The following is a 72089-nucleotide window of genomic DNA, read 5'->3' on the forward strand; positions in this document are numbered from 1 at the left end:
GAACAAGTAAGTTACTGTTATTTGTCTTTAAAAACAATTCTGAATGTTTTCTAGAACTTTATCTCTTTCTCTGGTTACGGTATTGAGGGGGAAGGTAAAAGTTACCAGATTTTTGAACCATGTAAAAAATATCTATAGTTATTATGTTGTAGAACTTACATAAAGTTGAAGCTCTCCAGAGCAATCCTGACATTTAACTTGAAAAATGTGGGCAGTTCAGGAGAAAATTATTGATTAATCATAAATGTAAAAGCATATAATAAAGAAATGCAGGGAGAGCCTTTATACTTTGTTAATAGTAATTGCAGAACTTGATTTAAATCAATAACTCTGATTACAGAGTATTTCTTATAAAATAGTGACTGAAATGAATGGTCTAGTCATGTTCTGATTTGTTTCTATTCATATATAACTTTTATAAATCTGCATATAGAGTGGTAAAGCTGTTGACACTCTCTGTTAAATCTGTCTTAAATGTATCTTCAAAGTATAAACTACACTGCATGCTATAATCCTATTTACTCTCTGAAATTTATAACACGATTTTTTTTATCTTCCTCTCTCCTTCCCTCCCCATTCTTAATCTCTCATTGCAAACAGAAGTCAAGTAGCAAACAGCACCGCAGCAACTGGGCTTATTACAACCTGTTTTTATAAGGATTTATCAACACAGAGTTATTTAAGGAGGATCCTGTATTGTTATCAGAAACTAAAAGGATAAGGGTAACAATTTGGAAAGAGCAACTACTCTTTCTTAAATAAGTCTATATAATTAACAGATAGGAAGAGGTCAATGACCTAGGAGTAACAATCAACTCAGGATTTTACTTTTCATTATGTTATTCATGAACACCCGGAGCACTACACTATAATGCACAAATGGATACTGACATGGATCCTGCCAACCTTGCTCTACACATCATGTTTTCACATTATCTGTCTAGTGGGCACTCTATCTTTAGCTTGCAATGACATGACTCCAGAGCAAATGGCTACAAATGTGAACTGCTCCAGTCCCGAGCGACATACCAGAAGTTATGATTACATGGAAGGAGGGGATATAAGAGTGAGAAGACTTTTCTGTCGAACACAGTGGTATCTGAGGATTGATAAACGAGGCAAAGTAAAAGGGACCCAAGAGATGAAGAACAATTACAGTAAGTAATGTCCTTTATTTAAAGCACTGTTTATAGCCCTTGACAATGTGTTAAAGGATAAATTTTCAGGTGATAAGCTTTCTCAGTTTCCTTTACTTGTGAAATAATAATTAAATGCAATATTGCTTTCTAATTTCTGTAAATTGGGATTGTGTGAATCATGTTCCTAAAAATATATCTTGGAACAGGGCAAGTTTACTAATACTATAGTTGAAACTTATAAATAAGTCAACTGTAAAACACATACTCCATGTCCTTAAAATGCTCTTAAGTAAAGCAAGATGTAAATAGTATTATTCACATTGAAATGTGATTTTTTGCCCTCGCAAAGCTTTTTAAGAGCTTTCCCATACTTCTATGTAAATGCTTACCAAAGTACGAATCACCAGTTTGAGGAAGAGAGAATTTATTTATTTTAATAGTTTCCTTTGAAAGAATATTTCCATGATGCAAAATACTTAATCTGTGTTCAAAAATGCATTTTTGTTCAATTGTGTATAATTGCAAAACTGAAGGGAATCTGTGGCATCCTCATGCATTCATGTCATAATGAGTTAGTGTTAGATTGCTTACGTATCCACCTAGGCATAAAAATAGTTTCTTTCTAACATTTTCTTTATGTAAATCTACTGTGTCATATAAGCTATATGTTGTTTTAAGAGAAACAGAAATGTCAGTAAATAAAAGTTGAAAGAGATGTTATTTTCATCATTTATAATTGAAAAGCCTTACATTTTCCCTAAGAATCAGTTGTTATTTTCATATTAAAATGTCAGGATTGAATTTTTTTTCAGGATTGAACTTTTATGATTAATAACCAATTTCAATAAAATATTGAAAATATTGTAAAACATACTTCAACATTTACCTTATGGATTTAAAATTCCTCACTGAAAATTAGCTTTGGTAATATTATTAGGACTTGGAAAATGTTAATATTATATGTGTTAGGTGTGTTAAAGTCAGTTGAAAAAAATAGTGCATGGGGATAGTGGTGTGATCATGTGCCTAGCACAGTGCCAGACTCATAGTAATTACTTAAAACTTTTGTTTCCTGTTTACTAAATGTCTTTTAGACTTCTAAACTAATCAATAAATAAATGAGCATTTGGGAGAATTATGCTTACAATATGAAAACAAGAGGATCTTTAACTATAATTGATACAGAATGTTAAGGCCATTTTGATGGGCTGTGAACAATTATGGTTTTGTTATTATTATTGCTATTAACCAAGGTATCATGTTAATTCTAGAAGATTGTTCTGATTATACTGAAGTTTAGTTAAGGAAATGACTATTCAGAGGAAGTTTTATGGATATTCGTTTCTATGTGAGCAATAAAATTTGGCTTATCATCAGTTTATTTAAAAAATATTGAGATTTATGATGGATAATAGAATCTGGTAGAAAGCCAGAGCTCAGATGGAAGTTATAACACATGGTTCCTGTGCCCTTCTGTGAATGACTTTTCAGTTTTTCTAATTTCATCTGTAAAACATGGGATATGTTCTCCAACATACCTTCTAGTTCTTATAACCTAGTCTGTCCTCAACCACAGAGCATATTGCATGAATGTAAAGAAATGTAAGTAGCTATTGTATAACTATCACTCACAATGAATGAAAGTGAATATTATCTCAATGACAAGATTTGTTGCCAGATCTAATTTCAAATGGTAGTAATAAACTGTAGAATTCTTCTATACTCTAATTCTTTTTGAATGTTTTACCAAATAATGAAAAAGTGAACAGTTGGATATAAAATTTAGCGAAAAATGAATAATATGTATGATTACTTGGCATCAAAAATATATTCAATTAGAATGTATTTATACATGTAAATTTTATTTTGTGTTAAAATTTCTTTAAATACACATATATGTACATATATATGTGTACATACACACATACCCAAAATACTAGAAGTATTCTATAGTTTGAAATACAATTTGGTAACTTTGAGTATCATAATGCTATTTTGGTAAGTCATTTCTCCTCTAACACTAGTTCAACAGTAAAAAGAAAGGAAAAAAGTCATCCTATGTCATTATAAATTAGAATGTCACAATATCAATGTATTAAAAAGACATGACTTACATTATGTAAATAATATTCACCTTCAAGCTTTTTACAAGTCTATATATGTGGTATACTTTTTTGAGATGATAAATTCTCCTGGAAAGAGAAATCTTCATCAGAATTCTTTAAGCAAACTAAATCATTGTCAAATCGCCCTGCTATCTAATTGAAAAAGGAGTCAATAAGGTTTCTTCAAAATTAAGTAGGCTAAGATAATTTTGTCTATAGGAAATACTAAGATACAGAATGAGATAATTCAATGAAGAATCTGTGGAGAATAATTTACAGAAGATAATTCTGATAGCTCTTTCCTATTATTTAAGAGGCAGCCTTACTCATTTTAAGAGTGAATGTCTATACATGAACATGCAAGTTCACAAGGTGCAATTGAAGCTATTCTATTAGGAAAGATAGATACAAAGGAAATGCCTAGGAGAATTTGTTTAAAATAACTCAAGAGGATGAGAAACTTGAAATTCCAAAATTTGGATTGTTTACCACCTTCAATAATTAATGAATGAATGAATAAATGAACAAAAGATTTTCCTTTCTTGTTTTTGTTGAAATGAGAATTAAAGATAATTGGATTGTCTACTAGATTCTGATGTAGCAGACTTGTGTAACTAGTGAATATCAGAATTAAATTTTAAATATCATTCTTCATGTTTTTATGCCTTAAAAATTTTAACAGGTGTTGAACTTCTTTAGGGGTCCATGATATAGATTTTAATATCTTAGATAAAAACCCTTTTATATGAAAAGTAAGATGCCAGCTATATAAAACATTAATTGTTCTTTGTTACCATAAGAAAGTCCCAATCCATTCTCAAAAGATTTCTTTGAATGAAAGGGAAATGACTTGAGATGTTAATAGCACTTAGAGGGATGCTTAGTTCTACAAACAGAAGCATAGCTCCCACATAAAACTATTTTGGTGGGGTTCTGAGAATTGAATCCAGGGACTTGTGTGCACTAGGCAAGTGTTTTACCACTAAGCCATATCATCAGTCCTTAGGAATGTGATATTGGTAAATATGGATTGGTATTAGCAGGAGAGGGGAAAGATCTGGTTGTATGTTCTTGCTTCTAGAAGAAGTTAGGCTGGGATAGGTGGAGGAAGGGTGGGGAGGTGAAGAGGGAAGTGTTTGGAGAAGTAGATGTGATTACTATGTCTCATATCTTTAAGGAACTTGAAAAATTACTAAAGCTGCCCTGAATTGTGAAAATCTCATTGACTTCAGTCTTACTTTAGTTATAGTGTCATCTTATCAAATAATTCAAATTTAGTTTACAATGAACACACTGCAGAAAGCATGTACCAAGGAACTGACCAGAAATAAGACTTATATTTATAGACACATGAGCAAGAATTAATTATGTAGATGGGGGAACTCATGAAAGGCTAAGAAAAGTTGGACCTTATTTCTGACTCTTGAGGGAGAACATCTGTTACCAAAGAACTGGTCCTAAGGAATTGCACACTGCTCCTAACCAGGAGGCAAAACCTTTTTCTCTCTACTTGTTCTTTCTGGTGCTTCCACATTTAGCCTTTGGGTAGATTTATCAGTGATAAAATTGGAACCTAACTTGAGCAAATAGTAAGTATACTAAAAGCATAAAATGTCCCTTCAAAAAGTACATTTGTGTTCTCTACAGAGGACAAAATTGATAACATCATAAAGGAACTGGAAAGAATAGTCAATACTTCCACTTCTGATGAGACAGATACAGAGGGTGAATCTAGATATTTATTGGGCCATCAGCAGACAGAGTCAATCACTCCACACCTGACAAAAATAACACTGCTGTTTTAGTTGGGAATTGAAGTGCTGTATGAGAGATGGCAGCAGTGTGCTGGGTGCCCATCAACTGCCCTGAAAGACAGATGTGGAACAGAGAACCCAATCCTTCAAGATAATCTTCTTGCTTTTGATATCTAATTAATAAAAAATTTTGTTCCTTTCACAATAGTAAATAGAAAAAAATCCTTAATTGTCATAAACCCCACTGATCCAAGAGAAATCATGTCTTCCATGGATATCATTGAGCATTGTTAGCTCCATCGAAAGAAAAGGGTTAGCCATTCTGAAAACTGGCCAATGATTTGGCAATATTCTCTTTTGGATTGTTAGACTGTGATGGGATATGGCCTAACAATTGGCGAAAAGCAAATAAACACAGTATTATTGGATTTGACTTTGGCCACAAAAGCTTCAGCAACTTTAGTTGTCAACAATTCTTTGGATAGGCTCCTACTCAACAATAATTGCTGCTAGTAGCTGTCAAATATATACCTATCACTCTAAATATGGAAAAGATAAATTTGCTTGTGTTTCAAACAGAATTTAGCAAGTTGTCTAAAGAATAATAACTTACATCATCAAAATAAAAAACAATATAAAGATAATTTCTGCCTTTAAAAAATGATAATAAATGGGCTGGGATTTTGGCTGAGTGGTAGAGCACTTGCCTAGTATGTGTGAGGCACTGAGTTTGATTCTTAGCACCACATAAAAATAAATAAATAAAATTAAGGTATTGTGTTCATCTACAACTGAAAAATATTTTTTAAAATGATAATAAATGTATCTGTGGAGCTCTATGGAACATATCTATGAAAGACAATCCTAGAAATTATTGACAAGATTGAATCCTATAGAACTGATGACCTGAATTCCCATATATAACTTGTCAAGGCTCTAAATTATAGAAGATGGATAAATTGCTGGGAAGAAGATTTGGAAATATTAGCTGTTCTTTGAAACTGTACTATTACATCTTATATTTTGTTTTATAACCTTCCTTTTTTGGCTGTGATAAGTGCCTGGCATTTCCTAAATAATAATAACTTCATTTATTGCCATAGGCGTGTCTCTTAGCATCTCTTAAACCTTTATTTGAACTGACCATTTCTATATCATGGTTGTTTCTATATCAAACCAGAGCATCTGATCTCTGTGACTCAGCTGTGTAACAACTCTTTAGCTATAGTTTTTGTGCATTCTGAGGCCCAACTGAATTGGAGAGAATAGAAGAAGCCGGTTGTTAGATATATGGGAGGAGCTGCCTTTTGTAGATTTTTCTAATTCTCAAACTTGGCTAAATATAATCAGCTGGGGACCTTTAAAACAGTTTTGATGCGAGATTCCACCCACAAAGATTCTCATTAAATTGATACAGATACAGTCCGAGTATCAGGAATCTTAAACTCCCTAGATAACTTTGACATACAGCCAAGGCTGAAAACTACTGAACTAAGAGGATCACATTAATTACTGGGAAAACCATAGCTCAATTAAATCAGGATCTCATGAAGGCAGGGAGGACCCATGAATCAGACTTTGTTCTCCAGTGATTTTAATGTGCAGCTAAGCTTGCAAATCACTCATATAGGGACCAATAATTCTAATTCAGCCGGAACTCTCTCAGGGGTTCTGGGAATATTTTAGAAACCTTACAGGGCTTCAGAATTAACTTGCACTTTAGAGGATTTTGGAATAGACTTAATCTTGGAATCTCTGAATTGTGCACTGAGGGAGTTCTTCTGGGCTCTTTTGACCTCTCTGACAAATCTTAGTGGCTTCAACATTTGGTAAACTTGCTTAGAAATGCATGTGATGACAGCTCTGTAGCTACTATATAAGAAGCTTGCTTTAGCAGCAAGGAAGAATAGGTCCTGTGCTACAGTCTCATGATATGACTCTCTTCTGACATTTTTCACGGTACCTGGAATACAGGCATCAATGCCAGCTTTCTTGGTACATAAGTAAGCCACTTCTGACTATGAACCCAGATACCTCCAAGTTAGGCTTCTATCTCTCATAGCCACCCCACTTAGTTCAATGGCAGAGGTTTAAAGAAACAATTTCTAACCTAGAAAACCCATGGGGGAGAGAACCACAAGTTTAGAGGGTCTATCCATATTAGTGAAAAGGATACGATTATAGAACCTTGCTCTCTTTGTATGATTGGGATGCATAACACGAAGCAAAGTTTTCTTTATTTTCTTCTCTATCAATTTTTGGAAGCACTCCCATAACATCACTATTGGAATATGACAGTTTTCTCTATTTAAATTTCACATATGGCACATAGAAGAAAAGGCAGGATATGTGTATACTTAAGTAACTACAGAAGATGAAAGAACTTTTGTTAGATGAAATTAGGCTTCGATATGATCTACTCTCTTCTCCAAACCATATCCAAACTTCCTACACCCAAAAGAGGTTGAAAAAGAAAAATCCCCTGCCTCCCACATGATTTGAAATGCCATGTTGAAGAGTCACTAAGTATTTAACTCTTTCTTGACCAAGTTTCATATATGCTTTTGAGGTTAAATAAAGACTTAAGTAGAAAAGCCATATCAAATTCACTAACAAAGAATATGCCATTTAAGTTCCTTAGTTATGTCTATGATTGTGTTTGTTACAGTGAAAATGAAGAGAGGGAAATTATCCAGGACTCATTTTAGGTAGGCAGCATCATTCTTAAAGGGAGAAAGCTTGATATATATTGGGGAGGGTTGGATCTAGGGATTCTCCAGTTGCTCTAGTAAATTTTTTTACTGGAGTGGTTGGGAATACTTGATAGGTAGTGTCTATCTAAGAATAATTTAAAAAATCATATTTGTGAATAGGAGGGAAAAGAGAAAAATGGGAAAGGAAAAAAGACTTTATATAAAAATTAATGGACTCGAAGGCTGGGCATGTGGCTCAAGCGGTAGCACGCTCGCCTGGCATGCGTGCAGCCCGGGTTCGATCCTCAGCACCACATACAAACAAAGATGTTGTGTCCGCCAAAAACTAAAAAAAATATATATATATTAAAAAATTCTCTCTCTCTCTTTAAAAAAAATTAATGGATTGGAATCCTCTATAAACTTAATGTGAAGTATAAAGGATTCTGATTAGCTAGAGCTTTACTATTTTTTTTATTCACTTAAGGAATGAGGACAATGAAATGCATTGGATTGATAAGATAATAAAGGCAGATAAAATAAATCAAGATAAAAGAAACTTAACTAGAAATTTTAGTAATAGTGTACAAAGGGATTGAAATGTTAGTAGATTATCATAGCACTGAAATAAGAGGTTTGAATCTGTTAATTTTGTGCATAAAACTGTAATAATCTTTGCTTCTTTACCTGAACTATTCTGAAACTGAATTTATTTTTATGATTAATGTAATACAAGAGCAGTGAGAAATATTTCAACACAATATATTTCATGTTATATTATAATATCTCCCATTTTATCTATTTTAATTTTAAATGTAATTGTGGATAATTTTGAGAAAATTATATGCAGCCAAATTCAGAATCAACTGAGCCTGAATATTTTTTCTTAAGGCAGTATTTCCAAACTATATTTCTTAGAACTTTAATGTCCCTTGAGATATTAATGGTGTTTTCTTGAAGCACAGTGGCATGGAAACTGTGCTTCAGTCATGCCTCGCTGACTGGTAAATATTAAGTTAAATAACGTTGAACAGGTCTTTTAGCAGAGTTTCTGTGACCCTAAACTACAACTACACTAATGTGAATTGCAAAATTCTAGGAAAAGTGTAAACATGGTTTTCCAAACACATTTGATATCAGAACACTTCTCTTACTCCCCAGCTGCCAACCCCTGGTGTGGGTAGAACATTTAAATTTCATTAAATTACAATTTGAGAGCTATAGTCTTAGGGTCTATCTTTGGTGTAGTCAATAACTAAATCAAGCTGCCACTCCATTGTTTGATCCAAATAAAAATGCTAAAAATTGACCTGAACCAATATTTTAAGCTTAACTTAACTAAGCTTAACTAAAGAGTTATGCCAAAATCAGGAATTTTGAGTTTGGACTATCAAAGTGATATTTTGGGCATGGATGCTGGTTGAAAACCAGAGGTTTATAGTGGGAGTTAAGCCTGGTTCAAAGTCTTTTCTTAGTCTGTTCAGAACAGCTTCATAGGACCATTCTCCTAAAATGATGCCCAATAACTATTATTTGGGCAACCTGTAAACTGACAAAAACCTAAAAATGTCTCAGGATTCCAATAAAGTTGAAAAATTCTTATCATATCAACCATAATTTTTGTTTTACTTTTCAAAAAAACCAGTTTGAACGAAAGTTGTAGTTATTTCAACAGTAAAGAACAAATTTCATTTACTGCCCAAAATCTACTTAGAAATTTAATATTTAATATAACCTGATGGAACGATTGTTAATTTTTATTTCAACATTCTTTGAGAAGGTCACTCATTTGATAGTTTAAATAGAGACAAAACCAGTACTGTTCTTATCATCTTCTGTGCCTTTGTTGCTTTACTTTCCATATAGAATACATTTGCCTTGTCTGTGGTTCTTTCTGTTTGCATTTGGCACCACCACTAGAATGTCACTTCTGGAAAGATAAGCACCATAGCTTATTCTTTCTTCTATCTCTCCATGGTAGAACATGCAGCAATTAGCCCAAGAGCAGAGGTGGAAGAAGGCAGAAAGATTCATAGTCACTCAATATATTTCTCCTTTAGTCTATTATACATTTAAAATTAGTTAAAAATAGGAAATACATTTCTAAATTATCAAGAAAATTTAATGTGGATAAGAATTAAAAGTCTTACTGAAGTAAAAGAAAAAGATATCTCACTTCCCTCTTATTCTCTATCATTAAAAAAAAGGCCTCCAGTACCAATTTGATTTAATGTATTTCTAGGTAATTTCAAGGGACAAGTAGAAAAATTGTTTTATTTTAGAAGATGTTGTTGACACTGGAAGGATGATTGGCAGGAGGGCAAGGTGAAGACAAATCCTGGAAGAATTGTGGCCCTCCTCAATATCCATTCTTATTCCTACCTGATTGTCAACTAACCTATGCATATCAAAACATAAATGCAGAGCTGATTGTGGAGGCCCACACCTGTAATCCCAGTACTTTGGAAGGCTGAGGAAGGAGGATTTCAAGTTCAAGGCCATCCTCAGCAATTTAGTAAGACTCTGTCTCAAAAAATAAATAAATAAATAAATAAATAATAAATAAAAAGGGCCGGAGAAATGATTCAGCGGTTAAACACCCTTGGGATGATCAATCTCTGGTACCAAAACAAATGAATAAATAAGCAAACAACAAAACCACACAAACATGTGTACATATAAATGTGGAAAAATTCGTAATTGGTATTGGTCATAGGAATAGAATCTGCCTCCTAACAAAATTGATCCTGGACTTTATGATCAGCACTGAAAGGGAAAAGGGCATATATGTGGGGACAGAGAACTGGGGAAAAATAGAAAGTTGGTGAACCCACTCTCAATTTGTTTTAATGCCAGCAGCTCATATATCCTCATATATACCCCAACTAAACTGCGACTTCTCTAAAAAAACAGATGCACGATTTCTTCAGTGTGGCAAAAGGAGGATCAATGACTTTTTGTTGAATTAATGAAAGAATTGAAAAAGCGGTCATTAATCTTTCAAAGTTTTATATGATATCTTTTCTTTCAAGAGAAACTGCTTTTGAAGGCATAATTCAAGTTCTGCTAATTGGGATAATATAGATAGCTTTATTTTTTTCTTGAATAACTGCATATTTTTCTTTTTAGTGCCTTTTCAATCTTTGATAACCAACCTTTGGTAACTGTTCACAAATAATCACTTTCAAAACTGCATTATCATTATAGGGAATTTTTTACCCCATAACAGTTGCCAAGAAGTGAAAGAAATAATGGTTTTCAGACTTATGGTCAGTATTTAAGGACAAAATTATGGAGGTTATCTGTTACATTCTTTAAGATAAGGCAAATTTTTACTACCAAAAGTGTTAGACCACCTATCTTGACTACATAACTCTATCAGTAGCCAAACAGCTGCACAGAGTTTTACTCCCTCTAATTCATGATGCTGACAAAGAAATGAGGTGCTTTTCCATGTAGCTAAGACTACTGAACTGTTTCTGAGAAAGTAGGCTTACTCTCTTGTACAAATAATGCACTATAAAATTATGTTGGTTGTTTAATTGGAACTTGGAAAGATTCTGGCTAAATTTGATCTTCAAATTTTCTCTTAACTGCCTTGAAATTGATCAGATATTGAAAAAAATTATACATCCCAAAGGAAATGAGTATAATCTGTATCATGACTATTATGTAAACTTTAATATTTATGATGTTTTAAAGTACTATTTAATAGTTCATCAGGCACTCACATTAATATTAGCATTAAAATTAGTGAACTGTGTAGAAATAAATTTTGCTTATTACTCTTGACATAAATTTTCCAATTTAGTCCATGCAAAATTGTATAACATACAATTGGGAACATTTTTATTGAGTGCCTGAATATAAGTATATAGCTAAATAATGGTTAATCCTTTGAAAATACTTGCCAGTAGTAAAACTGGTATGGAATATTTTATTCCATAGTAATTATTTCTCAAAATACCTCCTGCTATAAGCTTATAATCACACTAATAATTTATTTCTTGGAAGGAAAACAGGCTTTCAGGAAATTTACCAGCTTAATAAGTTCACTAGTATATCAACTCTAGTTTAAAAATTAGACAAAGTCCTGTTTTGCCTCCTGTTTAGGTGTTATTTATTTTAATTAAAAAAGACTGGTGCTTAAAACTTGGTGATGATTCAGTTGATCAAATAAAAATCTTTTGAGTGCAATGATTGTTTTCCAGAAGTATTTGTATGGGTCATTAATTTACAGCATAGATGTTGAATAATAGGTTTGATGAATTCACTGGGTGATTAATATCATACATTAAAAACAAGAAGTTTATATAAAGAATACTGATTTAAACCTTTCAATATTTATAACTAAGACACACTTTTTTCTTTATTTCCCCCCAAGTTTTTATTGGTGCATTATTGTACATAATGGTGGAATTTGTTGTTACATATTTGTACATGCACACAGTATAACAATATAATTTGGCCAATATCACTTTCCAGCACTTCCCCCATCCCTCCCCTCTCTCATCCCCTGGTCCTTTGTCTCTATTGATCTCCCTTTGGTTTTCATGAGCTCCCCCATCCACACCTTTCTTTTTCTTTTTCCTCTCTAGCTTCCACATATGAGAGAAAGCATATGACCCTGATTTTCTGAGTTTGGTTTATTTCACTTAACACAATGGTCTCTATCTAGTTCTATGCATTTTCCTGTAAATGACACAATTTCATTTTTACTTAGGTTGAATAAAACTCTATTGTACATATATACCACATTTTATTTTCCAATCATCCATTGATGGACACCTAGTCTGGTTCCATAGTTTGGCTATTGTGAATTGTGCTATAAACATGAATATGCAGTATCATCATAGTATGATGACTAATTCTTTAGGATAAATATTGAGGAGTGGTGTAGTATGGTCATATAGTGCTTCCACCAGTATGAAAGTCTTTTGAGGAACTTCAGTACTTATTTCCACAGTGGTTGTACTCATTTGCAATCTCATCAACAGTGTAAAAGTATTCCTTTTCTTCACATCCTGTCCAGCACTTATTATTATTTGTATTCTTGATGACTGCCACTCTGACTGGTGTGAGATGAAATGCCATGTAGTTTTGAATTTATTTCCCTAATTGTTAATGATGCTGAACATTTTTTTTTATATTTGTTGGCCATTTCTATTTATTCTTTTGAGAAGTGTTACTAAGACACTTTGAAGGGGAAAAGTGAGGCATTTTAAAGCAATATCTTTCTTCAATGAAAACATAGTCATGAATATTATTTTAAAATAGCAACAAAAATTACTAGTACAAGTGGATTTTCTGTGTACCTGTAATTGTTCAAAACACTTCATATACACTATCTAATTTAATCTTCATAGAGTGCATGTAAAGTTAGCAGATTTATGCTCATTTTGCAGATGGGGAAACATTGGTTCATGGAGTTAAGTAATTTGCTCTAGGTTAGATAGGTAGTAGTTGTCAGAGTTGGATGTCAACCCAAGAAGATTTAATTCCAAAGCATACTTTTAGTTATCATCACATGTATCACTACACTGTCACTGGTGCTATTAAAACATCACATAATAATCTGTACCATGCATTGGGATAATTTGCAGCTGAATAAGTATAAACAGATAAAAGTTTTTTGTATTATGATCCAATAAGTACTTGGCACTATCTTTTTGTATTAAATAAATGCTTCACTCCAATTTTCCTTGTATAAAACATCTCCATCTGTCTCCCCCTGAGTTGGCATAGCAACCTTCAGTTTATTTTGCTTACAAATTGCTAAAGATGCTGCAGAAGTTATTTTGGTTGTGTTTTAGGCACATTTATGACATTTATGAAAATATTTGTACTTCTACCCATTAGTAATTATCTGTATAATTATTATAGAATGCATACATAGATGCAATTTAATTTCAGAGAATAAATCAGTGAATTTTAGGAGTACATCCAGATAGTTTCTTTCTCAAGGTCATGAACTTCAAATGGAACAAACACAAAACAATAAAACAAATAGCAGTGTGTTTGTTCCAACCAGCACTTCTGAAGGATAGGTTGAATAGTTTACTGGCAATTGGTTATTTCTCTTGTCCATTATTATTACTTTCTCTATTTATTTCTAATCCTTTTAGGACCATGCCCAATGAAAATAAAGAGGGAAAAGAAATAGAATAAAAATGATGAGTTAAGGCACAGACAGTCTATCTGGATTTCTATTTTGAGAATTTTCAAATATAGTTCTAGGTAAATCATATGATATATATTGCTTAAAGTTTCTGAATACTAGATATATGTATTATTTGAGACCTGCTTGATATTATTTATTCCAGTTTCTTAAAAATAACCTTAGAAAGTTTGTATTCTGAAATTTGCAGTGGCTCTTTCCAGTGATTAGAATAATATTTATTGAAATATTTAGTGAGTATATGCTGTGCTGTTTTGGAGATATAATATGGTAAATATCCACTATTGGAAAAATTTCAGCTCACTTGGGGATACCAACACCTATGAGTCAATTTTTAGTAAGAATGTAGTAAGTACTGGGATAAGATAAGTTGATGGTGTTAGGAGACCATAGTGGAAGGCAGTTAAGAGAATCTGTGACAGACGGGGCAAGATTCTTAAAGGCCATGGCATTTAAAGCAAAAAAAAAAAAAAAAAGCTGGCAGAAATAAATCAGCTAGAGGCAGGGGTACGAATGGTGAAGAAATTCAGAAGAAATGGCATCCCTTCCTGGTAAATAGTACATTAGGGGAAGCTGAGTGATGTACTGATAGGTATGTATGGGAATTAGTGTTTCTGGAGCATCAAGTTCAAGGTAGGAAGTAGGGAGAGATGAGACTGCAATGAAGTCTCCTATCTTGGAAAGTTGTATTCCACTTTAGGGAACATGGACTTTACTTATAGGTAATAAGGAGCTATTGAGGAATAGTGAAAGTAGTAACTAATCAAACAGTTATTTACATTATTCACAAAAATGACTTGTATAGTTAATATATGTTAATAATCCCACAATTTATTTTGTGATAAAAGTATAGCCTCGTTTCATATCAAAGCTTCTTAGCAGACCTATCCACAAGTAGCAAAATCAACAATATTAATGAATATCCATTAGTTTTCTCCCTTCATTCAGGTACAGAGTTTATGAATGGACTAGGTGGTTAACTGGAGAAAAGACAAGACAGAACAAGTAGGCTCAGTCTTAATTTATTACACCAATAGTACTATTTTAGTATAAGACTTTAATATATATTTCTATCCCCTAATAGTGGATTGAACAGATAGGAACATGAGATAATAATAATATTATTAATATTAATGATTAATATTAATGATAATAATGAGAAACATAATACTAGATATTATGTTTCTTGTGTTGACCTCTTCCATTAATTAACTGAATAACTGTGGCAAGTACTTAATCATCTTGGTTCTCAGGTTTTTTTTTGGTATTGAGGATTGATCTCAGGTACGCTTAATCGTTGGGGCACATCCCTAGCCCTTTTTTGTATTTTATTTAGAGACAGGATCTCACTGAGTTGCTTAGTGCCTTGCAGTTGCTGAGGCTGGCTTTGAACTCCCAATTCTCCTCTAAGCCTCCCAAGCCGCTGGGATTAAAAGCGTGTGCCACCGTGCCTGGCCAGGTTTTATTAGTATAAAATTAAGGGGATTAGATCACATTGTTTGAATTAATTTCACTTGTAAAATGTTGCCAGTGATTCTAAAGTTCTCTGAGACAGAGAAGGGGAGGATAGAGAAAGTGTGTTTTAGTTATCTATTTTTGCATAACAAATTACCTAAAATTTAGCAACTTAAAAGAATATTTATTATCTCACAGTTTCAGAGGATCAGAATCTGGGAGTAGTTTAGAGTACTCTGGCTTAGGTATTTCATGAGATTGCAGTCAAGTTATTAGCCAGGACTGAAGTCTTCCAAAGAATAGACTAGGGATGAAAGATCTGCTTCTATGAGCACTCCTGTGGTTGTCGGTGGGTCTTAGTTCCTAGCAGATTGCTGGCCAGAGCCTTCTACTTGGCCATATGGTATGCGGACCTCTCCACAGGCTTACTGAGTCTCCTTGTGATATGGCAATTGGCCTTCCCCAAACTGAGCAAAGAGAGAGACAAGAGACAGAGAGAGACTTCACAATGGAAGCTGAAATATGGGACACCTTCATTTCTGCCTTATTTTATTGGTCACACAGAAGCGCACTAAGTTGGTTGTGCGAAACAAACAACTTCATTCTGGAGTTGTAGAGCTCGAAAGAACCCTTGAGATCATCTAGACTAGAGATTTTGACATGAAGTTTGCCAATGGCCCTTAGTGAAACTGGTAAAAAAAATTATACATAAAATATTGGGGAAGGAATTTAGAGCTTTTACCAGAGTCTGAAAAGTATCTGTAGTTGTACTAAAAGTCTAAAAAGCACTAATATAGTCCATCATGCTTGTTTAATTGGTAAAGAAACTGAGTCACAAAGAAGATAACTTTTCAAAAATCACACCATGAATTAATAGCAGTAGTAGTTTGGACAACAACTGAAGCCTTCTGCTTTTCAGCTTAGCAGAATGCAGTGTTAGTATGGTTTATAACACCAAAAGCCTAATTGATTTTCTTCTGTTCATATATATTACTGCTATGCAGATTATTTCCCTTTTGGTCCCCCAAAATGTTAAAAAGTGTATATATCTTATATAAGTCCAGTCATGCATCACATAGCAATGCTCTGTTTAATGGCAGACCATGTATACCATGGTGATTCTAAAGATTACAATGGAACTCAAAAATTCCAACTGCAAAGTGATACCATGGCTACCAAGGTTGTAGTGCAACACATTGCTCATGTTTTGTGGTGGTACTGGTGTGAATAAGTCTACTGTACAAACTGTCCTATAAAAGTATAGCACATATAATTAAGTGTAGTTCAAAATACTTGACAATGATAATAAACAACTATATTACTGTTTTATGTATTTATAATACTGTATCATACTTTTTATTGTTATTTTAGAGTGTACTCTTTACACTTATAGAAAAAAGTTTACTGTGATTCAGTATGCTGTTATGCCAGCAGTGGCCTCAGATACCTTGTGTTTACTGAATTTCTTGATGGCATTAAGAAGTCACATTGAGTGACTGCCCTATGCCATTTAGGTTTATTCATATAATAATGAAATTTTCTACTTATACATTTCTCAGTATTCCCATTGTTAAATGATATATTACTGTGAAGGCATCTTTAGAGAGGGGTGAAGATTGCATCATAGTGTTTACAGTATTAAAATCCAGTGTTTATATATAGGAAAAAATCAGAAAAATAGATTGTAGTTGGTTATTCATGATTTAAGTCCAAATACTTAATTGAAATTGCAACCATATAATATTTCAGTTCCCTCACTAGTTATATAAAATTCACTAAAATGTACTTTTTGGTATGCAGTCAGATGAGTAAAAGTAAGATAAACTAAATTAGTGTTAAAGTATTAGGTTTCTCAATCCACATAATTTTACATAACTTATGAATTTTCTCCTTACTAGAATAGATATATTATTTTCCATTTTTATGTGTAATAAAATTATGGTATATTTTTAAATGCCAATGTTTAATTAAATGAGCTTATTTACTATTTTTAAAATAGAAATAATTAGTATATGACTGTTGGGCATACATAGGTTGACAACAATTTCACTGGAGAAGGTGTCACTCATTGATAAAAGTGGGAACTTTTTTTTTTTTTGGATTTGGAACCACTTATAGAAAATCTTAATTGAATGTCACATGGAATCAAGAGGCAATTCACTTTAGTTCATTGGGGTTTAAATTAAGAATGCAAATCAATTCAGTATTTATGGAGCACCTCTAATGTAGAGATAATAAAGGGTACAAAGATAAATATATGATTTTTTGATTTTTACCTTTAATGTGTTTCCATAGGAAATAACTTGGTAAATTCTGAAAGTTACTAATAAGTTTTATTTAAACAAAGGAGAGGTCACAAGAGTGAAAGAAAATACTTTCAAGTGCAAAAAAGGAGATGGAGGGGACAGAGTAGAAGAATTAGGGAAGTAAAATTTCCTGGAAAAGGTGTGTTTGTCCAAAATAGGGGATGGCTTTGGGTGAAGGATTTTGATAGAGAGCAGAAGTGTTTGTTTTCTACTTAAAAAGCAAAAAAAAAAAAAAAAAAAAGTATGAAAAAGGCACATATAGTCGGTTAAGAGGAATGGGTACTCTGTCCTGTCTAGCAGGGGAATATGGTGAAAGGAAAGTGGTAAAGCAAAATTAGTAACTTCAATTTATGAAAAGAGAAGACAAGAGGGCAAAAAGAGGGTAAAGGGGAGAGACAATTGAAGGATATTAAGAAATAAATACAGAAACATGCAAGTAGGGGGAGAAGTAGGTAAGGAATGATTAATGCTAAGGAGAAGGAAAAAATACACAGATATATCAAGAAAGCAGGAGAGATAAATGGCAGGAAGGATGTTCAGAAAGTTCTAAAGTCCAGAGATTTTGACAGGTATAACTAGAACACCACTAAGGTAAGGTGGTAGGATTTCATCCTGAATAAATGGACTACGACCCTACTAAGGTTACTCTTAAGCATTGAACTAAATCATGCTAAAAGTGAGATATGTAAGCCTGTGTTTTCCTACTCTGATGTAAGGCTTTCAAAAACTGATTCTTATTATAAATAACAATTTATGCAGAAAAAGTCCTATTATATAATGCAACAGCCCATTGTAAATGATCTTGCACTGTATTGTTATTTATTTTTCTAATTATAAATTGACATGTAATAATTGTACATATTTATGTGATACAATGTGATAATTAAAAATATCAATGAATGTTATGATTAAATCAGAGTAATTAGAATTTCCAAGATGAATATTTCTTTGTGTAGTGAACTCTGAAATATTTTCTCAAGTTCTTTATATGATATATAATAAATTATTATAAACTATAGCCTTTGTATTATGCTGTAGAACGCTAGAATTTATCCCTTCTATCTATTTCTTTCCTATTATCAGACCTCCCTCTGTTCTCCTCTTCCTTACCCTGCCTAACGTATAGTGATCACTATTTTACTCTACTTCTATGAAATCAATTTTTTTAGGTTCCACATATGAATGAGAACATACAGTATTTTCATTATGTTCCCTACTAATTCCATCCATGTTGCAGCAAATTGGCAGTATTTCATCCTTTCTTATGTCTGAATAGTATTCCATTCAGTATATAAATCACATTTTCTTTATTCATTCATTCATTGATAGATACCTCAGTTGATTTAATATCTTAGTTATTGTGAATAATGCCTTAATTCTTCCTAGTTATTACCAAAATGTTCCTTTTTTTCACTGAGATCTTCCCTGTCCTCTCACCTAGCACATTTACTTCTATTGTCTTTCTTATTTTTCTTCTTAGCATTCATCACTTTATTATAGTTGCTACCTTTATTTGTCTTATATGTAAACTGTTTCCCCAACTGAAAGAATAAGTCAGGGATTTTTGTCTGTTTTATTCACTGTAATATACTCAGCAATAAAAATGATAAGAATTCAAACAATTGAAAAGTCTGAGTCAGAAGTGGAGTCAGAGGTGTAGTTTAGCTCAGTTGCAGTGGATGGAATATTATGTGTCTTGATTAAAGCCATAGATTTCATTCATAGCAGAGCCTGGCCTGAATCTATCCATAGCTCTGGCATTCCAAATAAGTGCCCATTTACTATTACCATTCAGAGAACAACACATTTTGAAAAAGCCACGTGGAACAAAAGCTTTGGGAATAATTCAAAAGATATGCTTGGGAGAGTAACTTAGAAAATATAAAACACAGCTGTAATTTCACAAAATATCATTGCTAACTTCTCACAAGTTTAATGTTGTTTTATGACTTAACTCATTGAACCATGGCCAATATAATTTCCCTTATAATTGGTAAATATTCAAAAGCTCCTTCAGGAACTAGTGTAAGGAGGCCTTTTCTTTCCCTTCTTGTTTGAACAGATCTTTGTTTTGTGGAGTACTAGGATGAGTACTGCTGAGGCTGGAAGGTATTCCCATTTCTGGCTTATGGGAGCAAGGATCGCTGTCCACTGTTTGGAAGGGGTGATAGCTGGTTATGAACTGGTTTGAGACATTCATTCTGACATGGATCCTGTATGGAAGGTCCATTTCCATAGTCCTAAAGAAGCCAGAAGCACTGTGTCACATATTCAGCATATGATTAATAAACAATAAATAGAAATAATGGATGACATTTATGGAACTCTTCTTTGTGTGAGACACAAAGATAAGCAATTCATATATGATACCTAATTTAATTTGTAAATAATCCAGTAATGTAAGCATTGTTGTTTTTCTTTAACAAATGAGAAAGTAAATGCTCACAAGGATTAGGTAACTTTGAATAGACCTAGTGTCTGAATAAATGATTTGAATGAGACTTCCTGTATGAAGTTTAGAAGTTTAGTAATAAACTTTTAGGACTTCTGTTTTCAGGTTTTAGAGGTCTTTATGTTTAGTTTGTGGTGGTATTCCCTATAATTGAGGTGGTTGAGTAAGTGACTTTAAAAATAAATGAGGAATTTCTATAATTAATGTTTTATACACTGAGGAAAAAACTAGATACCCCTAGTATTATTTAAATAATGACTTAGCTAGTTCAATGAATAAATTTTACCATGAAGTGAGAATCAGTAAGCCAGAGTTCTGTGATTTGTATTGTGAACTTTACAAATAATTAAATTTTTCTCAGCCTCAATTCTTCATCAGAATATTAAATCAACTGATTTCTAGGAACTTTTTTGGTTCTAATATCTTAAGAATTACCAAAATGATTTTAATTCTTTCTTCCTTCCTTCCTTCCTTCCTTCCTTCCTTCCTTCCTTCCTTCCTTCCTTCCTTCCTTCCTTCCTTCCTTTCTTTCTTTCTATTATTTAAAATGTTGGCCTGACTAATAGATAAGGACTAGAGACTTGAGTCTCCAGTCAGTAGAAAATTACTTATTCTTTCTAGAACTACCTTAGACTATTACCAAGTCTAGGTTTCTTTGCCACTTAAAGTAATTTCCATCTACTGGCTCATATTGGGCTTGAAGCACTATTACTTATTTTTGTATAAAATATAACTATTATGAAATCAGTCTATACATAATCTAAAATAAGAGCATGACTAGGTAAATATTTTTTCACTCTGAACCTACAAATTATCCTCTATCAGGCAGTGATTTTAATATGTATAGGCAGTTATGTTTCCATTTAATTTTATCTTTGCTAGGCTAGGTAATGTAAATCTGCTCAATGATTACACTTAAGTATGAGTTCTTAACTTCTTAACCACCAGTCCTCTATGGTTATAATCTAAAATAGAGTACCCAGAACACAGTGCTCCAAACAGCAGCATAAGTCCAGGAACAGAAAGATTACTGCTTCGTTGGTAACACTATACTTATATTCAAGTTTGTCATTAATATAATGGAGCAGATGTTGGCTCATTTTAATCTTGTCTATTAAAAGTTCCAGACCTTTTTCAAATGAATTAGTGCCAAGCAGACCTCTTCTGCTTCTGTACTCGTACAATTGCTATTTTGAACCTGTATTTTCTTTCTTCAATTTTATTTTGTTGGCTTCTTCCCAATATTGCAGCCAATTATTTAAAAGTTACATGTGAAAAGTCAGCTATTCATAGATATTACTTAACTTTAGAGATATTGTCATTCTGTGAATTTCTAATGCCATAATTTTTGAGTTAGTTTATAAACTTTTGGAAATGCATGGAACGAACAATCCATAGACATAAGTAGGAGTTCATCATGCTCAATCACAAACTAGGCTGACACTGCCATCATACAAATGAAGTTGCATGGACCCATAAAGAGGAGATCAGCTATGCATGTGTCCAAGTTGTGTAAGTCCATTGCACTGAAACACATAAAGTTGTAGAAGAAATGTACCTTCTTAGAGGGAAATTAACTGTAAAGAAACATCATAATAGAATTAGAGTGAGAGAAAGAGAATTTATTGTATACGTCAAGACTAAGCTAACAGGAAACATTAACTAAAAATGACCAGTTTCTTTCCCTTACTCTGACCTTTTCAAATTTCTTGAATGTCATATCCCCTCCCTTTTTTCTTACCCCAGAGCTCTACTCTTAGCTAGCCATGGTACTAGAAATCAATTTTATAAGTTAATATTATAATGGCTATTAGCTCAATATGCAAAATTTCTTAGAACTAGTGACCTTTAGTTGTGTCCCCTGGAAATATGATGCTAAATGTAGAGCAATTAGTTTCCAAAGGCACAATTTCAGGGGCTACAGCAGGTAGGAGTATTGATACAAATCCTTAACAAAATACTTGAATTTGGTTTGAAAGCATTTTATTAAGAATTTTGCATTTATGTTCACCAAGGATTCTTTCTATAATTTGTGTGTGTGTGTGTGTGTGTGCATGTGTGCACACATATGTGTGTCCTTGCCAGTTTTGGGTAGCAGTATATACTGGCTTTGTAGAATGAGTTTGGAAGGCTACCTAATTTAAGACATGTTGGTGTTAATTCTTCTTCAAAAGTCTAGTAAAATCCAGTAGTGAATCCATCAGGCTTTTCTTTGTTGAGAGACTTTATATTATTGCTTCAAGATCTTGTGTCTTACAAATTAAAAAAAAATCATACACAAAGATCAAGTTGGTTTCATACCAGGAATTCAAGTTTAATTCAACATGTGTAAATCAATAAATGTAATAGATTACATAAATAGAATCAAGGAAAAAATTTACTCATCTCAACAGATGCAGAAAGAACCTGTGATAAAATTCAATGTCCCTTCATGATAGAAGTCCGGAAGACACTAGGTATAGAAGTATCATACCTCAACACAAAAGCTTATATATGACAATCCTATAGTCAACATCATATAGAATAGGGTAAAATGGAAAGCATTTCCTCTAAAATTAGAAATAAGAAGTGTTTCCACTCTCACCACTTTTATTCAATATAGTACTCAAAATTTTAGAGAAATCAGACAAGGGAAGGAGGGAGGGGCTGAAGGGAGGGAGGAAAGGATACTAATAGGAAAGGAAAAAGTCAAATTGTTGCTGTTAGCAGAGGATATGGTTCTAAACTTAGAAGACTCTAAATACTCCACACCAAAAGCCTGTTCAAACAAATATGCATATTTGCTGGAATATACATGTATGTATTGGATTATAATATCAAGAAGAAATTAAATACTGAAACCTTAACTTTACCAAAATTGTAGTCTATCTACACACACACACACACACACACACACACACACACACACACACATTTCCAAACTCAGTTATGATTCTTCTTTTATCTATACTGACTATGCAATACATTCATTTACATTGATCTTTGGTGTGAAGATGAAATAAAACAAAATCATAGACCTAATCTAAGTTTGTCCAAATCATTACTTTCAAAGCTTTGCTAAAGTTTTGGTACACCTAAATTTTATTTAGAATACTTTGCTAAGTTTTTAAAGCAATATTTACATAGCAATAAATATAGGTTAAGCAAATCCTTTGCTTAGAAGAAAAAAACAGGACATGTTTTGTACTCTCTTAGGCAATGGCTTTTTTTACATGTGGATCTTCCAACTGAAATTCATGAAATGAGAGCCCAGGATTTAAGATCCTTTCAGAAATTGAAGAAGTTGGGTTCTAGAACTAGAGAAAAATATAAGTATTTGGGAAAACCTTCTCTCCATATGATATCCTACTTTACTACTTGACATAGATTCAAAAATTGCTTAATAATATCAACCAAATTTTGAAACATTAGCTACCTAGTTCATTCACATTATGAAATTAATCTGTGAAAATTAAAACAAACCCTTGTTGATATTTATCTTTATAATTTTTTGTAAAAAGTATGTTTGGTAAAGTGTAAAGCTATTAGAGAAACTGAAATGTTTTCTGGCACTTTAAGAAAATATTTTATGTAAAATAATATGTTTATCAGTTGTTATTATTTTTAAGCAATTACCTTAAGGAAAGTTTTCCTGGTATTACCATTTTGAAAGTATAATAAAGAGATCTTAGTTTGGATTCAAATCCAAGATTTGACACAAATGCTATTAACCTTGGAAAATTAATCACTGTGAACCTTAGTTTCTTCACTATAGTGACAGGGATAATATATAATTTATAGGGTACAATATTATTAAGATAATGCATATGTGTGAAGTACATCACAGGATATAATACAACGTATTAATGTTAACTATTATATGCTTTACTATGGTAGGAACAAAATGATGATAAAATTAAATTTCTTTCAATATTTTAGATCTTCCTAAGATCTAAAAATTGTATTTAAATAGTATTCTATTGTATTTAAATAGTATTCCTACCCTAGGGCTCCAACTCATGAAACATTACTCTGATTAATAATTGTGCTGCTAATATAATAATGACTCTTCTGTTTCCTCTTAGAATTGTGGAAATGTGGTTTTTATAAGCCATCTTGAATAATATTCCTAAAATATGATAATGAAGTTAATGAAATGTTATAGCATGTTTGGTCCCCATTTATAATATCCATTATAATAAATGTTTTTCTTCTCACACATTTCTAGGCCATTGAATATATACCATGACTTTAATTATGACCCATATATTGATTATTCTGAAATGTAGCTACTAGATACTTCTGATCATCTCCAGGAAACTAAAATTCAGCATGTCCTCAAATAGACTCATATCTTTCTTCCCAGACTTGCTCTTATCTTGTATTCTTAACATGAATTGTGCCATTATCCACTCAGTTGACCACAGTGAAAGTCCTGCATTCCTACATCACTTTAAGCTCTGATTTTCATCACGAAGTTCTACTGTTTTATCACTTAAGTATTTTTCAAACTGGATCATCAAATTTCCTAGGAAGTTGCTGGGGAGGTAGTGTGGTATGATAGAAGATGTGTTAACAAGTATGTTTTAAGTGATTTTTATCACTAGTAAATATAATTTACAGCAATAAATGTAATGCTCATGAGCTTTAATTTCTTCACTTGTAAAATGAGCCCAAAATATTTAAATTATGTAATGAATATATAGGCAGCTATTAGTATGGGCTAATTAATTCCTTTCCCTTTTCTCTCCTTTTCCACTATCAATATTTCCCATTGACACTGCCTTAGTTAAGGCACTTATCATACCCTCCTACCTGAGTCATTGCAATAATCTTTTAAATGATCTATGTTTCTCCATTTTATCAGCTTCCAATTGGTCCTCCAGACTGTCATTATGTATTTTTCTAAAACCAAAATCTGATTATTACATTCCTAGTTATAATGCTCATTATTTAATGGTTTTCCAGAATCTAGAGGATAAAATTCAAATACCTAGTTCCAATATCTCTTGCTATCTCCTCTTCCTTTTATTTTAACATTCTAGATTTTATTCTATACCTTTTCACTATCTGTGCCTTAAATACAACAGGTTTTGACACATCTGCGTATTTCATTTCCATTGGCTAATCTCTCTCCCTTTCTTTGTTGAGCAACCATAGTGCATACTTTTTTTTTTTGACTTATATATGTATAGTTTATTGTATTTTAGTATTACCCTAATAAATTTTTTTTTTAAATTTGAATGGAAGAAATAAATATATTCCTCCAAAAAACCAAGTATATATTTAGAAAGCATAGGATAAGATGCTTAATATTATATGTTATTAAAGAATTACAAATTAGACACACCTATAAAAGTTTACAAAATTTCAAACTTGACAATATCAAGAGCTGGCAAAGATGCGAAATAAGAAGAACTCTCATACATTGCTGTTGGGAAAACAAAATTGGACAGCCACTCTGGAAGACAGTTCAGTGTACACTTAATATGGCCCACTAATTGTATTTCTCAGTGTTTATTCAATGGAATTGAAAGTTATGTCCACAAAAAACCCACATACAAATGTCAACAGCTTCTTCATTCATGATTGCCAAGAACAGGAAGCAGCTAAGAGTATGCACTCTCTCTCTTATAGTGCATACTTTTTAAAAATGTAGTGATTGCCATATTAGGGATTATAGAGTTGATATGTTATCCTCAGAAGTAAGGACTAAATAAATTGGCTTGGAATCCCTGAAATATATCACGGATCACTCAGAGATTCACCCTTAAGAGCACCTATCTCGTCTTTCCCATGTATTTGCTCTTCTTTTCCCCATTTCCAGAAACATGGCATATACAGATAAAATAGAGGAAGAAACAGTGATATTACCCTGTGTAAATATCTTCGTAATAATAATAATAATAGCCAATATTTGCCTAGTGATTGCTCTGTATTTAGAAAATATTTATCTATCAACATATCCTCACATAAATTCAGTTCTTTTGTGGAGTTTCCTATTAGGAAGAGAGAGTTTGTTATATTTAATTCATTTGAATTTTTAGTATACATAAAGCTTTTAAGATTGAGATTCCCCAAAACTGTTCTTCCAAAGCACTCTATGCAGCCCTTTAGTCTTACTACACTCCATCAGCCAATTCCAGTGATACGGATAATATAAAGCTAGATGGGACAACAGGGACCCTACCCCTATAGAGCAGTATTACTTAGAATGTAGCTTGGGTATCACCTGTACTGGAATCACTTATTTTACTTGTTATAAAGCATCCTCTCTAAGCCTCAACCCCTATCTACTGAATCAAAATTTCTGTTGTTAATGGTCTTTTCAGGTGATTTGTATGTATAGTACAGATTAGGTATCTCAGGTTTAGGTGGCATTCCTTTTCACCTGTGGCTCAGGTACTGTGCTTGGTGTTAAATATAAGGAGTAACAGAGTGGACAAGGCATCTCTAATGTAGAGTGTTCATATGTGTTATGAATTTATCTAGTGTGAAAAGCAAGGTCGACCTGTATTTGTACATTGTTTTTCATTTTAAATGTCTATTGATGAATACCATGTGCAAAAAATTGCATCAAAAGCCATCATTTTTTTTTTCAAAATAACTTTATGTATCCTCTTCAAGTAATGAAAATGTAATAAGTGTAATAAGGTCATGTTAAAAATAGTAAGTGTTAATCAAGGAAATGCAAATCAAAACTAAACTGAGATTTCATTTCACTCAAGTCATAATGGCAATTATCAATACAAATAATAATAAATGCTGGTGAGGATGTGGGGAGAAAGGTACATTTATATATCGTTGGTGGGACCACAAATTAGAATAAGTACTCCAGAAAACAGTATAGGTTCCTCAAAAAACTAGGAATGTAACCACCATTTGACACAGTTAACATATTCCTTGGTGTTTTTCTAAAAGATCTAAAATCAGCATACTATAGTGATACAGCCACATCAATGTTTACAGCAGCATAACTCACAATAGCCAAGATATTGAATAAGCCCAGGTACCTGTCTATAGATGAATGTATTAAGAAAAACTCACACACACACACACACACACACACACACACACAGTGGAGTTTTACTGAGCCATAAAGAAAAATGAAGTTATGGCATTTGCCGGTAAATGAATGGAACCAGTCATGCTAAAGGAAATAAGCCAGACTCAAAAAAATCAAGGGTCAAATGTTCTCTATCTCATATGTTGCTAAAACAAAGTAAAGAAAAAAAAGTGAGGGTAGGGGAGGGAAGTAGAATAGAAGAAGATTGAAGGGTAGGGGGAAGGGATGGTAAAGGGAAGGAAATTAAGGATGATTTTAACAAAATTACGCTATATACATGTATAAATACACCACCTGAATGTAGTCTACCTTTATATATAAAGCATAAAAATAAATTAATTAAAAATTGTAAGTGCTATTTATTATACATAGATGTTCAAATATAGCACTCTGAAAAAGATCAATTTTTTTTTTTACTGAATTGTGGTTAGGTTCATCATCAGTTATGAAAAAAAATTTAGAGAAAATGTTATAATGAAGCAGACATTATTATTACTGTGTGTAGATATGTGAATGCATGACCAATGTGATTCTGCAACCTGTATGCTCAGAAAAATGAGATATTATATCCCATCTGATTCAAATGTATGATATGTCAAGGTCATTTTACTGTCATGTGTAACTAATTAAAACAAATAAAAAAAGAAAATCAAGAATTAAAAAGATATATAAAAAACAAAGAAAAAACCAAAAAATTGTCCTACAAATGTGAAATAAATTTATTGCCAGCTTAAAAAAAAAGAAATATATTTTATCCTTCCATGTCAATTTCAGGACTGTTTTTTCCAGTTGAATTGTAGATTACTCTTGGTAATATGGCCATTTTGGCAACATTAATTATGCTTTTCCAAGAACATGGGAGGTATTTCCATTTTCTAAGAACTTCCTCAATTTCTTTCGTAAGTGTTCTATAATTTTAATTATAGAGGTCTTTTACCTTCTTTGTTAGATTTATTCTAAGTAGTGAAAGAAAGGAGGGATCTCATGAAAATAGAAGGGTGGACAGTGGAGTAGAATAAAGGGACTGAGGATGAAGGAGGAGGGATGGGAACAGGAGGAACTGTAAAATGAAATTGACCAAATTGTGTTATGTGTATGAGTGAATATATAAAAATAAATTTCATTTGTGTAACTATAAAGCACCAATTAAAAAAAACTATAAATGAATGGAAGGAAGACCATAGAATAGAGGAGGAGAGACTGGGGAAGGAGGGAGAGAACTAAAAAGGAGAAGCGCAGGGGAATGAAGTGAAAAAAATTATGTTATATTCATCTATGATTATGTCAAAAATGAATTCCACTATTACGTATAATACACTAATAAAACATAAAAGAAATATTTTTCTTATCAAATATCTTTTACTTCTCAGCAGATATTTTAAAATGGTAGCACTTGAGTATTTTTTTATGCTTTAAATACATATTCATTGTATTTTATTGCTTAAAGTAGGAAGCAATAGAAAACAGGCAAATAGGCTCTATTGGGCTGGGGCCATGGCTCAGTGGTAGAGCACTTGCCTAGCATGTGTGGGGCACTGGGTTTTATCCTAAGCACCACATAATAATAAAATAAAGATATTGTGCTCACCTATAACTAAAAGAAAAAAGAAAATAGGTTCTACTTTGGAAGCAGTTAATAGAAGGAAATTTTCAGTTCATTTCAAGTATGCTGTAACTGTTGGGTATTTTTGAACCATAGCTTTATTCTTTTTTTCCCAATTGGTATTCAGAAATATGTTCCTTTCGGTTTTCACTCTACAGTTCAAAATATGTTGAAAGCTGCTCCAGAATGGAAGCTGACTTAATGGGACCACATATTCGTGCCATTTATGCCTTTTATAACTACCCTTATGAAGCATTCTAAAAATTTAAAGTAAGCCTAGTCTATGCATTAAAGAATTCTATTTTTATAAAACACGTTTTACTGAGATTTTTTTTCCAGTTCTTATTCCAGATAAGATGCATTTCAGGATTATTTCTTCAGAATTCATTTTTTATTCCAGTTTCCTTTGAGACTTGAATTATAACCCCAATTCTCATAATGTGTTTGATAATCATAATAGAACCCTATGTGAAAGAAGTAAGAAGCAGAGAGTTATATTTAGAAGTTTAAAGAAATAATGGAAAGGGAAAGCAACTGGACACTATCTTACATGACAGCTTTTTTATGCCATTTAAAATTGCATGGATGGTGGAAGGAGACCTTCATTGTTACACAAAATACATGTATGAAGATGTGAGAAAAAAAAAAGAATAGCGTTATCCTAGATTAAGTAGAGAGAAGTGGAGGGAGGGGAGGGGAGGGGTTGGGGAGATAGGAAGGATAGTAGAATTAAACAGACATTATTGTTACTGTGTGTATATATGTAACTGCAGGACCAATGTGATTCTGCAACCTGTATACTAAGAAAAATGAGAAATTATATCCCATCTGATTCAAATGTAAAAAAATCACATCCATACTGAAAAAAATAAAAATAAAATACAGTCAAAATAAAATAAAATAAAATTATGTGATGACTAACAAAAAATAAAATAAAATTTCTTGACAGGGTTAAGAAAGGTTAATGTAAAATGTAATGGTATGTGTTAACATACTTTAAGTAAATTTTCTCAAATATTATACCTCCATTTATTTAATAGATACAGCATTTTTACTATGGGAAAGCATTCAACTATCTGTCTATCTATCTATCTATCTACACACACATACACAGAAGGAGAATGTTTTTTTGACTTCTCCCTCCTCAAGAAGTAAATGCTCTAACAGGGAGATAATGTAATTCACAAATAACTACAAAATGTTAAGTGTTCTTTTTTTAAAGAGTGGGAGATTTGGGGATTTCTGTAAAAGGCAAAATTTAGAGGAAGAATGAAAGCATTTGAACCTAGCTTTGAAAGATAACATCATGTCGACAGTTGAACATAGGGTGGGAGGTCATTTTCTAGGTTGAATGACCAAAATCTGTATAGTTGTGAGAATCACCAGTAGTCAAGTTTGCTGATAAGAAAAAGGACTAGAGAAAGATAGGTAACTATTTCTACTATGTGTTTGGCACTATGTTAAGTGTATTACAACTCAAACTAACTTAATTTTTAAAATGATACCTTTACTACCATATTATAAAGAGGAATACTCAGGATAGCCAAAGTTAGTTACCTTGCTCAAGATCACAATGCTAGGTAGTGAGTGAATCTAGATTTATAGTCAGGTCTCAAAGTCAGTTGACACTTCACTATGGTGCCAAAATAGAAAGTCTTCATAATTTAAAGCAAGCAATTTGGATTTTGTTTCATGGACAGTGGAGAACTATTAAAAATTTTAAAACAGTTTTTTTCTTTATAAATTTTATTTTATTTGTTTTTCTTAGTTATATATTACAGTAGAATCCATTTTGATAAAATTTTAAATATAGGATATATCTTATTCTAATTAGAACCCCATTCTTGTGGGTGGGCACTATGGTGGGGTTTGCTTAGGTATTTTCATAAGTGTACATAGGAATCTGACATAAAGTTGTGTTAGACTCATTCAACTATATTTTTTTATTCCTATCCCTCTCCCTTCCTTTTGTTCCCCTTTGTCTAAGAAGAACTTCTCTTCTTCCCTTCTCTCCATTTATTGTGGTTTAGCTCCCACATATCAGTGAAAACATTTGACCTTTGTTTTCTTAGGTTTGGCTTATTTCAGTTAGCATAATAGTCTCTAGATCCATCCATTTACTGGTAAATGTCATAAAGTAATTTTTCTTTCTTCCTTTCTTTTAAATTTTTTTAGGAAAGCAGGAGCAGCTTAATAGACAGATGAGAGTAGGGTGAGAGTATGGTAAGAGAGTGAGTTCAAATATACTATAATATTCCAAATGTGATAACAATGGTGTTGGTAATTGAAATGGAAAAATAAATGAGACCAATGTGTATACTACAATGTAGATGGAATTTATGGAAAGTGGCAATTGGATGTGGGAAATGAGAAATAAGAATTTTTTAAAATGCATTTAAATTTCAAAGCTGAATGGTTTGGAAAATGGTGCTGCCATTAACTAAAACAGAAAAATCAAGAGAAGTAAACTTTTTTGGTAAATTGTAACTACTTGAGTTCTTCTATTCTTAAAATATATAGTAATAATTTTATAAGAGTGAGTATAGGATCAAATTTCTCAATGATCAGAAACTTTTCCATTTCAATTTCTCAAGAGAGAAACCATACAATGCAGTCTTGGAAAATGAATCTATAAAATGAATGTGGTCTTTGAGCAGAACCTTTGATTCCCAAGGTACCAACAACAGTAGGTTTCCAATACTAATTCAGTATTTAGAAAATAGATGGTAAGCCTTGAAGTTTTATTGTATTATTTTTAAATTAAGAGAATTATGGAAGCACTATATTAGAGAAAAAAAGGAGTTTTGTAGTAGTCATCAATTAAATGGTATATTTTGGAAAAGACTGATAATAATATAAAAACCTACCAATTAAAATAATCTAGTTGTAGTGCTGATGTCAGAAGCCAATGTTTTAGACCTTTACTGGTGTTATTTATCTTTGGTTAGGTGGTACTTTCTTGATTGATACTGTTTTCTTTCATGAAGTTCTACTTCTCTACTTTAATTATGCTTATTTATAATATGGTATCCTTTAAAAAATTAAGTTAGTTTGAGTTGTAATACACTTAAACTCTAATTCTACTCATTTTATAGCAAGTGTTGTTGGGGAGATCAAATGAAATACAATATGTAAAATTTCTCTGAAAACTTAGTGAAAGGTACTAAGGTAAAATTTTAGCTTGGTAAGATGGATAAGTCAAGATGTTTATATTTACCAACATAAACAATTGATTCTCTGGGAAAAAGAATGACAATAATAGAAAGAGAACATTTCAATAGTCATAATCCACAAATAAGTTTTTACTTGGCTTTGAATCATCCTTAAAGGTCATTTAAACTCATAAACATTCACTTCCAGCATAGTAAAATTGTGTTTCTAATTAATTATCATTTAAAGGTTTCAATTTTATTTGGGTTATTTTTCATCCAAGATTTTCCTGTTCCCTTTTTCCCAATTTAAGATTCAACACACTTCATGCATTTTAAGATAATACTCACTAGAAGAAACTCTTTAAGAACAGAATGACTAAGTATTGCTTTTTAACATTGCCAAGCTCTTGTCTTTATAGAAACCTGAATGAACTTTATGTTCTCATATTTTTTGACTTTCATACAAATGAAATTGTAATACATTAAAAAACAAAATTCAAAAGCAACTTTATGATAATAAATTCATAAAAGCAATAAGATTAGAGTTGTAGATAGTTCCTCAGATTTTGTCTTTTAGAATGTATTTTATAAATTCAATTTATAGAAAAAATAAGCCTTGCAAATATTTCAAAGTATGTTTTTCTCTGTACCTGTATTTTGTCTGTTTTTCTATGTTGCCCCAAATCTACTCTTTAATTATAATTGGCTTATTTTTATTAGGCTATTTAGTAAAAAATACCACTGACTGTAAAAGTGTTGATCTCCTATAAAGGCCAATAAGACAATTACTTTGTCCTTAATTTATATATATATTTTAAAAACAACCTATTGTCATATAATTAATACTCAACAGAATCTCTTCCTACTTTAGTGAAATGAATACAAACATTATAGAATATCTTATGAGTTTCCCAGAAAGTTTCAATTTCCTCCAAAATCTTTGTCCAGGAGAGACTGTGTGTGTATATATATGACTGTTTCTCCTACCAGACTGCAGTTGGTGTGTAGATGAAAGCTTTCCTAGATAAAGGAGAGGGGTTTATACATGTTTGGCCATTTCCAACCATGGAGGATGAGGCTCCCAAAAGGTTCTCTCTATTAGGCACTCTCATGACAAAGAGCATAACCACTTGATGCCTGCAGCAAATGCAAAAACTCTCTTAGAATAAAAACAACTGTAATTAGTAAATTTAATCAGTGCATTTTCTGAACCTCTTGGTACATGTACTCAATATTCTTAGAGTTCTGTTTTATATCCTTACTTAGAGATAGAAGAGTGAAAAGTGATTTTTCTTTTCTTTCTTTTGAAAAAATGAACCTGCATTCAGCATTGCATTAAGTGCTTTTTCTTTCCCATCTGATAAAGGAATTACTGTCTTCTTTATCTTAATTAATGTATATTAAACTACTCTTATTTTCTTTTTTATCTATTTTTACTATTTTGCAAATTTTGCTCTTATGTAAAAATTGTAGAATTTTAGGGATAATTATAACTATTATTTGTATAGTAGCATATATTAATATTTTATGCTCTTTAAAATGATCTTATATAGTTTCAGGGGCCAAGGCCAGGCTATGCTTCATTGCATGAATCCTGTTTGAGACCTGTAGGTAGTAATGCGCTGGAGCTGGCTTACCTTGGCTCCTGAGAACCAATAGTGTGGATCTTTCCAATTTCATTTTCATCTCTCCCCAACACAATGTTGGTAGCTTGATATGGGCATGAAATTGACCATGGTAGAAATATTTATACTTTGGAAATTGGTGAGATTGACAAATGCTAAAAGTTAGACCTTTTCTTTTCTTCTGGAGAACACACTGTCAACTATTTCCTAGTCCATCCACTGCTTATGGATTTAAAATTCTGGGGACAGTACTGGGAATTGAACCCAGGACCTCATGCTTACTACACAAGCATTCTCCATTGAGATGCATCCCCAGCCTATTAATGAATTTTTCAGTCAAAACCTTCCTCCCTTGACGCTATACCTCACAACTACCTTATTTGTCTCTACCAAGAACAGATTTCAAACTTCAAGTTTTTGTTAATGCTGTGACACCTCATGAAAAGGAGGTAAATCCAGAGCATAACGCATCATCAAACAGGCAAGCCTTGGACTCTGGAGAAAGGAAAGTATATCCTTCCCTTGGTACACACAGATGGTACTCCTGATGCCTTAAAAAAGGGTTCCCTAAAACTCAGTCCCTCCAAATAGATAAATTACACACTTAATTACATAATACATGACTGATCTACACACAATGAAATGTTGAGATGCACTTATGGTAATTCTTATGGAAGATGAGGTTTGATTTTAGTGGAAAGAAATATAATTGTTTCAGGTGTATTAGTTGTCCACATATAATCTACAACTTCATGCAAAGTCTGGAAGGAATATATTGAAATTAACTCAAATTCTGTCTAAATCTGTAGCACCAGGATTTTTTCCCTCCTAATTATATTTTGACATTTCTTCTCAGTCCAAGTGATCATTACTAAATATTTGAGGTGGGAGTATTAGTGAATTCCAAAAATGTTCTAGCAGCAGCCAAGTCATAAAACAAATATTTTAACCCACACATATTGTATTCATTATGATCTGAAAAAATAGGACTCTTGATACCAGTCATGTATATAATTATTAAACAATATGAAACCCCTCTGGCACTTGTAAAAACTGCAGCTTCTCTGTTTTGGTAATGTGATTTTCTGCTCGGAGCAGAGAGACATATGAGTAGCCACAGCTGTGTGGTCTTTATGAGGAAAATATCCAAGAAGAGGTTTTTGTTTACTTGTTTGTTTATGTTTTTCAGATATTTTTTGTTTTGCTTTTAGTTTTTCTTTTTTTATTCTCCAAAGAATATCACTCAAGCTGAATTCTACTATTTAAAAATTCAGTGATAGTTGGCATCCATATGGACCACAAAGAAGGGGTGACATTTATCCAGTGAGTTAAATCTTCCACTGAACATAATGTCCTTCACCCCACCTCTTTCATGGTCTTAGTCCTTTTCCCCCTAGTCTATTTCTCCCTGATTCAAACATTGCCCTTTCTGATGGACTCTCAAGGGCTTCCTATCTTCAGAAGTCTTCCTTGATAGAACTGGTCAATCCTCTTCTTCCTTACTACTTTACCATTTAGTCTTCCTTGTCATTTTGGTTAACTTATTTGGTTTCTTATTCAAAGGACAAGTTAGTTTCTCAAATATAGAGAGCTTGCAACTTATTTTTTGTGTTGTCACACAATGTTTGTTAGACAATGAATAAGCACACAGACTGGTTCATTTTATATAGATTTGAAATGATTAAATGACATACTCCATGGTCATTATTAGAGCCATAAAGAGAGCAGTTGCTTATTTGACATCATGTCTGTCAATGAAGATTTTTTCTGAGCTGAGCAACTGCCTATGTTATGCTGTTACTTCTCCACACTTACTGCTAATACTGATTCTCTCTGTGGAAGAAACATGCACTCTTGCCTAATTTGGACATACGAGATTTATCCCTGCAGATATTGGACAGAATAGTTCGTACACCATACATTCAGATAGTGTGGGTATAGTATGTATATTCTCAAGACATCAAAAAAGTAATAAAGGCAATCCTGATTTTTTTCTAGGAAAAACTTGTATACTTGATTGAAATATTAAAGAGAAATTATGAAAAATTCAAGTTTAATTTTCTTATGCTAACTATTGTATTGACTTAATTTTGAACTACATAGCTGAAAGCTTACTATGTGCATATGGTTACTATGTTCCTGATTTATATAATAGTTATAACTCTGAAAGATTATTACTTTTCTTTGTGCCTTATTCACATAAGAATGCACTAAAAAGAATCCCATTATTTAATATTCCTTTTAAAAAACCTTTTCCAAAAATAGTATTTTGCAAGATGAATAATAAACTCCTAAGATATGTTTACTAAATTTACATGTTCTCAGATAAGATTTTTAATATAGGGGTGTTCCATAATCTTTTCTTTCCTCACACTGGCTAGAGATCCAGGCTTAAAAAAAAATATCTTTAGTTCAGACCCACAATTCAGTTTTTCAACACATGTAAATAGTTTACAAGTCTCCCATGATTCTACTTTAACTTTATATATCTTGCTTCATTGTACATGATCCACTTTCCATTGTACAAAATTGGAAAGTGTAGGGCAGATCACGACTTAACCAGGAGGAAAAAGGAAGCTAACCTTCCTTTGCTCAGTGATGATATTACTGCTGCTTTTCTTCTCTCCTGATAAATTTATTTTTCTTTAAGTTAAGATAAAATACAATTTTTCTTCTCCAGGTCCTAATTTAGGCAATATATATATATATATATATATATATATATATATATATATATATATATATATATATATATATATTTGCCTAAATATACACACACACACACACACACACACACACATATATATATATATATATATATAAATTTTGTTATGCTGGAACTGTGCCATAATGGATAATATAGCTTTATAAGATTCTCTAAATTGAGGTATTTGAAGATCTTGTGTCTTAAATCACTCAAAATAGGATTTAGTTTTGTATGAACCATTTATGCAAATATAACCTATTTGAGGAAACAAGTACTCTCACCCTCCATCTCTCCACCACCCCCACATCTCTATCTCTTCACTGGTTTTGCCTCTTTCCAAGCCATCTGTCACATTGCTACTAGAGGTATCTCTCTAAACCTTTCAGTGGCTCCCCATTTGGTTGAGAATCCAAACTCAAATAACCACATAAGGTTTTTCACAATGTCCTCCTGCCTATGTTTCTGTTTCTTCTCTCCTGGCAGTCCATCTTGTATATGCTCCAAGCACAGTGAACTATTCCACCAATGCCACAGTTTTAATGCTTTTCTCCTCTTTCTTACATTTTCTTCTGTCTGGTTTTCCCTGTTTCACTACTACACTGTAACAAAACAGAATGTTTGTGAAATAGAGGTTGAGGAAGCTGAAGATAGTTTCTATAAAGGGAAAATTATATCTATTTACTAAAGGTGTCTGAGTAAATAAACACATGGACGATTTTTTAGACTTTCAAAATTACTCGATAGACAAAGCTGATCCTTTTTATTGGGGAGGTGAGATAATTTTTAAATTTTTGCCTTGGATAAAGTGTGAACATTCTTTACACCTGAATACCTGTTGAGAACAATTTAATTAGTATCATTAGCTGATTACTTTGATGAGCCTAATGAGGAATAGGTTAGGAAGAGGATGGCTTTCTTAGGATGAAGGAGTGGGGAGGGTGGGTTATCAGAATCTCCACAGAATATGGATAGTTTGAAAAAGTTCCTGTGATTCTGACTCTTTTTTCTAGAAGGATGTTCTTTGACTGACAATACCTTTCCCATTGCCCCTTACTCTCAGTCTATCATTGAGAAGTATCAATTTTTAAGGAACAAATAAAGAATTTGAATTAATATTTTGAGTGAAAATGTATAACAGTGAGATTCCTCAGAAATCAATGAAATGATCTAAATCAGTTGACATTTTTAGTAATGATCTAAAAGTGAGAGTATGTAGTAAAAATTCCAAGTTTACAGATTACACCAACAACTTTAAATTATTGAACTAAACTAATAATGATAAAATGTAGGAAGACAGAACATTTATATACAGGTAGACAGAAAACTAGCAGATGAATTATAATGTAATAAATTTTGCAATAAAATTTAAATTATAAAAGGCACTGAATAATGGTTTTCTCATAAAAGAAATCACTTTGGATATTTCCTTAAAGATATTATCTTAATGTGCACTAGTAGTCAAAAAACTAGCAAAGCAATGAGCATTGTCAGGGAAAATGTTGAGACACAAAACAGAACACATTATAATACCTTTGAGTAAACGACATGGTATATCTACATCAGGAATACAGATTTTTCTTTTTATTGATCTATTTTAGTTATATATAACATTAGGATTCATTTTGGCATAATTATAAAAGCACAATATATAATTTGTTCTAATCCAGTCCTCAGTACTTCCCCTTTTCCTTTCCTCCTCCCTCCCCATTGTCATTATTGCTTAGCACTAATGAAGACTATATATTTAAATGAAAGTATCCTGGAATTAGAATGAATGATGTAGGACATATACTGTAGACAGAGGCTAAAAATAATTTGGGCTCATCTAGAGTAAGAAATATTTAAGATGAATGTTAAGATAGACTATATTCAATGTTTGTAGAATCATAACAATATGGATAAGGAGAACAGAAAGTTGTTAGTAAATTCATGAAATATTAGAACTAGTGTGCACTTCTTAATATCTTACTGTACAAGAAGCAAGACAGATAAGTAGATGTGCTATATTATATTGAAAACAGAAAACATATGGAAGCCATTCCCTATGTAAGAGTTGCATACTAAAAATACAAATAGATCTAGGAGATTTAGCCAAAACTAAAAAAGAAAAACCTATAATTGATGGAAAAACTAGAGATCTTTGGAGTTCTCTCAACCTTTTTCAGTTGGCATCATGAAAATCAAACTGAGGTAAACTATTGTTTAAATTAACAATGAAATTTTGTGCATTAATTAGACAAACTCCAAATATGTAATAAAAATTACATTCAGCAAATACTTCTGGTGAACCAATCTTTTAACTTTAGTCTTCTGACTCTCAATGCTATTAAGATAGTCATTAATTCTTTAATCCAAGAATAATTAATAACTTTCATTTGCTGATTTATAATCCGAGACACTAATTAGTATGGGGTTTATATATCATTCTATCTACTTTAGGATTTAATGAAAGCCTGCCAAATACAAATCCCTGTCCCAAGTACTAGGGATTTGCAGAACCATAAACTATAGTCCTGTCCCTGAGGCAATGTTTGGGAAATATAAAGCAGAGAATTGTATGTCATTATGGGAACTGGTGGGAAAAACAGGGAAAGTGTTTGGCATTTTTCTTGGGAGAGGAAGACAATGGGTGAATCAGTTTGTTTGAAGCAAAGGAAAAGTTGTAAAGGAACAATGGAAGACAATTATAAAAGTAGGCTGCAGTCAGAGTTTGGAGGGCTTTGAATTCTAAGTAGAAAAGATTTTGATTTGCTTTGCTTTTTAATAGAGTGCACATTGAAAATTTTGGAGCATAAGAGTAAACTTTAGAACATACTCTTTATGAATACATACAGAGTAAATACAAGCTAGAGAGGTTGAAGATGTGTTCTTGTTAAGAAACCATAATAATTGTTGAGGTACAAGATAATGAAGGCCTTGACTAATGTTGATAAAAATGGAAACAGGAGATAAATACTAGATAAATATTTGTAATACAGAAATAGAGGAAATGTAATAACTCCTTGTACGAACTTGAGGTGTCTTGAGTCCCCTTTTAATATCTTCCAGAACAAACTCAGATGTTTTTATTTCTTCCTCTTTTCTTTCACTTCCATTTCTGTGAAAAATGTAACTACTCTATATCAGATTTCATTATTAAGACTGCTAGCAAAGAACATCTACTTAAAAACTCCTGAGAGCTAATGGTCAAAATGGCTTTAAATCATGCTTTGATTTCTAATGCTTATGGGCCTGAAACCAAAGTGTTTAGAATGATATTATTTCGTGGGTGGCAGAATTTCCTTCCAGTTTAGAAGGAAAGAAGGAAGATTACATTATGTATCTACCAGATAGCACCATTTCACAGGGCACAGCAATAGTTAAAATGAATGAGGAGGTAGATATGAGATGATTTTCTAAGCTGGTGTGTCTATGAATTAAAGTGTAGCAAGATGCCGTGATTCCTACTGCTAGCAATAGGCAAAATGTTTAATGTAAATTTTCATAATGTCTTCCTTTTATGATTATTTTTTCCTCTTAGTTGTACTCTTGGTGCCTCATGCTCACTTCTTTTTAAGTCAAATCAAATTCTACACTCAGAAAAGATATAATCATCTATACCAGAAAATGAATTCAAGCCTATGTATTAACCTCTCTCTGGAATATCTGTAGTTTGAAATTTCTTTCTAATCCTATGTAATAAAAACTTGGTTTCTTATTGAAGATACCTTAGACTTTAGGAAAAGTCAGAAAGTGGGAGAGATTGTCTATGTGGTGGGAAGAGATTGCTTCAGTTATTTCTATTTCACATAAAAATATGATATTTTCCCATATATTCTGGGGTTATGATATCTACATCTATTATGACTGTTTTGGAGCCATTTACCACATAGTAATGTATTGTATTTAGCAAATGTAAATAGTCTAATGATTAGATGAATAGTTGTTTCCAAATAAAATTTGGAATTTCTAGTATTGTGAATAAAGTGTATTTTCTCCTGTATGAGTCAGGGAACATGCTTTCCTTGACCCAAAGGAGAAAATTGAACCCTTTGAGTTCCAGAGAGTCCATAAGTGATAAGGCTAATAAATTGGTATAGAAATATAATTCTGTATAGAAATATAATTCTGCTAGTAAATTGGTATAGAAATATAATTCTCTACAATACTATTCAGCTATGTGCCCAAGACACTCTATTACTGAATAAATATCACTTTATTTATTGCACAACCAAATAGTTTGCTTCTAATTCTAGCATAATTCTAATACTGCTGAAAGAAGCTGCTTCAAGTTAAATTCTTTAAAAGAAAACTGTTCCAAGTCAGGCATGGTGGCGCATGCCTGTAATCACAGTGAATTGGGAGGCTGAGGTAAGAGCCAGACTCAGCAACTTAATGAGGCCCTAAGCAACTTAATGAGACCCTGTCTCAAAATAAAGGAAATAAAAGGGCTTGGGATGTAGCTCTGTGGTAAAGTGCTCTTGGGTTCAAATCTGTGCCCCCCCCAAAAGAAAGCAGTTCCATTACTGTACCCTATACTGATATACTTTCTAAAGATTTTTCATATATATTCTTAATAAATCTCTGAATGAATGACATGGTTCTCTTTACTTAATCAGACAAGCATTACAAATGTTTTAAAATATAATTATAAAATAGATACAGGATTGATAAGAACTATAATTGATTTATTCCACAATGGTGATGATGATGTAGAATCAATTCTCTTGTTGCAGAACATTTCAGTTTTACTTGATATCAGTAATTATGCAATCATGTGGAACTGTTTTGAGTTTCATGCTGATTTGATGGAAATTAAATACTTTGGGTTTCAGTAATAATTTATCTACTTATATTTCTTTATTGTTGGCTTTGATTTGATTAGTTTTCTAACTTCTTTTAGTGTATTCCAAGGGTCTGTCTTAGATCAGTTACTTAACAGTTACAGGGCATGCTTTTTTAGAGCAAAATGATCCAAATTCCAGATTAACATTATCAGCCATATGTATCAATTTTGTTATCTTAAATAGTGGATCCTAGGATTCATGGGAAAAGGAAGAGAATCTAAAAGTAGGTTTTGTATCCAGCCTGCTAGAGGTTACTGCCTTCATAAAATCCTTTGTGTTACCCTCTCCAAGGGAAAAACAAGAAAAAAATGTAAGGAAGGTGAACTCCTTTCCCATTTTGAACTCTGAATCACTCCCTCTTTAATAATGGGAATGCTGAGAAAATACCAAACATTTTAAAAAATTTAAAAACACATATTATTACTGTATTTAAGAAATCAGATTAATTTCTGAAAGTTTTTTTGTGATATACAAACTTCTTATTTATTGATAAAAAATTCTGTGAATCCTGTGTTACCTTGTATAGCTAAAATTTCATTGAGTATTTAGATTAATATGTACATATCCATCTAATGGTCCTAACCTGACTTAGCCTAGCAGAAGAGATTTGTCTTATATGTTAAGCAGTTCTTCTGTTTAATTGATAGAACAAATTTATTCCAATCTAAGTGATCATAATTTAGGGTTTGTCTACCTGTTTCAGTGAAACTTCTGAGAAAGTCGGTTTCAATAATATGCACACGTTATTACAGATAACTTGCTAATATTTTGGGTTGAAACAAAACACTGATAGCTACATGTTCTTAAATTAATATATCCTATATAAATTATCCTATATGACATTTTGATAAAACTCACTTCTTGACAGAAGTCTTTTATGTAAGTTGTTTACAAAAAATGACTTATAAACATTCTTAAAAATGTAAGACTGAAATAAATATAAAATGGTATTTGAGTCATTTATTTCCTCATAAGCAATTTCTTTCAATGGATAAGGTGAGATGGTGCTATTTTGCTTTCAAATATATTTGCTTTAATGAATCATTTTTTGGTTATAGACAAATATCCCTAAGTATTTTCTATACACAAAACTGCTATTTCTTCCAGGGATACTTCTTAAGATTAAATTTAATTCTATTTCTATTTGAAGGGTATGGAGCATTAAAATTAGTTTAATCATCAGAATATTTTATATTCAATTTTAATAAATGATACTAGTATTAGCATTATTTCATTCTTAAATTTCAAACCAGCAAATCATTTGTTTGGCTTTTTAAAGCACAATTTTTATTTCCTTCAGAATAAGAAAAATGGGGGCTGGGGTTTTGACTCAATGGTAGAGTGCTTGCCTAGCATGTGTGAGGCACAGGATTCGATCCCCAACACCACATAAAAATAAATAAATAAAATAAAGGTATGGTGTTCATCTACAATGAAAAATATTTTTAAAAAAGGAATATAAAACAGCTTTATTTCTATAGTTAAGGACAAAATAGTGACTTATAGATTAACTTATTATGTGTCATTACATATTTAAATGCCCTGTTTATATGAAGAGGCACATGAAAAGTAGTTGAGGACCTCATTTGCAATAATGACTGGCATCAGTGAATAAAATATTCTTATCACCAAGATAGTGGCCACAACATATATGCCTTTAAAAGTAACTGGTAATATAATTTATATTAATATAATGTGATTCAGAAGCTATGGGATGAAATATATTGCAATTATCTTTCAGTCTTTTAAGAGAGTGACAATAACAATAAATTCAAATGAGAAATAATGACAAAGATAGAACTGAGAAACTGTATATCCACATCAAACCAAAGAAGTTTTACTTCCACAGTATAATTAGGAGTTGGGTAATTCCTTCTTATCCACAGATGAAGGCATTATGCAGAAATGGTAATTATACTTTAATACATTTCTTAGTGTAGTTCTTGCTACTAAAATTTAATCTCTGAATACAACCAAATGGGGAAATTCTGATTTTGTTCCATGTTTTGAAGACTTCAGTATTGTTCTCAAAGTATATACAATGATGAAATTCTAGAATGTGACTACAGGTTATCGATGAAAGAGGGAGGGGATCATATGTGAAGACACTTCAAGTAATATCTACAGATAATTCTTCAACAATGGGAATGCTGAGAAAATACCAAACATTTTTAAAAATTTAAAAACACATATTATTACTGTATTTAAGAAATCAGATTAATTTCTGAAAATTTTTTGATGCTATACAAACTTCTTATTTATTGATAAAAATTCTGTGAATCCTGTATTACCTTTTATAGTTAAAATTTCATTGTGTATTTAGATCACAAAGTGATTTGCTCATGCCAAATTTAATGAACAGAATACATAAAACCACCATCACTTCAAGCTTAGTATCGTCATAAAAACTCCATACATCATCATTCCCACTCTAGTGAAAATAGTACCTCACCCTAACTTTTCTTATCTGTTCACTCTCAAAATGACTGGGATTTGAAATGATCCTGGCTTCCTCAACTCCTATACCTTACTTAACCTGAACATCTATTGGGTCTGGAAGTTGAGGGAATGGGCATAGCAAGAGGAATGTATAAATATGGTAGAAATAATTTGAATCATCGCTGTCAAGTTTATGTTGAATATTTGTGTTCTCTCACACTTACTAAGGAAGTTAGATTTGATATCAAAGTGGTACATTCCAGTATTATGTACCACTTTGTAGAAGACTAACAAAGTATAGAAGTAGTAATGCGAGGAATCAGCCAGAAAGAATTGAAAAAAATGCTTCTGGGAATTCAACATTCCTCTTACACATTCCTCTTGCTATGCCCATTCCCTCAACTTCCAGACCCAATGCTGGGATAGCTCGCTGCTCTCCTGGATGTGAGGACATCAAGGAAACTATTGTGATTGACTTGGAATGTATTAGTTGTGTTTATTCTTGTGTCTGAGATGGTCTATGTTCATGTGCAATGTAAATATAGACTGTTTTTCTTGGCTAGATGTGAAAGTAAAAAGACTTGAGATATTTTCCCTATATTATAACTTGTTTAAGAAAATAAGTATTTTCAGTGGGAGCAGAAAAATTTATTCAGGGGGGAAGCCAAGAAGAAAAAAATTAAAGAGATTAGAGAATCCTAACCACCATTAAGATTATGGCAAATGGAATAAATTGATTGAGGAGAAAGAGAACAAATAGAGTACTGAACATAGTTAAGTTCTCAATAAATTGTTTTATTCACAAATGAACAGTTATATTCTAAACAAAATGGTGAATCTGATCTTTTTGAAAGAATCACAACAGCAACAGCATCTCATGCTTTTTTGTAACAAAAAAGAGCATTCAGAAAAATTAGCTGAAATTAGGTCATTTCCTGGTTAGGAAGCAAGTGAACATAGATTTGATATAGTTTACTAGGTGGGCTTGGACCTTCCACATATGTGCCTCAAGATGTAAAGAAGAATCAGTGAAGATTTATCAGCCTAATCAAATGCTGACACATGTAGGAATGAATGACAGCACTGGAAGAAACCTTGGGTCTCTAGTGACACTAAAGTTCTGAATTGGAAAATGAAAGACATGAAAACACAGGTGTTGTTTTCATTTTTCTTCGAATTTAATCTCATGACTTTAGAAATTTTAAAAAAAGAACCCATGAAAATAAATACCTCATTGCCTTTTTGTTTGGTAGCTTCAGATAACTGGGAAAAAATGGGCTATTGGATTTTTATGTGACTTTTAGGAAGAATGAGTCTTACAGGAAAATGAAATTGAGGTGAATTAGCTAAAATTTGATTTGGCTTAAACAAAATAGTGTTTCACCATCAAATAAACATCTGAAATATGGAAACTCTGCTAAAAAAAACCCCACAACGTTTGGGAGTTTTAAGGCTTATTCAATTTACCTTTCCACAGTCACTTCATTCTCACAATCCAAGACAGAATCCAAATTCTAGCAAGAGGATAGAATAAAGGAGGAAGAAATAGGTATGAAGAACTCCTGTAAAAAGCTAAATAGGTATAAAGAACTTGTTAAAGATTTCTGAAAGATGCCAAAGGACAATTCACTTATCTCCTATCCATCCTGTAGAACTTGGGATGGATAGGGATAAGCTGAGAGGGAGACTAGGAAATTTAGTGTTTATTTTCCACAGCTAGTTAAAATATCTATCACTATAGAAGAAGAGGTAAATGGAAATTGGGAAACAATGATTAATATACTTTGCTCAGAAATTTGGGGAGAAAAATGCTTGCATATGATTGATTAAATGAATAATATAATGAATGACACTGTGCTCTCATAAACTTGAAGACTTACAAACCAAAGATATGACAATGTGAGAACAGAAAGCTCATAATAAGAGGACCAATTTCAAAATGTGTAACTTTAAATGGGTATTAAAAAGACAGATATAATGATAAATAGTAGATAGAAGAGAGCTATGTGATGAGAGTTAAAGACATGTTTCAAATTTGTCAATGACAGTAAAAGAAAGGAATAGTATGTTGGATAGCATGTATTATTTCTTTATGATTTTCTTGCCAATTTACAAACAAGATTGAGGTAGCTAAATTAAAAGCTAAAAAATTGTGACAGACAGGAATACTGAATATTATAAAACCCTGAACTTTGGTGGAAAAATGAATTGCATGATGACAAGTTGTAAATGATGTGATTAATCCGCATAAATTAAGTCCTGGGTATTTTTCAACCTCAATACAAGCCATCAATGAGTTACTGCTTCTAAATAGTTAACATAATGTTAGGTAAATTAAGAATTTCAGTTTACCATTTCATAAACAGTTGTATATGGAAGAATTACAGGTTTCCAGGATACTTGGGGGATTATTTTGAATTAAGTCAAAATAGAATCTTTTTTTAGCCTGCATTTAAAAAAAAAATCAATTCTATATTTTTCTACTTTAGAAAAGAATGGTGTGTGTGCCTCCACAAACATTAAATATGGATGCCTGGTAACTGGAGAGATAAATTTGTTCATGACTTAGTTAACTCACCCTTTCATCATTTCATCAAGTCATGATGACTTTCACTATTATATAAATAGGTTGATTCATGTTCATATCCTGTTAAGTTCTGCTTAGCAGGCTAACAATAGAATGTACAAAAGACATTGAGTTAAATATAAGCTTATAAGAAACACAAATATCTAAGTTGACTTTTTATTTATTTTATTTTTATTGAGGTTTATTTGGCAATTCACAATTCATTTCTAGGTAAACTTCTTCAATCAGTAAAGTGCTTAGAATGGGGCTTGGCAATATGCATTCAATAAATATCTGTGAAAAACTCTCTACACCTGCAGTATTTTATTTGTGCAGAATTATTTACAAATTACAGAATAAAACCATTTTCTTATTTCATTATTCAGAAACTAAAAAAATTATATAAATAAGTTAGCTGTTTTATGCATAAAATGGAAGGATTCTAATAATCCTTTTAGAAAAGCATGATCTGTTACCTTTGATGCTATGATATTTACATTTCAGTGTATGTACATTTGATATACTTTTGATTCTATATATGCACATAAAGTAGTTTGAATTTATTTGTTTATGAATCATGGGTTTTGTATATCATTAAATTAAAAGAAATAAAAAGCTTTCATTTGTTAAAGAGGAGCAGTTAACACTTATGTTTATGTATAAAAATACAGTTTACCACATTTAAACAAACTTTATAATACAATCTTGAAAAATACCCTAATCCAAAACAAAATTATTTTTAACAGGCATGCATTTTAATATATATAAACTCTAAAATAATGAGTATAAAAATACTCATAAGGAAAAATATGAGATCATATTACTATAAACTAAGTCTGTAGTCTATATAAAGGAGAATCATGAAGAACATTGTGTCTCAGGCTTTCTTAGTTCAGTGATTGCTGAGATACTAATTTTTAGCAAATAATATAGCTGGTGAAGAGTCTGGAATTCATACCGTATAAATAATGGCCAAACAAACTATGAATGATGGTGAGTATAAACAATGTTTTCCCATTTCTGAAGGGCTATGTGGAAATGGTATTGATTTATTCTCTATAAATTTAGAGATAGAGCCATGAACAATTGGTTATACTTAAAATCAGAGCTACCTTAAGTGTAATAAGAATTGGTAACCTATAATAAATTGTTGTGATAAATAAATCAATGAGACAGAACAGTTGGTAAAAGATAAAAGAGAGGCATCATTATCACTAAAAAAAAGATGGATGGACATTGTAATAAATAATGTTGAAAAAATAAGATTTCTATTTGTATGATTAAAATATCAATTTAGGGTCTCATCTTACACTATACTTCAAATAAATTCCAGATGAAATTAAGAAAATTTTTGAAATTTAAACTAAAAAATCTGGAATAAAATATATTTTTGGACAATGGAATATGAAAAGGCTTAAGCACAAAAACTATAATAAATCATCAAAAATACATAGATATGGTTACACAAAATTACTCATTTTGAGCAGATTAATATACCAGGGTCATGTAGAATCAGTGAAACAGTGAGGATTCGGAATAGAATAAGTATATCAAGCCTGACAAAGGACACATAGAAGAAAGTTGTAATTTGGGGAAAACTCTTGGATTTGGAAGTTAAGAGATACCTTATGACCTTGACAAGAGAAAACCAATCAAGCAATTAGAAGTTAGAATACATTGAAAAAAAAAAAAAGGTGGGGAAAGGTGACACACACAAAAAGGAACCAGAGTAGTAGTCTTTTTGAAAAGATTTCAGAATTAAGTGCAGGAACATTTTATTTTTTGGCTTACATGCCTAGAACATAAAGCTTATAAAAATTCTAAAGGCTTAAAAATACATTTAAACTTTAAGATGTTGGCATTAAAATTTGAAAATAAAATAAAAATAAATATTCAAAATACTTAACATATAAAACATCTTCATTATTTATTACAATTAAGATTTTTCCTAACATTTGAAAACAATTTGATAGTACTGTTTTACTTTGTAAGAATTCTTGAGAATGCATAATAGCTATAGAAAATTTATAGCTAAGAGTAAGTTCATTGGTTTATTTTAGGCTAAATATTTTCAAAAAAATTACATAAAACTGTAATTATAATGTATGGATTGATAAAAATGGGTATATTTTAATATGATTAATCTGTGTAGGGTGCTCAGGAGATAACAATATCTGGGGTTTATGAAAATCGTAAAACAACCCTTATTATGGGGAAAAAAAAGAGGTTTCCTATAATCAAAGACAGTTTGTTTATCTATTCATCTATTGGACACCTTGGTTGCAATTGTAAATAAAGATGCTATAAACATTCATGTTCAGATTTTTGTGTGGACATCAGTTTTGTAGTCAATAATGTAAATACCTATGGGATGATTGCTGGGTTGTATAATAAATTTATGTTTATTTTGTAAGAAACTGCCAAAGTGTCTTCCAAAGTGGCTGCATGTTCCATTCCCACTAGCAATAAAAGATTGTTTGAGTTACTTCGCATCCTTGCAAGCATATAGTACTGTCAGATTTTTGGATTTTAGTTATCATAGCAGATTTATTTATCTATTTATTTATGTATTTATTTGTACTGGGAATTGAACTCAGGGGCACGCGACCACTGAGCAACACTCCCCCACTTTTTTTTTAAAGATGAGAAAATTTGAACTTTAATGTGGATGATAATTGTGATGGATTAGGAAGCATTAATACCGTTAAATCCATGAGTTCAAAATGCTTATTAAAATAAACAAATTGGCCACATATAATAGGAAATAGGAATCATTGTATTCTTTCTAAAGTTAGTAAATGAATGAAACACTTATCTTGGTTAACCAAATTGTGAGCATCACTTACTGATTCTCAAGCTCGGTCTACCTGTGCCATAGTACAATGTATTAATGCTCTTTATTTCAACTATTATTATGTATTCCATCCTGAAGATTCATAATTATTTCAAAATAGAACTCATTGTTCTGTTTCATATTGCTTACAGCTTCCTTTATCTCTGTTTTTTTAGAGTTTTTAAATTTATATATGAGAGTGGAATGCATTACAATTATTATTACACATATAGCTCACAATTTTTCATATCTCTGGTTGTATACAAAGTATATTCACACAAATTAGTGTCTTCATACATGTACATTGCATAATAATGACCATCACATTCCACCATCATTTCTAACCCATACCTCTTTCTCTCCACTCCAACCCCTCTGCTCTATCTAGAGTTTGTCTATTCCTCCCATGCTCCCCCTTCCTATCCCACTATGAATCAGCCTCCTTATATCAGAGAAAACATTCTGCATTTGGTCTTTTGGGATTGGCTACCTTCACCTAGCATTATCTTCTTTAACTTCATCCATTTACCTGCAAATGCTATGATTTTATTCTCTTTTATTGCTGAGTAATATTCCATTTTGTATGTATGCCACATTTTTTTATCCATTCATCTATTGAAGGGCATCTAGGTTGGTTCCACAGTTTAGCTATTGTGAATTGTCCTGCTATAAACATTGATGTGGCTGTGTCCCTGTAGTATGCTGTTTTTAAGTCCTTTGGGTATAGACCGAGGAGAGGGATAACTGGGTCAAATGGTGGTTACATTCCCAATTTTCCAAGAAATCTCCATACTGCTTTCCATATTGGCTGCACCAATTTGCAGTCCCACCAGCAGTGTATGAGTGCACTTTTTTCCCTCACATCCTCGCCAACACTTATTGTTGTTTGTATTCATAATAGCTGCCATTCTGACTGGAGTAAGATGAAATCTTAGAGTAGTTTTGATTTGCATTTCTCTAATTGCTAGAGACTACTGAGCCACACCCCAGCCCTTTTTTTGTATTTTGTTTAGAGACAAGGTTTCACTGAGTTGCTTAGAGACTTGCTGTTGCTGAGGCTAGCTTTGAACTCACAATTCTCCTGCCTCAGCCTCCACAGTCGTTGGGACTACTCATTTGTGCGGCCACACCAGGCTTATTATAGCAGTCTTATAGTGATATTTCATTGTCATTTTAATTTATAATTTCTACTAGCTTATGACATTGAGCATCTTTTCATATGCTTATTTACCATCTTTGGTAAAGATGTTTATTCAGATGCTTCACCCACTTTTCAACTATTTTTTTTAATTGTTGTATTTTAAGAGTTTTTTTTAATACTTTAAAGATACTGGATGCATTTTATATACATGAATATATGTAAATGTATTTTATGATATAAAATGAATTAAATCTTTAGCCTTAAATATAATATAAATATATGATGATTAAGATTTTCCACTCAACAATCCAGGCTTGAAAGAAATATTGTTTTGTTTGTTTGATTTTTTTGGTGGTGTTGTTGATACCAGCTCCTACTCTTAATGTGCCCAAAGAAGGTAAATTTGGTCAAGGACAAAATTAAAAGTTCTAATTAGCTTAATCTTCTAATTAACTCAACTTTTTACAGCTTTAAAGTAATGTTTAGTTATGTTACCATAGCCATATTAATAATGCTCCCTTGAGACCATTTATATAAAGCTTAAAAGGTTCAGTAAAAACATATAATTAATATTCTGGAATAGGGGGTGGATTTCTGTGTGATGAGGCATTAAAATAACTTTTCAAACAGGAACATTAAAGAATATTAAAATCATAATGCTATTTGTAATCAAGATAAAGAATTAGCATCAATTTCCAAAATACAAGATTAGGGGAATACCTAAAATTCTGGAAATAGATTTTGGAGAATATTTTTAAGTAATAACAACTTACCCCAATGCTCCTCAATTTTATTGCAAGTGTGATAAAGGTTTAAGTATTACATGGGCAAAGGGTTTAAATTAATTCATGAATGATTGAGCCACAGGGGGGTATATAGGGAAACATTTAGGGCATATTCACTAATTTTTAAGAATGATATCCTAAATAATGAATTTATACTATACATATTGTTGAGAAGACTTAAATGATCAATGTGCTTCATATATTGTCTCAATTTTAATTTTTTTTATTGTATGAGTTGATCTCTCCCTCTTCTGAACTCTACTATTGTTATTATAGTCATTATATTAACAATTTGATTCACTATGTAATATTCCTCACCTCATTGGGAATAAATGTCCTATGAATGCTCTTTATATAAACAATCTTCTCTTAAATAAAAAATAGAGATCCACAAGACAAACTCTCATTTCCATCTTACATAAAACAACAGATATATTATAGATTAAAAGACCAACCAGGCATAGTGGTACATGCCTGTAATCCCAGCAGCTAGAGAGGCTGAGACAGGTGGATCACAAGATCTTTATAAATTGTATATTGTGTTCCTAAATAGATGTACTCAGCCTTAGAAACTTCAAGGAGCTAAACAACTCAGTGAGACACTGTCTCTAAGTAAAATATAAAATAGGGCTGGATATGTGGCTCAGTGGCTAAGTGCTCCCAAGTTAAATCCCTGGGACCAAAAAAAAAAAAAAATCCCCCCAAACCAAGTGATAATTTATTTATGTTGGTAGCTAACTTACTGTCTGCCATTATATATTCTTAATATTGTATTTTCTGAGCAATTTACTGACTCCTGGACTGGGGGGTGTGTATGTATAATTCCATAATTTTGCATAGTTATTACTAAAACAGATATTTGTGGATATTAAAGAGAACATCATTTCCACTCTACCTAAACAAAAATGATTGTGTTAATTTTTTCATTTTTGAGTTTTCTGGAATAAAAGAGGAACATAGTACATGGGACAAAACAGACTAGAAAACCAGGGTTGATAGTGTATTGATTCTGCCAATACTGCTTTAATGCTTTACTCTTGATAATTAGATATGTTGATTTCCCAATGTGAAAGAATTTTTTAAAAAATATATCAGGTAATTAAGAGTATAGGAACCTAGCCTTTTAAAAGTTTATTTTTATCCCAATTAAAGGGAAAATCTTCATAAAGATTTTTTGTTTTTGTATCTTTAACTCTAATATATGGAGGGGGGCAAGATTAGCAAAGTTGATCACTTATGGTCAGTGCAATGTAGAAATAGTGGGCAATGGACAGGCAAGGTATAGAGCAAAAGCTTTTGAGGGTAGAGCAATACAAGCATATTATCATGACCTGAGCTAAAAGGGAAGGAGTCCACAAATTATGTTTGCAGCATATATATGAAACAGATGATAACACTTTATCATCAATAGTTACATTTGGTGAATATTTGTTCTGTAAAAACAAAAAAAGCCAGTAAACATTACAGACTGCATTTTCTAACTATGGTCAACCATGAAAGGTATTCTAAGGCTTTGTATCAGTATTCTCCTTTTTATCCGAATAAAACATAATATTGAGTAAAAAGAGGAATGGCAGGAGTAAAGGGACTTGAAGTAAAGGAAAACATTGACTTCATAAAATTTTACATGGGTAGATCTTTATAAACTGTGTTGTGTTCTTAAGTAGATGTACTCAATTTTGAAGGCATACGTTGAATCAAAGAATTTCCTGAGTATTCCTCATTGTATAAGTACAAATTTAACCTCCTGGGATTCTGAAGTATGATATATTATTTCCCTTTATTTTAATTTATTGAAAATGAAGAAGATTTAGAGTTTTCAGATAAAGGTCTCTAAGAAGGTAGTGCTTTTCTTTGAATTGAGCCTGACATAGAATTGGCTCTCAGTGAAGCTTTGTTGAATGTTGTGTGACTACATCAGCATCACATTCTGTAATGTTCTTGTAAGTGATTACTAAAATTTCTACAGCCTCTTCAAGCCTGTGTTCTAAAAAGCTTTCTTCTCTTTTAATTATATTAATATATGTGTTTTCTGTTTATATTAGGTGTTACCTTCTGGAGTTCAGAAACCAGAGCTGTTTTCTTAATTTGTATCCTAAAATTATGTTAGATTCTGTGCATTTGATGATGTAAATATATAAATCAATACCCATTATTTTGCATTTTCTTCACAGACCCCAGTTTCTAGATGAGCAGCTGTGAAACTCACAACTGGATGAGCTTTGACTAGAATATTGGGAAAAGGGCTTCTGTTTGCAGCATATATATGAAACAGATGACAAAAAGTAGTTAGCCACATTAACTTCTGTGTTATAAACAGCAATTTTATTATTCAGATAAAAAACTGAAGCAAAAATAATAAGTAAGAGGATGAAGTACAGTTAGTACTGAAAAATATTTTCTGTTAATTACATGGATATTTCAGAGAAAAGCTTTTGGGGAGAATTTACACAAATAATTTTCATTTAGAATATTCTTTCCATTCTGTTAGGCACAGTGAAGAGAAAGTCTCAGGACTGAATCCCTATGCAAAAAGTACAGGTTATGTAAAAGATTCACTAAACTTTTAATTTACATCATTATAATATTTTACTATATTAATTATGTCATCAAAAATAATGTTAAGGGAGACATATAAGAAACTAGGTTAATAATCTTATGTAAGTGCATATTGTATGAAAAGAACCTCAAAAAGATCTAAAAATTAGTTAATAAAGTTATAAAAGTTTATATGCACAGAATAAATAATTGTTATAATTAGTCTTTTCATATATCAAAAACATTTTAAACACTTTTTTAAAAGCAGTGGGCTTTGTTTGTTATCATTTATAATTGCTTCCCTTGGAATTGTATCCATTTTCTCTATATTCAAGAATTATTCTGCCATCATTAAAAGATGAATTTTAACCAAACAGAACAAAAATGTATGTTAGCTTATTATATACTTTTATAGTATTGCATTATGATTAAGAGCCAGACTGTCTGAGTTCAAAGTCTAGTTTTGCCTCTTTGTTTCCTGATCTGTGAAATGGGGTTAACAAGAGTACCTGCTTTTTCATCTATTGTGATGATTCCATGAGTTGATATTAAAGACCCTAGAATAATCCTTGGCATGTGATAGGAGTTAAAAAAAACAATAGTTTTTTTTTCCTTCCTATACTAAGTTAGAAAAGTAGTTCTAGAGAATAAGTCTGAATATGTAACTATTTCTTCAAACACAGATATCTAAAAAATAAAAAGTATCAGTTTACACTTCCCATATTAAGTGAGTAGTGTTTGTATGTGTAAAGGGTAGGGGGATGTGAGCTGAGGAAACAAGTAGAGTAATACTCTCAACAACTTTCAGGTAAAACATAAATAATGGCTGTTCTTGGATAATCTGCAAAGTTGAGTGAATAATTGATATATCTTTCTGTGACTTTTTGCAGATATCATGGAAATCAGGACAGTAGCGGTTGGAATTGTGGCAATCAAAGGGGTGGAAAGTGAATACTATCTTGCAATGAACAAGGAAGGAAAACTTTATGCAAAGGTATTTATAATTTATAGTTTAGAGTTAATTTTTCACATTTGTTTTTAATCAAAACATCTTGCCTTTCTGAAAAGTAAAAATAGAATTAATTTCTCTCTAATGGTATAATTTAATAATTTAAAATGCTATAAGCCCAAGCATGACAAAAAACATATTTATGTGACCTTGGACTTTGCTTAAGCTATCTGAACTTTGGTTTCTTCATCTGAAAAATGAGTTGGAATAATTGACCTCTAAGGATACTTCCAGTTCTATACTTCCACATGCATTTCAGATACTTGAAACTGAAAATTTCCATCTCTCAGTGTTAAAGCTCTTTTTGTTAAAGTTCACCCATTTGCACATTGCTGACATGAAAATTCTTGGGAGAAAAATCCTGAAGTGTTCAGTTCATTTATCAACATCAATCTCACAATCATGGGATTTGAACTATAAGCATTCACATTGTTCCCACTTTATTACAATGTAAAATATGTAACAGTTCATGCCACTGTAATAAAGTATAATTGACTTTCCTTTGTGTTTCCATAGCCCAACATAATGCCTGGCACAAGCAAAAAATGTAATATAAATTTAATTGATTAAATGAACGATTGCATAGATGAACAAACAAATTAACTTTTTATTTCCTATTACCATTGAAGACAATGTTGTGGCAAACAAGGAAAGGATATGAAATGGGTCCTACACCTAAGAGAGACAGAGGCTCTACTAACTACACAAAATTTCCAGTGGTTGGAGGAAAATGAGAGCTATTAATTAAGGAGAAATAGGTCCTAATATTAAAGAACAGTAGAAAGTGACTGCCAAAAAGTGACATTATTGAGACCATGTTGCATAACTAAATATGTATTGTTATCTTTTTTGTTTTATTTTGTTTTAGATTTAAGATTTTGGAGGGTCAATATACTATATAGATATATTTAATAAACGATATTAGGCCTGCTCAATCTGAGGTTAAAAAAGTTATATATACTTCAGTCCTACCAAATGTTATCTATTTACTTATTGTTTAATTGAACACCTTAAAAACTCATGTAAATTTGTTGTTTGTTGTTCTAACAGAAAGAATGCAATGACGACTGCAACTTCAAAGAATTAATTTTGGAAAACCACTACAACACATATGCATCAGCTAAATGGACACACAGTGGAGGAGAAATGTTTGTTGCCTTGAATCAAAAGGGAGTTCCTGTAAGAGGGAAAAAGACAAAGAAAGAACAAAAAACAGCCCACTTTCTTCCTATGGCAATAACCTAATCATATATGGTATATAAGAAACCAGTTCCAGCAGGGAGATTTCTTTAAGTGGACTGTTTTCTTTCTTTCTTTTCTTTCTTTCTTTTTTTTTTTTTGAAGTAACCAAGAAAGGCTGGAAAACTACTGAAAAACTGATCAAGCTGGACTTGCGCATTTATGTTTATTTTAAGAGACTGCATTAAAGAAAGAGTTGAAAAATATACACAAAAATCAGATTTAGTAATAAAAGTTGTAAAAAATTGTAAAACTAGTTGTACAATCATGGTGTTAGTAATAGTAATGTTCTTCTTAAATTAATTTACCCTTAAGAGTATGGTAGATTTGATTATCTGATAATGATTATTTAAATATTCCTCTCTGCTTATAAAATGGCTGCTATAATAATAATAATGCAGATGATGTTATATAAGATATGTCAGACCCTAAAGGCTGCTGGAATGATTTGTCAGATAATCAAGCCAACACTAAGGAAGATGAGCAGTAATTTGAAATGCTTTCCAATGAAAAATTATAATCCACTTAAGCTCTAATCAGAAAAAAATCTATTATGGAAATTAGTAAGATAGATCATTTTACAAAATTATTGGCTTAGAACATGCTTGTACTTATTAACAAGAACAAAATTCTTAATGCTGCTCAAATTGAAAGGCTATTGCTACAAGGATGTTTTTAAAATTTTTGTATAAAAAATAGCAATAATGATGATAATACTGTATTTCATCTCACTTGCCACTAAATAACATTTTATAATCCCTAGAAGTAAAATTCAGAAATGTTTAAATTTTTTCGAGTAACATAATCTATCTTTTGTACAATTCATATTTGGGAATATGACTTTTAATAATGTTCTCCCCATAAATAATCATGCTTTTTTCTGTGGTTACAGCATTAAACTCTATTTTAAGTTGTATTTGAACTTTATTGTTTTGTTATTTAAGTTTATGTTATTTATAAAAGACAACCTTAATAAGCTGTATCTGTTTCATATGCTTTTAATTTTAAAGGAATAACAAAAGCGTCTGGCTGAACTGCAAATTTCCCCTCCCCCTTGTGACCAACACCAAGACTAGTACACAACACTGGGGCCAGCAAATTCTGGATGGCAGACAAAAATGACAGCCTGCAGCAATTCTTACAATAGAAGTCTCACAAGGAATAATACAAATATGTGAAAAATGTTTTGCCACAACACTCTTGCCAATTAAATTGGATCGTATAAGTAAAATCATTACAGATGAAAGCAGTTACAGAAATTTAAAGTTAGAATATATTTGAGAGCATGAGTAGAACTGTATCATTAAAAAAACTGTGTCTATTAAAAGTTAATTTTCTAACCTCTAGAAATATCCACCATCCAAAATATGAAAGTTATTTTCCTGTTAGATGGCAAGAGCACAATGCTCCAAATACAGAATATAGTTAGGGATATGAGCCCCTGAATACCATGAGGGCTTGAGGTGAGGCCACAGATATCAGGCTTATCAGAAAGACAAGTTAACTATTTCAAAATTCTTCCTTTGGCAGATGTTGGCAGTACTTTTTATGTTGTGCTTTTAATTTCAAAATGTTTGTCATTCAATCCCTTTACATTATATAAAATATTATTTGGTAACACACCAATAAGAGAGTTATATGAAAAAGTTTTGTCAAGGGAAATAGTAGCCATTTGATTTTCTTATGTTTTACCTACATGATCAGGCTTCAGGAAGCTAGGAAGAATTGCCCTTCCTCAGATAAACTCTGGGAAGATGCTACATAATTATTACTACATAATTTAAAGACCTTACCAGTCTAGATCCTTAGATCAGGCTTCTGTGACTGAAATCTTGTGAGCATATTGAGGGGAGAGGAGAACTAACATTTTTCATATTTGTTTCCTTAGTGCTTAGCAGAGTGTTTATCCATAATTGATTTTCTGGTATGAATTAAGTCAATGTTTGAATAGCACAGAAAAGTTGTAATGAATACTTCACTTAAAATTGAAGTGAAACATCATTATGCAGAGACTTATATGGAAATAGTATATAAACACATACACAATGTAGTTAGGCAAAACCTATAGTTGTAAATCCATTTCTAGTAGTATAGGTTATCTAAAATAATCTTTCTAAAACCTTTTACTTTTAATTCTTGGTTTTTTTTGTTCTAATTTTCACATTTATCATGCAAGTTTTAGGAAATAAAATCTGTTTTAGTTACAAATACTTAGAGTTATAGAATCTTAAAAACTTCACGAGAACTTCATCCTTCTTAGTTATTTGTAGATCAGGAAAATGAGGTTTTTTTTATACCCAGATAGAGGCAGAACTGTCACAAGAGTCTAGGTTACTTAGCATATTCTTCTTACTCATAGATTATTATGATTATTAGCTCATGGCCTCCTGTTTTTGTTTAGTTTTTATTTCTATTGAGAAATGATCTTTACATTTGCAAACAATTATGATCCATTTGGTAATTTACTTCATATACAATATTCATCTATACTGTGATAATTTCACCCAAAAGGAGAAAACAAATGATGCAATTCTTAATTCTGACTCTTATTCAACTTTCATGTACATCTCTTTTATAAATGGAAAGCATTGTGAAAAGTATCCTTATAAGCAACATAATCCTTTCTACAAAGCTCTTTAAGAGAGAAAATCAGGTAAACACATGGGTTTCCAGAAACAAGAAATAAAAAATTAAAAGAATATGAAATGTTAATAAAATAAATAATAAAAGTTACTTTCAATGCACTAAGTGAACTAAAACATTTTGCCATAGATAAGTCATAATAAAAGTTGGCAGCCTTTGAGTTGGTTATAAAATTTGGCGATTTAATGACAAGAGAGAAAGGATGCTGATTTTTTAGAGTGCCAAAGAACACAAAGGCTGCCTATGCAGTCTAGCTGTGATAAAAGCAATTCTGTAAATACAAAACCCTGAAGCTGTACCCTCAGATTTTCTATTAAAATACCTATAAATAGAAGAATTATAGGGTGATAATCTAGGGAATAATATAGACAGTTCACCAAAGATAGAAAGTTTCCTGAAAATCTTTTCTCTTAAAATGCCTGTGATTTTTGCATATTCCTTCAAAATATGTTCATATTTATTTTAAAATAAAAATGTCTTCTACTAACACCAGTAAGCAAAATTAAAGACTCAGGACATACAAGGTTTATCATGAGGCTTTATTTACACCTCTACTCCAATACTTGGGGATAAATCAGATACAAGAGATCTTATATAGTCTAGCTTTACAATTAAGTAACACAGTACTCAAGGAATGCAAAACTTAATCTAACTTCACTATGTCCAGAAGTGATATTAAAAACATTTAATAGTGTGGGTGGTTCCTGTTCAATTTGAATATACCATTGATCATCAGAATGGATGAAGGCCACTATGACTAACTATGGATACCAGGTGATTATCAACTCTGACCATTTCTGTGATCATCTAAAATAGTTTTGGGAAAATATCTATAAATTGATCTCTCTTGTTTGTGTCTTTAACGTGTATCTTCATATCAAATAGTTAATTAAAACTTCATTTCTGTTTCAGCATTGTTGTCAGGCTTCTCTTTATTAAACCATTTTTATTCCATTATATTCTACTATATTTATTTAATACAAGGGCTGCTCCCTTCAATGAAAGTGACATGTTTCCACATATGCTCCCATCTATCCTCCAATTTTGGTTTGTCAAGAAAATTTATTCTCTTGAATTGAGGAGACTTGACAGGAAGAAAGAAATAATAAAATCCTAGTCTTCCCAACAATTTTCAATTTCTTCCTTTTTCAAATGTTTCCTCCAGGCAACCAGGTATTTACTTTTACCTGAGAAGATACCTCTTATACTTTCTTTTATTTTCTGATTATTATGTTCTCTTTTCCAAATCATCATCATTAAATATATGAGAGCCTACACAATTTTTTTCTTTTACAGTATCAATACCTACATCCTAATAATTGAAATGTCAGACAAATAATAATATTCAGCTTGAAGATGACAACCCTGTTCTTGATGAATCCAGCCTTGTATTAGTTATTTATTGCTGTATAACAATTAAAACTTCATTTAGCCATTTTGTGGTCCAGGAACTTGGGTATGGGTCAGCTAAATATCTCTGATTGTAATCCCTTATAAAATTGCAATCAAGTTTTAACCAGGACTGCAGTCATCTATCTTAACACTCAATTCAAAGAGCGATCCAGCTCAGGTCCTTACTGATGATTGGCTAGACATAATTTCTTCACTGTATGGGCCTCCAATAGCACTGCCTATAATAGTATTCTGAAGAGCAAGGAACCAGAGAGTGAGAGTGCCCCAAATAGAAGTTACAGTTAAAAAAAAATTTCAAATACAATGTTTCTTTGTTTACACCTATGGGACGGTATTGCCCAAGGGCATAAGGGTACAAACATAAGAGGATCACTGAAGGCCATCATACAGACTGCCTAAAACAAGTTATAAACTAGATGCTTTTAAGACCACCATCATAATCTGCTTGAATCAAATGTATGAAATATGATATGTCAAGAGCTTTGTAATGTTTTGAACAACTAATAATAATAATAATAAAAAGACCACCATCATAAATTTGGGTTATGATTTTCAGTGGTGAGCCATTTAGCAGAAAAACAGATGACATAGGCATATTCTCTTTGGAGACAGTTTTGATCCATTCCTGAGGAATACTGAGGGATACTGTATATAGTCCTTTATTATATGGAAAATTTTAAGAAAAGGTTTGAATCACAGTCAGGACTTCTGCCCAAGTTACAGCTCCTTAGAAATCTTAAGATTGCTGGAAAACTAATAATATCACTTTTACCTCCACATGAAAGAAATAACCTGCCTTCAGACTCAGTCTGATAATAATCCCACCCTTCACTGCTTTCCTTGGGAGAGTAAGATAATAGATGTTGAATTTCCTTTCAGCCAGATAGAGTTTTATACTAGATGGCAGAGGAAATCAGTCACAAGTTGTCTAAGACCATCTGAGCATAGGGAGTCCTAAGACGACATGAAAATCATTGATTTCAATACTAGGTACATATCAGAAGTACCTGGTGTTTTGTTTGTTTGCTTGCTTTTTGTTGTTGTTGTTTTTTTAAATAATGAAGAGAAAATCCATTTTCAGGCAAATCACATTAGTATATCTAGGATGGGGCACAGGTAATGTTATTTTTATAAGTCTTAGGGGTCCTGATGTGCCTCTGCAATTGAGGTCTAATTAGAACAATAGGGGGTAGGGGTGTAAAAAACTTCCTTAGGAATTATACCTGGTTTTCTATCTTTGTCTTTTCTTTCTTAAACAGTTTGAAGAACTATTATTTAAAAATTTCTCTTGGTTTTCCTAGATCTCTTCATGTTTTACTATCATTATTGGAGTTAAAATAAAATGCAAACACCAGAAGGAGAACTACATTTGTTTTTGCATTAAAATAATTACAGAATACAAAGTGCACAAAAGTTTCCTCCCCACTATAATCCATTTTCAAAGACAGCAGCTAGAGTGATTCTATTAAAATATATTTCAGATCATATAAAATTTTTCTGTTCAAAACCGCAATCATTTTCCACGTTACAGAATAGAATATCAAGTCCTTTTAGAAGTCTATGGAGTAGCATACAAAGAAAGGGATTAAAAACTTTTATGTTGAATAAGGCATGGGAAAGGCCACAGGAAAAAATAATAAAAATATAGAATTCAGATTGCTTGGCAGATATTATAGAATTTTCAGTTCATTTTAGATAAATTGAAAATGGACATTATAGACCATATTTAATGGGTATGAAAATTGTTAGAATCATACTCAAAAAAAGGCCATAGTCCTGCATCAAAATTTGACAAATGAATACACTTTTTTATATTTGCAGTAAACATAAAATATTTAAGGCATATATCTATATCTGTATATCTCTACCTATTTATATTATATATAAAATTATTCCATACTAAAATTTTTTTCTATTAATCAATCAATTAATGGATTTGACTAGGCTATATAAGAGGGCTTCTATTTTACTATTTTTTATATAACTCATTTGATATTGTTGTTATTTTGGTTGTTTCCACATTTTCACTAATATACATATGAATATTTTTGTCTAAACTTCTTTATACTTCTAATTTTTTTTTCTTAGGATATTTACAAGAAATAGAATTGAAAAATTGATTTTCAGAAAGTTTTTTTTTCCCAAAACATATTCCAATCAACACTGCTAGAAAATATTATCTTACATAAAATAAGAAAGGCACAGAATGACAAACTCTGCATGATCTCACTCAATAGAAGCTAAAAATGTTGATCACATAGAACTAGAGGGTAGCACAGAGGTCACTGGAGACTAGGAAGGGGAGATATAGAAAGGGTAGAGAACAAGTTGGAAGGGATATAGTTGGAGAGGAAAATAGTTCTAATGTCCTATTACACAGTAGGGTAACTATAGTCTATAATAACTAATTATTCATTTCCAAATAATGATAAGTGATGAGTTTGAATGTTCCAACACATAGAAATGATAATATTTGAGGAGATGGAAATGCTTAATTATCCTTATTAGATAATTACATATTTTATGTATACATCAAATTATAATAATGGACTTCAAAATAAGTGCAAATATTTTATATCAATTTAAAAATAAAATCAATAAGAGAATAAAAGCTAACTAAAGTATGAGAATGAAAATTTGAATATTCATTCATTTATTGATATGCATATGCTGAGCCATCCTTCCATCCCTGGAATAATCCCACTTTCATCATGATTTATAATGTTTTTGGTATGCTGTTGGATTTGGCTTGCTAATATCTTGTTGAGGATTTTTGCTGTATTTATCATGGATATTGATCTGTAGTTTTTTTTGTCTTTGTATGGTTTTATGAACAGTGTAATGCTGACATCATAGAACGTGATTGGTAGAGTTCCCCGCTTTTCATTTTTTTTTGGAATAATTGAGAATAATTAGCATTAGCTTTTTAAAAAATAGTTTGGAGAATTCAGCAGTGAAGCCATCAGCTCCTGGGCTTTTCTTTGTTGGTATACTTTTAATGGTTGGTTTAATCCAGTAGCTTGTTACTTTTATGTTCAGATTTCCTATGTCTTCATGGTACAATTGTGGTAGGTTATATGTGTTCAAAAATTCATTTATTTCTTCTGTGTTTTCCAAAGTGTTGGCATATAGTTGTTCATAATAGCCTTAATAGTCCTTTATATTTCTGTGGTATCAGTTGTAACCTCTCCCTTTAAATCTCTGATTGTATTTATTTGGTATTCTTTGTTTTCTTCTTAGCTATTCTGGCTAAAGGTTTGTTGATTTTGTTTACCCTTTCAAAAACCCAACTCTTGAGTATTTTTTTTTCAGTCTCTATTTATTTCCCCTCTGATCTTTATAATTTCTTTCCTTCTACTAATTTTGGATTTGGTTTTTCCTTGCTTTTCTAGTTCCTTGAGTTGCATGTTTAGTTTGTTTATTTGAAATCTCTCTCTCTCTCTCTTTGCTTTAGGTGCTTATTACTATAAACTTTCCTCTTAATATTGCTTTGCTGTAATCCACAGGCTGTGGTAGGTTTTATATTCACTTTCATTTGTTTTAAGAAACTTCAGTTTATTTTTTGATTTCTTCATTGATCCATTGATACTTCAACAGCCTGTTAGTTTTCATGTATTTGTATAACTTCTAAAGTTCCTCTTGTTGACTTATCATTATTCCATTGTAATCAGAAAAGATACATGCTATGATTTTAATTTTTTGAAGTTATTGAGACTTGTTTTGTGGGCTAGTATATTATCTATCCTGGAAAATGTTCCATGTGCTAATGAGAATAATGTAAATTCTGCAGCTGTTGGATAAAATGGTTTGCAAATGTCTATTAGGTTGACTTTAACATTTCTCTGTTGATTATTTTTGTCTGGATGATCTGTTCGTTGATGGAAGTGGGGTGCTGAAGTCCTCAGCTATTATTATATGGAAGTCTGTCTGTTTATTTTTTAGATTTAATAATATTTACTTTATATAATTGGATATCCCAGTATTGAGTGCATATATATTTTAGTTCTTATTTACTCTTGTTGAATTGATCCCTTTATGATTGCCTTGTTTATCTCTTTTTATAGTGTTGGTTTCAAGTCCATTTTATCTTATATAAATCTAGCTACTCCAGCTCCCTTTTGGTTTTCACTTGTGCGGAATATCTTTTGTCCAGCCTCTCACTTTTAATTATGTATGTATTATTGATGAAGTGAGTTTCTTATAGGCAGCATATATTTGGCTCTTGTTTTTTTTAACCCATTCAGCCACTCTATATTCTTGACTAGGAAATTTAATTTGTTTATGCATTCAAGGTTATCATTGATAAGTCAGAATTTAAACCTTCCATTTTATTTTCTAATTGCTCTATATATTTTAGTCCATTTGATTATCTTCTTATTTTTGTTGTTTGGTGGTTTTTCTTAAGTGATAAAGTTTGATTCCTTTCTCTTTTTCATTTGTGTATCTGCTTATCATTACATTTTATTCTTTCATGTGTTTTTATGATAGTAGTTATCATCTTGTCAATTTTAGATGCAGGACTCCTGTCGGCCTTGCTTTTTTGTAGGAGCAGAATAGTAATGATAAAATCCCTCAGGTTTTGCCTCTCTAGAAAAGTATTTCTTCATTTCTGAAGGACAGCTTTGCTGGGTACAATGTTCTTTGGAGTTTTTATTTTTAAATTTTTTTCTGTTCAGAAATTTGACACTGTTATCTCATTCTCCCCTGGCCTGTGAGGTTTCTGATGAGAAAACTGCTGACACTCCAGTCACCACCTTAAATGTGACTTGGTGCTTTTCTATTGATCTTTTTAGAATTCTTTCTTTGTCTTGGACTTTTTGACTGTTTGATGGTAATATGCTGCAGAGAAGACTGCTGAGAGCCAGCGAGCCATTGAGATGATGATGGTTATGTTAAGCTATATATTCAGTTGTATATAGACCCCTGCTGTCCGCTTTAGGCGCCTGCTAGTTTGGAGTTCTCGAGGGGATTCCTGTGGAATTGGAGTTGGTTGGTGAAGTTCTGGTGGAGGCAGTTCTAGTGGGTATGGTTCCTGAGAGGGCCGAGTGGGTGGCTTCCGGGGGAGTTCGGAAATAAAGTTTGTTCCTGTTTGATTGGCTCATGATTTGTGCCCAGAAAGACTGTGGCATTTGGTGGCCTGTGTGGGGAACGCCTGAAGCTTGGAGGTAAGTGAAATTGCTCGCCCCTGAGGGAAGGAGAAAGAATGGGTAACCATTTAAAAATTCTTCTTTCGTTTTGTTTCGCTTTTGTTTTAAGTTGCCAGTCCCTGGAGATGGGTGGGACGGAAGAGAAACCACTCACATCTGAGGAAAAACTATTTGCGTTTGAGGAACAGATAGGGAGAAAGGACAGATGGACATTTCAGGAGGATAGAAAGGCTGATATAACGAATTTTTGTTCCAGTTTTGTTTTGCATTATCTTAGTGAGGGGTATCTTCATCACAGAAATATGGAATTAAAAATTAATAAGAACCAAACCGAAAGGGCATTAAGTAAAGTGCTAGAGGAAGGAGGCATCTCAGTAAAATCAAGAACAGTTAGGGCATATGTTAAGACGATACAAAGGTATAGCCCATGGTTCATTGAAGAGAGGTTGTTAAATATATAAAAATGGGACCATCATGGTGAAGATTTAAAAAAGATACAAAAGGAAAGCCCAGGAACTCTGCCAGTTGGCACATTACCATTATGGACGTTGGTACAATCTTGTTTGCTTAGTCTAGGAGAAGACATCTTAAATCAAGTAAAAGAGGAAGTCTGTTGAGTTAGGGGAAAAAAGTTTAGAGAAGGAGGGGCTATCCAGAGAGAAGTTACAACGGGAGGTTGCTACTAACACCTTTCTATCACCAGAGGGCGTAAGTGTCCATCCAACAGCTCCACCTATGGAGACAACATATGCTGAGTGGCCCTCAACCCCCATAGTTGATAGATGGGATCCTGAGACAGGACCTCAAAGATTAGCATGCCCTGTATTTGAGGCGGCAGGAGGGCAGTGAAATCACCATATTTTAGATTTCAAAACAGTGAAGCAGCTAAAAGAGGCTGTAACAACCTATGGTCCTCAAGCACCCTTCACTGTAAGCATGGTCGAATCCATTACCAACTTGAACATGACGCCAGTAGATTGGACTAGTATGTGTAAAGCTGTGCTAAATGGAGGACAATACCTGTTATGGAAGGTTGCCAATGAGGAATTTTGCATGGAGATGGCTAGGTGAAATGCATCAGCTGGTTATCCTCAGAGAAATTTAGATATGTTGTTAGGAAAAGGACCTTATGAGGGTCAGCTGCAACAAATTGCATATGATCCTGCTATATACTCACAAATTGCTGCAGATGTGGTTAGGGCATGGAAGACTTTACAAGGACATGGAGATTTACAAGGTCAATTATCTAAGGTAATACAAGGAGCTAATGAACCTTACACTGAATTTGTAGATAGGCTTATTCAAACAGCTACCAGAGTTTTTGGGGATACAGAACAAGCAATGCCATTAATTAAACAGCTAGCCTTTGAACAAGCAAATCGTTGGTGCAAGGAGGCCATTAGACCATGTAAACATGAAGATTTAAACACATATATTAAATTGTGTAGACATATTAATGAACAAGGGCAAGTCTTGGCAGCTGCAGTACAACAGACTTTAGATGCCAGGCCAAAAACATGCTATAATTGTGAACAAACAGGACATTTTAAAAGGAGTTGCCCCATAGGAGGGGGGTTTAACAAAACTAGGTACCAAATGGGTAGAATACCAGGTATTTGCCCATGATGCCATAGAGGGACATTGAATGCCGTTCTCAAACCACCATAGAGGGTACTCTGTTATCAAAAAACAGACAAGGACCAGGTGTTTACCCATGAGATCATGGAGAAAAGCATCGGGCTCCATTGCCAAAAAATGGACAGGGGGGCCCAATGCTCCGGGGCCCACGACCACAAATATACAGGGCAATGGAGGAACTCAGCAACACCATCAGGGTAGTGCCCAGGACACATTATCCATTAAATCCCTCATCAGACAAACCAGAGGGAGCGCAGGGTTGGACATCTGCGCCTCCGCCAGAGCAGTAGTAACTCCAGAGATGGGAGTTCAAATCATTCCCACAGGGGTAAAAGGACCTCTTCCCGAAGGAACAGTAGGCTTATTATTGGGACGCAGTTCTTCTACTCTAAAAGGACTTATGATAAGTCCTGGGGTAATTGATCCCAATTATGAAGGTGAAATAAAAATTATAGCCAGTTCTCCAAGGGGTATATCAGTAATTTCACCAGGAGATAGAATAGCACAGTTATTAATAATACCCAGCCTGCATGATAAATTTTCCAGTAGTACTATAGAAAGAGGTTCCAGGGGATTAGGCTCCACAGGTGTAGATTGGGCCATGCTTTCTTTAAATTTAGATTCTCGCCCAATGCTAAAACTAAATATTCAAGGACATCAATTTAATGGGCTACTGAACATAGGTGCAGACCTTAGCATCATCTCTCGTCAAGAATGGCCAAAACATTGGCTGTTACAACAAGCCACTCAAACGCTTCGAGGCCTAGGAGTGGCAACTAATCCCCATAGAAATGAGATGGTATTAGATTGGAAGGATCCTGAAGGATGTGAAGGAACTATAGAGCCATATGTATTGGATCATCTTCCTATAAATTTATGGGAACGAGATGTCCTAGATCAATTAGGTTTGACATTAACAAATAACATCAATCCAAATGCGCCCACTATTATGGCTACACAAGGTTTTAGGAAAGGAAAAAGATTAGGAGAACAAGAACAAGGTATAGCAGCACCAATACAAATAGATCAAGGAACAGACAGACATGGATTGAGTTTTCAGGAGGGGTCACTGAGACAATAAAAATTACTTGGAAATCAGAAAGACCAGTGTGGGTTCCTCAGTGGCCCCTGACTAAAGAAAAGATACAAGTAGCCCATGATCTGGTCAAACAACAAATAGCGGAAGGACATATACAACCTTCCATATCTCCCCATAATACTCCCATTTTTGTCATCAAAAAGAAATCTGGTAAATGGAGATTATTGCAAGATTTAAGAGCCATTAATAATGAAATGGTTATTATGGGACCTGCTCAATCAAGGATTCCCCAATTGTCTACTTTGCCAAAAACCTGGTATGTTTTAGCTATAGATATTAAAGATTGTTTTTTTTTTTTTCAATTCCAGTTCATCCTGAGGATAGTCCACGTTTTGCATTTACTATCCCTGCACTGAATCATGAAGGTCCTGATCAGAGATATGAATGGAAAGTACTCCCTCAAGGGATGGCTAACAGCCCAACTATGTGTCAAATTTGTGTTAACAAAGCAATCCAGCCACTTAGAAATCAAAATCCTGAACTACAAATATTTCACTATATGGATGATGTATTATTAGCACACAAAGATAAGAACACATTGCTAGAATGTTATGCCACACTTACAAACTTATTAAAAATTATCATCTAGAGATAGCAATAGATAAAGTACAATTAAATTTTCCAATTAATTATTTAGGAGTTCTATTATCCTCAACCATGGTCCGTCCACCAAAAATTCAAATATGAGTAGATCAACTCAAATCACTTAATGATTTTCAAAAGTTATTAGGAGACATAAATTGGATAAGGCCTTAACTAGGCATACCAACAGGAGAGTTGGGACCTTTATTTGATATCCTAAAAGGTCCATCAGACCCAAATTCACCCCGCATGTTAATGCCTGAAGCAAGAAAGACACTAAAAATCATTGAAACATATATGGAAAATATGCATTTAGATAGAATTGATATAAGTTTGCCTTTATTATTTATTGTACTACCAACAAAAAATATTCCTACAGGAGTATTTTGGCAAGAAGGTCCATTATTATGTATACATTTATCTCATTCTCCTAACACTATTCTTACTAGGTATCCTGAGGCTGTAGGACAATTAATACTCAAAAGAATAAAAGCAGCAAAGGGAGTGTTTGGAATTTCTCCCAATAAATTATTACTCCATATACAATGGATCAAATTGATGAGTTAGCTAATGAGTTAAATACTTGGGCAATAATCATGTGTAAATCTATCAAATCTATCATTTGATAACCACTTACCATCTAACCCTTTGTTGTCTTCTCCATATACAATGGATCAAATTGATGAGTTAGCTAATGAGTTAAATACTTGGGCAATAATCATGTGTAAATCTATCATTTGATAACCACTTACCATCTAACCCTTTGTTGTCTTTTTGGTCTTCGCATCCTATAGTTTTTCCAAAAATGACAAGAAAAACACCTATCATGAATGTTCCAAATATATTCATTGATGGGTCATGTAATGGTACAGCAGCAGTAGTTACCACTGATCAAACTTTTACATTTTTAGTACCCAAACAATCAGCTCAAAAGGTAGAGCTTAATGCAGCATTACAAGCTTTTGTGATGTTTAAAGATTCTGTATTTAATTTATTTTCTGATAGTCAGTATATAGTTAATGCTATAGTATCCCTTGAAGATGCTGGTAGGATTTCCTCTTCCTCTACTGTTTTCTCTTTGCTTTCCACTATACAAAGTCTAATCTGGGACAGAAAAGATCCATTCTTTATAGGACATATCAGGGCACATACAGGATTGCCTGGAGCCCTTAGTTTGGGCAATGATTTAGCAGATAAAACTACACATGACATACATATTTTCTCTACATTAGAAGAAGCTACAAATTTTCATAAAAGATTCCATGTCAATGCTAATACTTTACAAAAGCATTTTAAAATAACTAAGGAACAAGCTAGACAAATAATAAAACAATGTAAAAATTGTGTGACCTTTTTACCACAAGATAATCTTGGAGTCAATCCTAGAGGACTGATACCTAACCATATTTGGCAGATGGACATCACACACTTGCCAGAATTTGGAAAATTAAAATATTTGCATGTTACAGTTCATACTTCTTCTGTATTTTTGATGGGCTCCCTTCATGCTGGAGAAAAAAACTAAAGATATTATAGCTCATTGCTTACAAAATTTTGCCACTGTGGGCATTCCAAAACAGTTAAGAACAGATAATGGCCCTGGTTATACTTCTACCTCTTTTAAACAATTTTGCTCATCATTTGGCATTACTCATATAACAGGAATCCCATACAATCCACAGGGACAAGGCATAGTTGAAAAAGCTCATCAAACTATTAAAATGTACTTATTAAAACAAAAAGAGGGAATTGGGAAGGGGTATATATCCCCCAAAGATAAACTTAAAATAACCCTTTTTACTCTAAACTTTTAAAATTTGGATTCATCAGGGCTTAGTGCTGCAGAAAGGCATATGTGTCCAAAAAATGTACATAAGCCCAAGGTACTTTGGAAGGATAGTCTAACAGGACAATGGAAAGGTCCTGACCCAGTGATTGTCTGGAGTCGGGGGTCTGTTTGTGTTTCCACAGGGAGAACAGCAGCCAATTTGGATTCCAGAGAGATTAACTAAAGCGATTTCTACAGACCAAAAAGAAAATGACTTGGCTAAAATCCATAACAGCTGATATCCTTACATCTGCGACAGTGGTTCTCCCACACCTGGAGGCTAATGAATACTGAACACCATTAAAGCCTATTTCAAATGTAAAAAACCTTGGGGCTTGCTTGTAGGAATACCTTCAGACCCATATGCAAGTTACAGGATAAAGGATGGGATATCCAAAGAAGAGTCAAACCCAGGTGGTAACCAGGATGCTTTTTTCAGTATCTATTTTATTATTGCCTTTTCCCACATCATGAAGTTCTATTTTATTTTTTGAGCTCATACAGACCTAGGTTAATGTTTTTCTGATCAGTTCTATTTTTAACTGTGGAGTTTTTAAACATTGCAATGGAGATTTCACCTGTGAAAAGCTACAAGGCCTTTACTATTGTCCTATGTGTTGTATGTTATGTGTACACACTTGTGTTTTGTATTGTATGTCTGTATGTGTGTATGTCCATATATCATATATGAGGAGTGCTCATGAAAAAATGGATCCAAATATTTTTTATTATTCATGTGATTTAAATGGTTTAATTTAAATTGGGTAAACAGCTGTTGAGGATTGTTTTAAAATGTGTACAAAAAAGGAGGTTAACAGATCTGTTTGTTTACTTTCACCTTTCCTTTTCATTATATCTAATTCTATTCAGGATACTAAATTGTTTAGAAAATTGCTTTCTTTTAGTGCCTCCTGGAATGTTACATAATTTTTTTTTTTAGCCATCATTGCCAGAATTCCTATCTTCATCCCAGTGCTGGTAAAGACAAATATAAAACCAAACTACAGCTTCTGCGATAGCTATCACAACAAACTGTATAAACTGATGCATCAATGAATAATGTAGCTCAACATGTGATGCTCAATCAAGGAGTCGATTTACTTTGGGAGGAAATGGACATATTAATAGATTCCTCTGCTTTGAACTGCTTGCAGAACTTGCCTGGACTATGTATCACTTGTATGCATTGTGAACTATCTGTTGGTGCAGCGAATTGTGGTAGTGCTGGAATATCTTTGCTGATGGTGTCATTGGTGGTACAATTTTTCCAAAAAGAGCCATCATTTGGCTTGGTGTCGTGGCATTTTGCATTCTCCTCCCTTCTGCTTGTGATGGTCTAAAATTTGGGGGCCAACAGAGGTGAGGCAAAGAACCTCATCCCCCCACTAGTGCAAAGGCCTATCCACAAGTATGGCTGTATGCTGGACCAGTAGTCAATGACGGGTAAGATCCAATTGCAATGGTACCAACCTAAGACAGGAGGCTGACGCCTTGAGGTCAGCTCATCCGATGACGGGTAAGGACCATATGTAGTATTGGACAACCTAAGACAGGCACAGTCCCTAAGCCATTTGCTTGGTGTTTAATTAAACAGAAGGGGGGAGATCCTGAGAGCCACAGCCGAGTCGGAATGACGCATGGCATTTTGTCAGAAGGGAGTGGTTGAGAGATGACGCCAGCGAGCCATTGAGATGATGATGGTTATGTTAAGCCTGTATATTCAGTTGTATATAGACCCCTGCTGTCCGCTTAGGGTGCCCGCTAGTTTGGAGTTCTCGCAGGGATTCCTGGGGAGTTCGCATTGGTTGGTGAAGTTCCGGTGGAGGCAGTTCTGGTGGGTGTGGTTCCTGAGAGGGCTTAGTGGGTGGCCTCCGGGGGAGTTCGGAAATAAAGTTTGTTCCTGTTTGAGTGGCTCATGATTTGTGCCCAGCAAGACTGCTGCAGAAGACCTCTTCTGGTCAAATCTATTGGGGGTCCTTTGGGCTTTCTGGACCTGAATGTCCACAGCTTTTCCAAGAATAGGGAAATTTTTAGCTACTATTTCAATAAATATATTTTCTATGTCTTTCTCCTTATCTTTACCTTCTAGAACTTCCATAATTAAAATATTTGTTTGTTTAAATGATGTTCCATGTTTCAGAGACTTTCT

The 72089-nt window shown here is 32.5% G+C and overlaps 1 protein-coding gene across 1 annotated transcript; it reads left to right on the forward strand.

The window, feature by feature from the left end:
* The first annotated feature begins 871 nt into the window (after positions 1-871).
* On the forward strand, positions 872-55596 carry Fgf7 (fibroblast growth factor 7). Its single transcript, XM_027924936.2, has 3 exons — positions 872-1157; positions 54233-54336; positions 55402-55596. The coding sequence occupies exons 1-3, from the start codon at positions 872-874 to the stop codon at positions 55594-55596; spliced, it is 585 nt and encodes a 194-aa protein (XP_027780737.1).
* The last annotated feature ends 16493 nt before the right edge of the window (positions 55597-72089 follow it).

The sequence above is a fragment of the Marmota flaviventris genome, chromosome 2 (genome assembly GCF_047511675.1).
Source record: "Marmota flaviventris isolate mMarFla1 chromosome 2, mMarFla1.hap1, whole genome shotgun sequence".
NCBI classification, from domain to species: domain Eukaryota; kingdom Metazoa; phylum Chordata; class Mammalia; order Rodentia; family Sciuridae; genus Marmota; species Marmota flaviventris.

Excerpts from the sequence above, each read along its gene's own strand:
- Fgf7 (XM_027924936.2), top strand. The coding sequence starts at position 872 with ATGCACAAATGGATACTGACATGGATCCTGCCAACCTTGCTCTACACA. Across the intron at positions 1,158-54,232 it reads AGAGATGAAGAACAATTACA|ATATCATGGAAATCAGGACA; the intron begins GTAAGTAATGTC and ends GACTTTTTGCAG. Across the intron at positions 54,337-55,401 it reads AAGGAAAACTTTATGCAAAG|AAAGAATGCAATGACGACTG; the intron begins GTATTTATAATT and ends TTGTTCTAACAG.